This window comes from Molothrus ater, chromosome 1 (assembly GCF_012460135.2).
Source record: "Molothrus ater isolate BHLD 08-10-18 breed brown headed cowbird chromosome 1, BPBGC_Mater_1.1, whole genome shotgun sequence".
Lineage (NCBI taxonomy): Eukaryota > Metazoa > Chordata > Aves > Passeriformes > Icteridae > Molothrus > Molothrus ater.
The window spans coordinates 151523848-151595936 of NC_050478.2; positions in this window are offsets into that span (position 1 = coordinate 151523848).

Sequence of the window (72089 nt, forward strand, 5' to 3'; positions counted from 1 at the left end):
ATACAGACAGAAGGCTTAACAAGAATGAATAATAAAAACTCATGGCTCCTCAGAGCCTCAACACAGCTGGCTCTGATTGGCCATTAAGTCAAAACAATTCACATGTTGGATAAACAATCTCCAGACCACATTCCAGAGCAGCAAACATAGGAGAAAATCCTGGGCAAAGAGGATTTTTCAGAAAACATGACAGTGACAAAGCCTCTCCTGCAGAACACGGTGATCCCAGCTCCCCATCCACGTGGATCACTCAGGTTTGGAGTCCTTCACAAGGGGGTTCCATCTGTTGCTGGCACTGTGAGAAGAACCAGGGCTCTGCTCTTCATCACATCCCTCTCTGGGGGTGCAAAATTATCCTCTCACAGATGCACCAAACTCCGCCAGGAGCCAGGAACACTCCAGGCTACGAACCTAAAAATGACTTTGAAATGGTCTTGTGACTCAAACTCAGTGCTGGGAAAGGAGGAGGAATGCAGAGAGATTTTTTTTTTTCCTCTATATTTTAACAACCCCAGTTTAGTCAGAGATTTTATATAAGTTAAATATCACCATTACTAAATGAAGCAAGAGGTCGCCAATTAAATCTGTGTTTGCACTTAAGGACAATTTTATCATTTGTCTTTTGTAATATTTTTAGTTGGGCAGGATGGAACGTGAAAATAAAAGTCAGTTTGACATGGATGACTGAAATTATAAGGGGAAAGTCCTTCCTGATCTGACCAAATCTGGTGTCTGATCCAACAAACCTTTTTCCATAGCTTTGGGAACACCAAGAGCCTGTCTTTGATGACCCCATTCTCAACTTCATCTTCCCTTCCATGAAATCTGGCTTTCCCAGGCTTCCCCTTTGACATCACTTGGTGTTTCTAGAAGGCAAGATCTGAGCAAATTGTCCCAAAAGTTATTTCCAAATTATATTATTATTATTATTATTATTATTATTATTATTATTATTATTATTATTATTAAATTTTTCTCTTTTTGTGTGTGTGTTTAAATTTATGGAAATGCTTAAGGAAAGCTCTGCATAGATTCATGGGGTGGTTTATCTTGGAAAGGACCTTCAAGATCGTCCCATTCCAACCCCCTGCCATGGACAGGGACACCCTCCATAAGCCCATCCAGCCTGGCCTTGAAGATTATTCCTCAGGAATAATGAACAACCAATCCAGTCTGGATGTTTCAGACATTTTTGCCTTTAAAAATATTGCAAAGGATTAAAAGAAAATGTATTATGTAATTTAAGGCCTTTATTTGGTTTAAATGATTGTCATTTGTATCTCCTAGCAGTGCAATAGTGTGGAAGTGATTCCTGCTGCATCCCAGGAGCAGGCAAACACCTCTTTGCTGTGAGTTATTTTAGGTGACATTCCATAAACACTCGGCCATCCATCAGATCCCTGTAACACATTGGTTTCTCAGCACAGGCTTTTTGTGGAAAATAATGAAAGAAAGGAGTATTTGGAGTGATTTGAAAAGCCGTGAGTGTTTCCTGGCCATACAAAAAGGGGGATTAGGTATCTTGGAAATTCTTGCTTTGCTTGTTGAGAGCTGTTCAGAGTTAAAACTGTTGGAATGACACTGGGGCCTAAATATGAGTCCAAAGATACAATTTCAGCAAAGGTGATGGTGTTTCCATCTCTTATTTCCATGGATTTCCACCTCAGGAAATGGTGAGGACACACTCACAGCATCAGCAGCAAGTCTAACTTGGTTCTTTCCCATCTCCCAGCCATGAAAATCACTTCCATGGTGAGTTGTGGAAATGTGACAGGGAAAGGAAGGACTGTGGATCTCATCCACAGCAGGAGGAGAGCTGTGACCCAGGTGCAGCTCCTCTCCTGCCCAGGGTTCCAAAGCTGGATCTACAGAGGAGCTGCCCCTCTGGCATTCTGGATCTCAAGGTGAGAAAGTGCTCCTGGTGCTCTGAGAAACACCTTGGCTTTGTAGAGAATCATAAAATTGTGGAATGGTTTGGGTTTGAAGGGACTTTAAAATCATCTCGTTCCACCCCTCTGCGATGGGCAGGGCCACCTTCTACTAGACTCCTCGAAATCCTGTCCAAGCCAGCCTTGAACACTTCCAGAGGTGGAGTATCCACAATTTCTCTGGACAATCTGCAGCCCAACCTTCCACCCCAGCCAGCTCAGGTGGAAGCAGTCACACTGCTAAAACTGAGAAGAGATGGCTCACTGTAAACCCCCAGAAATTACTCCCCTAAGTGACAAGAGGCAAGTCCTGCTCCAGTCAGAATTTTGGGACAAAGGCCTCTTCTGAAGCAGAAAGTTCTTCATTCCAAGCGTGCTTTCCCTGCTCCTCTGCCACAGATCAGCTTTCTCAGCATCATGGAAACGAGAAGGCCTCGAGTCTCTTTTCCTCTCTTCTTCTAAGGGTTGGGATAAAATCTCTTCAGACAGATTTTTCTTATCTCCTTCTCCAGTATTATGGAAATCTATGGCCTTGGAGGAGATGGAGATTCCTGAACAGCTGGGGAGCATTTGCAGTGCTGGAATTATCCAGGCAGGACTTGTAGAGTCTTCAGCTTTAACCACTGCTTGTGGTTCCATGCAAACTTCAAATCCTAAGCACAGCTCTACCTTTTTCTGACACTTCCTGAGCGGTATTTTTACAAACTGGAAACGTCAGCTGGGATTGAGGTGAGGAGCTGTCAGGAGGAAAAACCTTTCCCTTGGAATGATTACAACCTGAACGTAGCCAAGGAGTATGGATATTGTCAATTCCTTTGCTTTTCTTCAGTCCTCACATAGGGCACCATTAATGTCAAGTGTTTTGCTTCTTTTTTGTTAAGGTTGGGACTAAATCACAAGATTTAATTTCTTGTTCCGACTCAGATGTTTATTAGTTCTTATTTATATTACAATCTTACAAGCTGTGAGTTCTACAGTACCTCTGTAATAAGGTGAAAATGGAGTTGTATCTCTCTCTCTACAAGGCCTTTTAAGAATAAACTGTCTAATTAAGAAATTACACTATAATTCTTTTTACTTTTAACCTAATAACTAACTGCTCTTGTTCCGCAATGAGGGTTTTTTATTTAATCATACAATACTACTTAAACTCATGAAGAAGAAGGTGAAGAGGAAGGTAAGAAGGACTAACTTCTGCTCTAAAACTTTTATCTTGTTTTATATCTACTACTATATTTTAAAACTTTAAACTCGTAATTTTTTCTGCTATGTGATATTACACCTTTTTATTAAAACTACACACCCACAGTCCCAGTTCTATTATTTAATTTTGAAAGTCTTCTCTACGGCCTCAGGTCAAATGCAGTGTTCTCTTGGGGGTCAGTGTCTGTCAGCACAGAAAGTCTAAAATTCTCAGCAACCAGGGCTCCAGCAGGGTGTCGCTGTTTTCCAGGCAGGGAGGCTGCAGATGTCCTGCAGCAGCCCAGAGACAGCTGGAATGGGAGTCAACCCAACTCCAGCCGTGTCAGGGGCTGCATTAAAGCTGGGTGAGGAAGGAGATTCTCCTGCTCGCTCTGGAGGTGTTCCACATGGAGTACAGCATCCATCCCTGAGGTCTTCAACAGCAGAGGGATGTGGAGCTGCTGGAGCAAGTCCAGAGGAGTCTCTGGAGATGCTCCGAGGGCTGGAGCCCCTCTGCTCTGGAGCCAGGCTGGGAGAGCTGGGAATGTCCAGCCTGGAGAAGAGAAGGCTCCAGGGAGACCTCTGAGCCCCTTCCAGTGCCTGAAGAGGCTCCAAGAGACCTAGAAAGGGATTTTGGACAAGAGATGGAGTAGCAGGACAAGGGGGAATGGTTTCCCACTGCCAGAAGGCAGAGATAGATGGGATATTGGGAAGAAATTCTTCCCTGGGAGGGTGGTGAGGCCCTGGCACAGGTTTCCCAGGTAAGCTGTGGCTGCCCCATCCCTGGAAGTGTCCAAAGCCAGGTTGGATGGAGCTTGGAGCAACCTGGGATAATGGAAGACATCCCTGCCCACAGCAGGATCTTAGGACAAGACGATCTTTTAGAGCTCTTCCAGCACAAACTGTTGTGTGGCTCTGGCTTGCTGGGAACATGATGCTCAGCTGGCCCCATTTCCAGCAGTGTGCAATTGTCCCATCAGGAACTCTGCTTTTTTTCCTTCCATGAGGAACCCAGAGGGCTGTTGGAAAGTTGCTCTGGCTTAGTTTTCAACTGTTGCCTTGAAATAAATGCGGGACCCAAGACCAACTTTAAATCCAGGACTGCCTTCACCTGGGACTGAGGGTGGCCTTCAGCTGGATTTCATTGTCTGGTGTCAATGGAGATAAGAAACATGAACTTTTCTCATCGTAGTCTCGGCCCCTGATATGTTGAACCATGGATCTGGACTGGTCTGGGGTAATCCCTGAGGTCCTTGTGATACCTCAGGTTTCATCTTTTATATTTTTCAGATTTTGTGCTGCTTTACTGTGTGGGTCTGGTCTTCATATTAGGGGATGGTGAGCTCTCCTCACAGAGTAGGGAGACAAAACAATTCCTTTTCTAGCTGGGGACCAAGGACAAATGATCCAAATCTCAGGCCCAAGAGTATAAATAATGTGGACTGAAGAGATAAAACAAGAAGGATGGGACTTCATGGGCTAAAGCTGTAATTGCACAATTAACTCCAATATGCAAATGGAGCAGAACTTCTAAAAATGAGAGACCTCATGATCAGTCGTGCATTTTGTGACCATTTTGGATTCATCTTGGGTGTAGCCCTGGCTGGGCTCTTGTGCTGCCCAAGGTGGATCCAACGAGGCCTTCTAATAAATCCCTACTTTATTCTTTAGCTCTGTCCTGTCTCTGTTCTAGGTCAGCCTTCACAAGGCATCTCTTGGAGCAGCCAGAGCAGCTCAGATCTGAGGCATCCCAGGAATGATCCAGTGTGGGAGGACAGGGTGGGCTGAGCATCCCACTGCCAGTGCCACCCTCCCACTGTGGCATCACTGATGGCACCCATCTGTTCCTCTGAAAAGTGATGCCCTCTGCTCCTCTCCTTGGACCAGCCCATGCCTTTTTCCATCCATCCATCCATCCATCCATCCATCCATCCATCCATCCATCCATCCATCCATCCATCCATCCATCCATCCCATACCAACACAACTCTCATGTTTTGCCAAAAGCTTTCACTCTCACAGGGATTTTTCCCTGTCTTGTCAGAATTAAAGCTGACTCAGCTCCTGTTCCAGCAGGAGTTTTCTCTGTCTCCCAGCGCTTCCCCTCGGCTTTGCCTCCGAGCAGGTGACAGCGGCAACTTGTTCCGAGAGAAATCAGGCTGTTGACAAAATGTTTTATTCAGACAGTGACAGACACAGAAAGGCCAGGGGGTGTTGTTGGTTGTCAAGTTAAGCAGCCCTTTCACTGCAGCTCTTAACACCTATTGTGGTTGCCAGGCACTGAGCAAGCTCTCAGATGATTCCACATCCTGGAGATGGCAAAAAAGTGACTTGACAGCTCCAGGGCGGCTCTGTTACATCTGTTAGTGGAGCTCGAGAAGTTGGTGCAGGTTGCTGAGCCACAGGACTGCTCATCCAGCAAGGAATAAATGCACCAAAGGCTCTGCATCTCTGGAAAATTGTCCCCCAAAAAAATTCAGGCTGTGCTGCTGGAGGAGCAGAGTTCCTTTGATTCTCGCAGGCTGGGAGAGTCAGGGATGTTCAGCCGGGAGAAGAGGGCTTCAGGAAGACCTTAAAGCCCTTTCCAGTGCTTAAAGGGCTCCTAAAAACCAGGAGAGGGACTTTGGATAAGGACATGCAGTGATAGGAGAAGGGGAATGGCCTTAAGCTGAAGGAGGGTAAGTTTAGATTGGACATTAGGAAGAAATTCTTCCCTGTGAGGGTGGTGAGGCCCTGGCACGGGTATCCCAGAGAAATTGTAGATGTCCCATCCCTGGAAGTGTTTTAGGCCAAGTTGGATGGGGCTTGGGATAGTGGTAGATTTCCCTGCCCGTGTCAGAGGGGTGGAACAAGATGCTTTTTAAGATCCTTTCCAACCCAAAAAATCCTTAAAGAACATCCAGTTCCAGCTCCCTGCTATGGGCCAGGACACTTTCCATGAGACCAGGGTGCTCCAAATCCTATCCAGTCTGGCCTTGAACACTTCCAATGCAGGGGAACTCAGGAGAAGTTACCCAGGCGAGAAATAACACCAATTCACTCTGCTGTCCATGAATAAACACATTCCCAGTGATCCCAGATGTATTCCCAAAGTTGTAACTTGTCTGAAAGCAAGAGGATTTTGACAGTCACAAGCTTTTAGCAAAAGAAAAGAAAATGGGAATGAGTTCCTTGGGGACTGTGTTAGAACTGTACTAATTAACATGGGAGCAATTACACCTCTCTATCCACTGTGAGCTCCTGTTACAAGCAAATATTTTTCTTGTAAAATATTTTTCTTGGTTCTGTTGTAATGACAGAAATTTGGTGTTCCTGCAGGCAGGTGTATTCGTAAGGATTTATTTCCAGTAGGGATCCCAAAGATCAGCTTCCCAGAACCTTCTTAATAAGTTCCTCAGCTCTTTATTAAATAGGACTGATATTTTCCTGGGTTTATACTTTGCTGCCATCATCTGTGCTTTGCTCAGACTGCACCCTGCTTCCCACGGCACAGACCAAATTCCACTCCAAATTGTTTTCCCTACTGCTAGAGAGGACATTATTGATTTATCACCTTCCTAGGACAGCGTTGTCACTAATTCCACAGGGGATGGGAGCACCAGCATCTGCTTTGGGCAGTGCCCACCCCACTGATTGGCAGGACACAGATGGGATGGGAGCTGGGAGGATCCTTCAGAGCAGCTGCGTAAAATCCCCACAGAGCAGATTTACCCACTGCCATCTCAATTATTCCACAGTGGGAATGTTTTTCCAGCACAAAACTTCGTGGAATTGCCCAGAGAGAGCCAAAGTCAAACTCACTGCAAGGACAAGTCGGGGCAGGGCTTGTGGCTGTAAATTATTTGACTTCTGGCTGTTTCATTCATTGGTTCAGCCAGAGGATCTGCAGTGAGTAAGGCTTTGCTCTCTGTAGCACATAAAGACTTCTCCCACCTCTCTTCTACTGGTTTCCTCAATAAAAGCCAGTGATTCATCCAAGCCCAGAGTGGATTTTATCCATGTCACATCTGGGATGTAACATCAGAGCTAGGAGCAGCTGTTATTCAAGCAGTGACTCCTTGAACCCAAGGAGTGTCCAGCTCTGAGTTACTGATATCAGACCTGATGCCAAGCAGCACAGAGAAGATAAAATTTCCACAGAGATCAGCCCAAGAGCTTTTTCTGGGGAGAAAAATGAGAGACCTCTTTAAAAATGAGTATTAAAGAAGCACACACTTAAAGGAGCTGCTGAATTCAGTGCAGGACTTCAGAGCTAATCTAAATAAAAGGGAGAACCAGGCACAGGGAGGAAACAGCTGGATTCCCTTTTCCTGCAGATGTTTCTTCCCAATAATCAAAACTAAAAGTGAAATCACCCAAAAATTTAGCAACATAAACCACTTTGAAACATCTCACTTGACCATGGTACTGAGTCTGTGAGGAACCAGTTTTCATCTTCTCCCAGTAATTGTTGAGTAAAGTTCATGGATGAAGATTAATTCTGGATAAATAATTTCTTTCTAAAGAAAACAAGGGGGGAAAAAACCAATCTGTTGTCAATTGTCCTCTTTGTTCCTGCTGGGAGAGGAGTCCAAGGAAGGAAGAGAAAGGGAGAGAAAGAGGGAAGGGAAAAAAAGAAGGAAGAGAAGGAGGAGCAGAAGTGGAAGGGGGAGGGAAGAGAAAAAAGGGGAAGAGGAAAGAGAAGAAGAGGGAAGGAAAGGAGCAAGAGGAAAGAGAGGGAAAAGGGAAAGGAGAAGGAAAAAGGAGAAGGAAAAGGGAAAGGAGAAGGAAAAAGAGAAGGAGAAGGAGAAGGAGAAGGAGAAGGAGAAGGAGAAGGAGAATGGAGGAGAAAGAAGGAAGGGATGAGGAAAGGGGGAAGAGAGGAAAGGGAAGGGGAAAAGGAGGGGGAAAGGAAAAAGGGAAAGGAGAAGGAAAAAAGAGAAGGAGAAGGAGAAAGGAAGAGAAAGGAGGAGAAAGGAAGAGAAAGAAGGAGATGGCTTGACAAAAGTGACAGGGTTTTGTTTCTTATTGCAACGTATTTTCTTGTGAGAGACAAAAGGCTTGAGTCCTCCTCCCTCCCTCCACCAAAGTCCTTCCCAACCAGGAATATTCCCCTTTCATTCCAGTCCCTCAGTGCCTGATCCCAGTCACTGCCAAGGGCAAGTTCTCAGCTTTCACCTTCCCTCAGTCCCCGGGAGAAGCTGGACTTTGCAGTCACAGCTTTTGCCACCCCACAGAAGTTCCTAATGGGGAGCTCGAGCTCATTGATTTCCAGAAAAGGCTTTTAGAAAAGAAAAATGAGGTGTCACCATCTAGCAGGGAATGGAGAAGCACTTCCTGACCCTCCTCTTGCATTCATTTTCCAAGCTCAAATGCCACCAATCCAGCATCTTAAAAGTACCCTCAGGACCCACTAATTTAAGTAATGTGTGTCTGTAGTGTGACCTTGCAAGAAGATGAGGACTTAATGTCCCACTGTTGTGTTTGGAGGATGGAAGGCCCCAGTACCTGTTTTCTTTGTTCCAACACTGTTTAAATATGAAGCAATTATTTGTTATGAAAATTTGATAACGTTTTAATGCTCAAAAAATAAATCCCATCTGTTTGATTCTCCCCAAGAGGAAGAGCAAAAGATTCATTAATAGAAATACATGGCATTTCTATGGGAAAAAATAACTTTATTTACGTAACTAAGGGTAACCACACGAAATTAAAGATGACAAAAATTCTGCAGGATAACATAAAAACCATCCTATAATTCTATTTATAATTTGAATTTTGCCAGTGGGAATCCTGGGGTTGGAGCTGTTAGAAAGCAGCAGAGGAGCACCAGACATCATTTACCCCAGGAAGTCAAAGGTACAAGAAAGAGACATTTGAGGGCCCACAAGCTGTGGGTAACAGATGGATCAGGAAATCATGGAATCATGGAATGGTTTGATTGAAAAGGATCTAAAAGTTCATCCCATTCCACACCCATGCCATGGGCAGAGACAACTTTCAGTATCCCAGGTTGCTCCAAGCTCTGTCCAGCCTGGCCTTGGACACTTCCAGGGATGGGGCAGCCATGGATTTCTGAGAAACCTGGGCCTCAGCACCCTCACAGAGAAGAATTCCTTCCCAAAATCCCATCTATCTCTGCCCTCTGGGGAAGGGAAGCCATTCCCCCTTGTCCTGTCCATCCATCCCTGGTCCCAAGTCCCTCTCCAGCTCTCCTGGAGCCTCTTTAGGCACTGGAAGGGGCTCAAAGGTCTCCCTGGAGCCTTCTCTTCTCCAGGATGGACATTCCCAGCTGGACATTCTTCATTCTCATCCACTCTGGGCTCTCCTCTGGGACCCAAACTCTGAAGGTCACACCTGAAATTATCCCCTTTTTTCATGAGTTTCCAAGTCAGTGCCTTGCCAGACTTTGGGTTCTGGCTCACTCACAGCATGCATTAATTTTGTCACAAGAAAAAAAGAGAAAATCTTCAGATTTTCTGTGAGATTAATCAGCTGATTATTTGTCTCTGCCTCTGGTCCTGAATCTTTAAACTGGGAAGAAAGAAAAGAACCAAATTAAAATCCAAAAACCTAAATCATTCATGGGATAGAAAGGCAGCATTGCAGGTTTGAAAGTAAAAAATCTCCCAAAATAATCAGCTTTAGCTCTCCTGCCATCAGCAACCCTGGCAGCCACGACCTTCAGAACCAGGCATGACCTTGTTAAAGAGGACATGGTGACATTCCCCCTTTCCCAAGGGTCAGTGGCTTCCACAGGGAAACCCAAGATTTCTTCTTGGCAAGAAGGGAAAAACCTTTCCACCTATTTTGCACACAGAATAATTATTTTGGTTATTTACTGTCACACACGAACAGGGGGTTTCACTCTTTCTAAAGCAGATTCCTCTCTTGGACCTCATCTCTTCTGATCCCTTGGCAAAATAACCTTTCCTGGGTTTCTCCTTTTCCCATGCTAGATTTAACCAGCTGGTGTGAACCCATTTGTCAGCCTTTCCTGTCTCCACTGCAGTGTCGGAATGCAAATGAATAAATTATTCCAGTTCATTTCTCATGAAAGTAGCAGGTACCTCTCAGAGAACATCATGTACAAGAGTTAATCAAGAGAGGCCAGAAGAACCCAAAAAAAAAAATAAAAATAGGGAATTATTTTTTTTCTTGACGTCTGGACTCAGGGAGGTGACATGAGATCAACAGAGAAAAAATTCTGGGTTGGTTTGGGTTGGAAGGGACGTAAAAATCATTCAATTTTATCATTTTATCATGGTCATGGACAGGGACACCTTCCACTGGACCAGGTTGCTCCAAGCCCCATCCAAGATGGCCTTGGACACTTCCAGGGATGAGGCAGCCACAGCTTCTCTGGGAAACCTGTGCCAGGGAGGAATTTCTCCCCAGTTTCCCACCCAACGTTTTCCTCTTTCATTTAAAAACAATTCCCCTTGTCCTGTCACTCTTTCTCTGTGTAAAATGTCACTCTCCCTCTTTTTTTTTAAATAATCCCCCTTTAATTAATCCCAATGGAAACTTGTTCAGAACAAATAAACCATGATGTGGATGAAAACAAAACTGGCAACTTGGAAGTGATTTCGTTAAAAGTGGACCAGACTTTCTGATTACTGGGAAATTCCAGAACTTACGGGGTTTTTCCGTTTTGAAATTGAACAGCCTCTGAAATGCTGAAAGCTTCAAACAAAGGCACCAGAACAAAAAACTTCAGCTGAAAGCAAAGGTTTGTTTCAGTGACATCAGAACACAGTGTTTTGCTTTCTGAGGTTTATTTCTGTGTTGGGTTTTTTGTTGTTTTTTTTTTCAGTTCTTAAAATAAATTTTTCAGATAAAAGAACAGGAGAAATTCCAAACAGGCAATTTCAGATGAAGGACTGAAACATTCTGTCCTTTTCAACATTGTAAAGAAATTTTTCAATACCTGACATTTGTTGCTGAAAATGGTGTTCATTCTGTTGTTTGACTTTGACTGGAGCAGAATTTCACTTCATCCTGAAGTCTGCTGAAGATTTTCTGCACCACACTAAAAATATGATCTCACTCTAACCTCCCACCTCTTTCCTTTGCTTTCTTACACTTGACAGCTCCAAACTTTTGGAAAGTATTTGATGATCCAGGCTGGATGGGGCTCTGAGCAACCTGATCTAGTAGAAGTTGTTTCTGCCAATGGCTGGGGTGTGGGTGAGATGATATTTAAGGTCCCTTCATCCTAAACCAGTCTAGGATTTTATGATTGATCCTGAAAATACATTTTTTTCATGGAGCACAGATCTCCACTGGTCTTTATCTGCCACTTCCCATCATGTCTGTGTGCATTTAGACACTCCCTGATCTGCCTCATCTGCCTGTTTAAGGCATTGATTGAAAAACCTAAATTAAATTAAACCAGAAAATTCCTTGCCAAAAAGGGGAAAAAAAAAGTGCAGCACTTAAAAACAAGAACCTTTGTGTTGTGAAGATAAAGCATCAAGGCTAAAATTACCTCCTTGTGATGGGGAAAGGATGCAGATTCAAAGAGGTGGTGAATGGAAATGCTGAATTTTCCTTAGGGGATCCATAGATCTTCCTTTGGCACTGGAGAGAGGCTGTAATTTCCAAGCACAGAGCAGAGCTCAGGACATTTGCAAGGAGGTCTTGCCCTGTTCAGGGTCGTGTGTTGAGTTATGGACCACCCAGCGCCTCATCCCCACCCCATGTGCTGCCCTCGAGGGCTGCAGAGACTCATGGAGGTCACCTGGGCCTCAGGAATTTGTGTGGAGAGAGATTTTACACCAACCTGAGCTGCGGCAGCAGACCTGAGCCCGGGTTTAGGCAGCAGGGAATTGTGCCAAGTCCCTGGGTATGTTTTAAAGCCAAGGGGACAATCACCAATCCATCACAAGATGAAGACTTCTGGGCAAGCTGCTTGAAAGATGGGAGGTTTAGATGGGTTATTAGGAAGGAATTCTTCTCTGTGAGCGTGGGGCTCACCTTGGACCAGGTTTTCCAGAGAAGCTGTGGCTGCCCCAGCCCTGGAAGTGTCCAAGGCCAGGTTGGATGGGGCTTGGAGCAACCTGGGATAGTGGAAGGTGTCCCTGCCCATGGAAAGGGGTTGGAACTGGGTGATATTTAAAGGTCCCTTCCAACCCAAATCAATCCAGGAATCTTATTTGGGGTGAGATCCACCCAGCCCTGACCACCTCTGGATTCCTCTTCACTGGACTGTACTCAAAGGAGAACACCCAAATTAGATGGCTCTGCTTATCTCTCCCCTGACATCCAAGGTGCTCACAGGGGTACAAGGAGCAAAACCTGGCTCCAAACTCCAGAATCAGAGGCTGACAAAGTGAGCTGTCCTCACAGCATCAGGGTCTTGGCAAGTTATATCAGGCCTTGCATCATTCACCAGATCCTCATGGGCATTGAAAGCTCAGATGACTCCTGGTGGCAAATCACAGAATCTCAGAATGGTTTGGGTCGCAAGGGACCTTTAAAGATCATCTCATTCCAAGCCCTTACCATGGGCTGATTTTCCACTAGGCCAGGTCCCTCAGAGCCCTGTGAGTTTTCTTTGCTTTCCTTGTTTTGTTTTCTTCTCCCAGCCTTCCAGTTTCCAAAGAGTCTGGTCCAGTGAAGGGAAGGAGAAAAAATCCCTCAGAGGGCTGGGACATGGTGGTGACAGCGACAGCAGCACTGGCACCCGTGTCCTGCATTGAAACACCACATCCTAAGACAATGGATAAAGGAGAACATGAATCCAGCATTGAATTTGAGCCTGTTTGATGCAGACTTTGTCTCCATGGTGGAATTCCTGGGATCCCCTGTGCAGGGAAGGAGTTGGACTTTGATGATCCTTGTGGGTCCCTTCCACCTCAGGATATTCCATGATTCTGTGATTCCATCAGCTGCTGGGAATGCAAAAAAAAAAAAAAAAAAAACCTCTCTGAAGTGATATTGTGCAGTAATTGTTCATCTGGTTTAACCCTGCCAATTTCTCATGACCTGCAGTTAAATATTCCAGCACCTCGAGTTCATTACAGCTTTCCTACTAATTATATCTCCTTGCAGACCTCCTACCAGCTAAATCTCAGGAGCTGGAAGCACTCAAACGTGTAATTTTTTTTTCCATCCTACCTTTCTTTGGATTTCCTCTGATATTTTCTTTCTACTTCTGTGCACAAGCCCTTAAAGTCATTCCCACGCTCTGAAGTCCGACTCCCACTTGCTGCCTCAACCCAGATTCAAAATTTTCTCCTGTTGCTTTCTCCAGCAAATTCTAGTTTAACTCAGTGCTCAGATCAGCTTGTGACAGGCCTTGACAAGTTTGAGGGAGAAGGGAAAGAAAGAGAAAGAAGAAAAGAAGAGGAGGGAAAGAAAAGAAGCCTTGTAAAGATTAGTTTCTCAAGGGGGAACTAAAAACAAAAAATCCCTCACTCTGGAGGGAAAGTTTAATTAAAAAGAGCAGAGTTTTTAATTACCAGGGAAATCTACTTGAATGACTCATTTGCATAATCCCGAAGGCAGTGGGAGAACAGGCAGGAACAAGATAAGCTTTCTTTGCAATCCTTCTCCTGCTTTTCCCTATCTCTCCAAAAATGACTCTGATCCCTCACTGCTCCCCTCTCTCCTTCCCTGCTGCATTGTTCTTACATCTGATGGCACATTTTGGCCTCGAGCTACTCCCGCTTGTTTGGCTCTTCCTTTGTTCTGAGATGATCCATTTTGGTACAAATCCTGCACCTTTCCACTTTTTGGGGTTGTCCAGGGGTGATGCCTCTTTCTCCCACAGTCTCCGGACTCTGCTGAATTGGCTGGGCACTGAGTGGTGACACTTAGAGTGAGAACACAGAGAAATTTGGCATCAGAGGAGGTGGCCAGAAGGCCAAATCACCTTGAGCCAGCTTTGAGGGTCAGTAAAAGGAAGGACAATTAACCCAGCACAGCCAAGGCCACCACAAAACCACGTCCCCAAATGTCACACCCACACCCATTTTAAATCCCTCGAGGTATGGTGATTCAGCCACTTCCCCGGGCAGCCTGTTCCAGGGCTTGACAACCATTTTGGTGAAGCATTTTTTTCCAAAATCCCTCTAAGATGATTGAATCCAACTGTTGCCCCAGCACAGCCGAGCCCACTACTCAGTCATGTCCCCAAGTGTCACATCTCCACATCTTTTAAATCCCTCCAGGTATGGTGATTCAGCCACTTCCCTGGGCAGCCTAACAACCATTTTGGGAAGAAGTTTTTCTGAATAACCAATCCAAACCTCCCCTGGGGCAACCTGAGGCCATTTCCTGTTGTCCCATCACTTGTTGCTTTAGAGAAGGGACAGACACGTGGTCCTGCCCTGCCCGGTCCAATCCTCCTCTGGAAGATGAAAAGGAGGCTTGAAATGAGCTTTTATCTCCAAGCGTGATGATTCACATGCTTTTTATCTATGTTATTGACTTGCTACCCACTGAAATGCTCATTCCTTTCTGACATGCTGGAACCCAGGGACAAAAGCCTCACAGTCTGCCCTGCCTCTGATAAAATGTCACCTTGTCCCTTCACACACACCTGGCCTGCACTCCTCTGATTTCAGGGGGTTGTGGTCCAGCAAATCAGCAGATGGGGAAAACCATTTTGTATCCCAAGTGAGGAGGGACTGTCCTGTGGATGGAGCAATGTCTCCCTCATCGCCAAGGCAGACAAGGAGCCCTGATGTGGTGGTGTTCACAGGGGTCCCAGGACGAGGGAAGAGGCAAGAATCTTGACTCCATGTTTCAGAAGGCTGATTTATTTATAATAAATAAAATTTATTATATATATTATTATATATATATTATATTAAAATTTAATTATATATTTTATTATAAATATTATTTTATTATATATATTATTATATATCTATTACATTAAAAGAAAATTATATACTAAAACTGTACTAAAAGAATAGAAGAAAGTATTTCATCAGAAGGCTAGCAAGGAAAGGAATGGAATTGGAATGATAATAAAATCTTGTGACTGACCAGACAGTCCGAGACAGCTGGACTGTGATTGGCCACTAATTAGAAACAATCACATGACACCAATCAAAGATGCACCTGTTGCATTCCACAGCAGCAGATAATTATTGTTTTTCTTTTCCTCTGAGGCCTCTCAGCTTCTCAGGAGAAAAATCCTGGCAAAGGGATTTTTCAGAAAATATCATGGCTACACCCTGGCTATTTTTGCCTGCCCATAGAGAGCCAGTTCGACCAAAAGAGGGACATCTGAGCTCTCCCCACCTGGCCATGGTCACATTCACCACAGCCCAGGGCTTGGGGGAGTGGAGAACCCCACACTGCCCTCAGAGCTTCTCCAGACAAGCCTGGATTTGAGTGGGAGCACAGAAATCAATATCCAGCCAGGAGAGGTATTCAGCTCTCCTGGATCACAGCACTTCACTCCTGGATAACCTCATTTCTCCCTCAGTGCCTGCTGAGCTGCTCCATCCCTCCCCTGCTCTGGAAGCTTTGCAGGATTTTCTTACAGCAGCACTTGAAAAGGTCTTTTGTTTGTGCTGCTTTTGAGCCTCAGAAGCAAGAAAATTGATGGGAACAGTGCGGTTGTCCGACCTTTCCAGACCTCCTGACATCCCTGGCATGAACGCGTATTTGGGATGCTGGGAGCCAGGATGGGTCAGAAGACAACAACCCGTGTCTGGACCTGAAATGTGAGAGAGGAAAAAAAACAGCCAGTTTAAGAAACACAGACAGGAGCAAATATGAGTCTCAAAATAAAGGGAATTGCAAAGATCCAGAGAGGAGCAGGGAATATTGTTCAGCTGGATGCAGGGAGATCATGTGTGTCCAAATCAGGATGTCACCACGGAGCAATTTATCCCTCCAGCCCTCCCTGACCCACAGGATGGAGGTGTGGGGAGTGCCAGCTTGATGACTGTGACTTTAGGCTGATGGATGGGACGTGGAGCACGGATTTTTCGTGTTTAATTAAGCTGAGGGGGTGACAGGCACCACAGGAAACCTCCAGAAAATCGATTTTTCCTCACATATACACCCACACAGGAACTGTGTTGTGTGCAGATGCCTGGAGAGTGTATTTTGGGGCATCTGCCTGTGTTTTCTTTGTCTGCTGAACTTAAAACCAGGCAAGGTTTGTGGAAATACCTAATGCTTCTTTGAAAATTAATGCAGCATCTATATTTAAATTATATTTTCAGTTTATTTTAGGTTTTCCAGAGATGCTCCATCCCTCAAAGTGTTCTGGGAGCAACGTGGTCTAGTGGAAGGCTCCCTGTCCATGACAAGGTGGAACAAAATGAACTTCCAGCCCAAACCATTCTGTGATTCTATGATTTCATAGTAAATTTTATATTAAATATGAATATTCATACTCCCAGCCTTCACTCCCTCTTGAGATCATTCCTAATAACCAATCCCAGTTTGACCAGCATGCACTGCTGGAAAAGGCAAAAAATGGGGAAATAAGGGAAATGTCACCTGCCTGGAAAAAATCAGCTGCCAGAAGTGCATATTAAATATGAAGATTCAGACTCATCCACAGAAAACTGAGTGCTCAAAGACCCCTGTTAGTGGTGTGCAAGTCCAGAGTGAGTGGATTTAAGGAAAAGTGTGGCTTTTTTGAGGAAATAGGGATGCACCTGGAAAAGTGCGCGTCAGATCCTACACCCAAAGGAGATGCTGGAAGTGAACCGGTGTTAATGACTGTGGAAAATCAGGGATGAGAATCCAGAGGGGAGTCGGGCAAGTTGTTAATGGTGCAAAGAGGCCACTGACCATCCTCCCAACGCCCCAGAGCTGCAACTTGGGTACCAGAGCTCAGGTTTAGGTTCTCCAAGGCCATTCCACAATCCTCCCAGTCCAGTGTGATCCAAAATTCACCCAAATCTATCTCCCTGTGACTTTTTGTGTCTTGCCAGCTCTTCCTTTCTTTCCGTCCTCCCTCCACCTCCATCCCATGGCAGCCTGCTCTGCCTCCCTGCAATGCAGACAAGAGCTCTCCTCTCTCAGGTATTTCACCAAGCGACTCACACATTAAAGCCTTCAAACTCCTCTTCATAAAATCCCAGAATGGTTTAGGTTGGAAACGACATTAAAAATCATCTCATTACACCCCTCTGCCATGGGCAGGGACACCTTGCACGAGACCAGGTTGCTCCTGCCCAGCCTGGCCTTGAACAACTCCAGGGGTGGCCCAGCCACAGTTTCTTTGGCCAAAAAATTCCATTTCCTGTTCTGGGTCAGTGAAGAGGATAGAAAGGTACAAGGGATGAGACAAACACCTCCTAAGGTGTATCCCATATATTCCATTTCCTTGGGAAACCAGTTTGGAAATGCAGCCAGTCATGAGTGATGCAAAATGCAGCCAGTCATGAGTGATGCTTTGTAATGGACTGAGTGAGTGGTTGAACACATGAATTTCAATAAAACAATTTCAAATAAGCCCCATGAATTAAAATAAAACAATTTCAAACAAGCCCCCACCCAGCTGCTTCTTGCAGGCTCAGCACTCAGGAGTGCATATTTCTGGGATTACTGATCTCTGGGCAGCTCCCTGTTTTACAGGGTTCTGCGACTCCTGACATCAAACCTCATCTCCAGTACCCTGGAAATAAAAAAAAAAATCTCTCCTGTTGAGTAAAATAGGAGATAATTCATTGGGCATGTCCTGGGGTGGCCCTTTCCCAGTCACGGGCCAGCTGTGCTGTTAACAAGCCCCTGCAGAAATTCCAGCAGCTGATCTGTGCTCTCACATCCTCCTGCACTCCGCTGAGCTCAGACTGCAGCAGTTTAACAGAGAAACATGGAATGGGTTGGAAAGGACCTTACAGGCCATCAAAAATTCTCATCCATCCTCCACTGGGAAAAACACAGCTGCAGTCACCTCCGAGAGTGCCCACAAATGGGATTTTGTGAACTCCTACTAGTTCAGGGCAGTCAAACAGAAATATCCCAGATTTATCCTGGGAGAATTGGACAGGGAAGCCCAAAGGAAGATCTTTTCTTGTAAATAAGCAAAAAACCAAACAAACAAACAAAAAAAAAACAAAACCAAATTTGAGACATCAACATATCAGATTTCATGGAATGAGGGGGAATTTCTAGGCAGGAACTCAGCACTCCCTGCTCTTCACTCAGGATTTGGCTTTCCAGGAGCACTTTCCTCATGGGGACAGGGAGCAGAGGAAGGACCTCACCTCTCAGTGTTCATTCAATTGCTAAATCATGGCAATATGGAATGGTTTGGGTTGGGAGGGGCTTAAAGACCTTTTAGTTCCATGACCTATTAAATAAATAAACAAATAAAGCTCATCAGAGTGCCACAGTTCAGGCAAGAAGGTCCATGAAAGTCTCAAACTGATGTCACATGGGACAGGAGAAATTAGATGGCAATTATCAGCTGCTGATGGCAATTATCAGCTGCTGATGGCAATTATCAGTTTCTAAGCCTGAGAATCAATTCTACACAAAATTGTGGGGGAAAAAAGAAAAAAAGGAAGCTAAATGATGCAATCAATAAAAAACCAGAGGGTCAGAGCACAATTAATGTCAGTCAAAGTGATTTATGGAAGGGAGCCTTGTCAAGCCAGCCTGATTATGTTTCTGAGGAGATAAAAGATTGGTGATACTGGGAACAGCCTCAGTGTGAGACTTTTCTAACAGGTTTGATTCATTTCCAACAGTCCTATTAAAAGCAAATAAAAAAAAAAAAGAAGATAAATTTAAATATCAAATTAATTAAAAGGTCAACAAATAACAGATTTCAGGAAGAATTTGTCAATGGAAGATCATCAGGTTCTGCAAGACATTTTCAGCATTGTTGTCAGTGATTTGGGAAGAAGAATAAAATCACTGCTGACAGCATTTCTAAAAGATGATGATTGCCTCTGAGTAGGGCAGAGGGATTCTACAGAGAGATTTGAATGTTGGGGGAAACGGGACCAAGATGAGCCAAGTCAGTCCACCTGAATGCAAAAATTTTGTATTCAGAACCAAGAAATGAGGCTCAATTTATCCAAATTCCTTCCAGATCCTGAAGGGCGCTGACAAGAAAGATGTGGAGAGACCATTTATTGGAGTGTGGATTGACAGGACAAGGGGGAATGGCTTCAAACTGATGGAGTGTGGATTTAGATTGGATATCAGAAAGAAATTCAGGATGGTCAGGCCCTGACATAGATTTTCCCAGAGAAGCTGTGGCTGCTCCATGCCTGGAAGTGTCCAACCAAGGCCAACTTGGAGAGGACTTGGAGCAACCTGGGATAGTGGAAGGTGTCCCTGCCCATGGCAGGGAGTTGGAACAAGATGATCTTGAAGGTCTTTTCCAACCCAAACCATTCCATGATGATCCCAAAACCAAAGCTAATTAGGGAAGTTTTCTTCTTCCTTCTCTTTAGTGAAAAGAAGGAAACAAAATGCAGAATCTAAATATTACCTGTGGATTTTTCTAGGAAACCTCTGCTTCCTCTGCTTGTTTCTCCTCATGGCACAAAACTCACATTTAAACTTGTGAGGGACCAGATCTCAACCCTCCAAGGACTCACAATGTCCAAATCTTTGCCATGACTTTCCTTTCTATTTTTCTATCCCAAAGCAGATGCTCAGGACACTTTTCTGAGTGGGTTCTTTCACTCCAGGACACTTTCCTGCCTGGATTCCTCGATTTCATCACAAACAAAAGTTGTTACTTCGAAGAAGATCCACGCGTGACTTATCTTCCAAAGTTCAGGGTGAAGAGATAAAGTGCACAGGGCTTGTTTGTGCTCTATTTCACTTCCAGTGAAGTGATGATGGTGCCTCAAAGCTGCCTCCCAAGAGCCAAATGCCAGCCAGGAACAGAAATCTCCAGGAAAGGAGCAGACAAACATTGTCTTTTATGGCTTGGAAACAGCTGTTCCTGCCTTCAGGCCCACACACTCAGGACTCACTGACCTGGTTTACCCAGCCCTTGGTTTCTGGTTTATACCCCCACGTCTGCTGATAATTGATGCATTTCTAATTGTTATTTAAACTCAGTTAAAGTGAATATTGGTAATTAATTATCTCTTGCTTTGCTGAAATAATTGTACTGCCAAGAGAAATAGCAAAAGTGGAGGCAAATTATGCAAATTCTTTAGTGAGAGTGATTAGGCAGGGGGGTTGTCTCATTTTTATTTTGTTCTAGGAGGCTTTTTGAGGGCTTTTTGAGCTTGTTGCTTTTTTCTTCCCTGCACTGAACTTTCTGAACCTCTAAAACACCAACCTGGCATCTTTTCTTCAAACAGCTTTGCAAAGAGGATAAAGATGGAAATAAAGAGACATATGGTGCACATGAGCCTAATTCATGCAAAGTTGCTCATCCTGGGCAGATGGAAATGGATGTTTGAGTGCCTTGGCTGGAAAGATGCCTTAAAACTTACCTTCTTTTTATTTTCTCTTTGTCATCAGCCTGGCTAATGAGCAGCCCCAAGGCAAGTTTTCTTGCTGCTCAGACTCTTGTGCAAATTAATTTTGCAGCTGTGTGTCTTCCTTGCCCCTCTTCTCCTGAGTTTGGATGACAGATTTATTTCTTGAGTGACAGAAAATTCAAAGCAGACTCAAATATTCCCAGTCTTAATGAGGAAGGGGTTTATCTGATCTGGGAGACAAAGGGAAAGGGGAAGGAGAGACAAAAATGTGTTTGGGACTTCCCCACCAGCCAATGGGATCTGCAGAACTCACTTATGCCTCTTTTTTTCCTCCTTGCATGTCTTAATATCCTGTCTGAAAATATGAGCCTGCCCTAGGCACAGCTCATGTCAAATTATTGGCTGCCCGGAGCTTGGGGGATTCGTAAGAGATTCATCACTTCATTCTCGTCTTTTTCCTTTTTTTTTAATCCGCTCTCTTTTTTTCTCTCACCCTTCCTCCATTGCATCACTGATCCATCAGACATTGATCTTCTCATAAAGGTGCAAAGAGAGTCAACAGGCTCCTGCCACATTTTATTAAGCAGCTTTCCACTGGGAATCAAAAGACATTGGATAAAAGAGAGTGTGGCCAGTATCCTGAAATAACGTCCCCCAAAACGCTTCTCTGAGAGTGTCAGCAAGACTCTGGGTTTTAAGACCCCGAAGCAGTTCAAGACTTGAGAAGGATCAGATGGTGTCTGGTTGCATAAATCTAAATCCCTGACAGCTTTAAAGTGAAAAGGAACGGGTTTAGATTGGATATGAGAGAGGAATTATTCCCTGAGGGTGGTGAGGCCCTGGCTCAGTTGTCCAGAGAAGCATCCAAGGCCAGATTGGATGGGATTTGGAGCAACCTGGGATAGTGAAGTTATCCCTGCCCATGGCAGGGGGTGGGAACGAGATGAATTTGAAGGTCCATTCAAACCCAAACTGTGATTCCATGATCTTTAACCACAGCAGTTCAGATATCTGGATAGGATTTTGAGGAACCAAATCCCTCAAGGAGTAAATACTTTCCTGCTTTATCTATAGCTCATCGTTTTATGTATTTTCCTCTGTTTAGAGGCCTAAAGGTATTTGGTGAGCAACTTGTGCAAGCAGTATTTCATGGAATTATGTCTGGAAAGGACCCACAAGGATCATCAAGTTCAACTCCTGTCCCTGCACAGATAAGCCCAAGAATCCCAACCTGTGGCTGAAGTGTTGCCCAAACACTTGTTGAGCTCATTTTCCTTTCTGGTGAAAAAGAAGTCAAATTATTAATAACTCAATAAATGTGGTTTTTTAGAATATAAGCTATTCAATGTAATGTTAAACCAAATACTAAACCCTGATCAGTTTAGTGGAAAAGTCCCAACATTTGCTGCAAATCCCAGCACTGTTTTAATGGTTTATCCTGCACAGCAGATGCCCTCACTCCAAAGCTGCTTGGATTTTTCAGGGATGGGATTGTGGGGCTCATTCTTCTCCTGTAGCTTTTTTTTTTTCCCATCCTTTTGAAATTCAGACGAAAAGCATTTCCTAACTGAGAGCACAGCTGGAATTTCCACTACAAGGTGGGAAAAACTAAGGAATTTGTAGAGAGGGGTTTGTGCACAAGGCAGATCCTCTGGGACTGAGCTGGAGGCGGTGAATTCTTCACCATTAATGTCCTTATTTTCTCAAGCCATCAAACCACTGGAAATCCCTTTCCACTGCAGGCAGCACTGGAGTTTGGAAAATGTGGAACACGTTTCCTCCTTGAATGTCCTTCAGGACGTGGCTTGTTGCAACCACAGTTGTCATCTACACTTGAGGGAGAAGATGATGGATTTGTTCATCAGCTTCATAATTCTGATGTTATTGAAATTACACCTGCAAAGGAAAAAGAGAGCTGAGTTAGGAGTTTATGCCTTTGACCTATTCACAAGGTCCTTGAGCTGACACAGTTCTGCCGAAATTCTTCCCAACTCCCATATTTTGCATGGATTTGTCTGTGTCACATAGAAAAAGATGGAAAAGATGTCCTCAAGTGCAATATCCACACTTTTTATGAACACTTACAGAGGTGGTGAGTTCATCACTTCCCTGGGCATCTTGTTCCAATATTTGACAACCCTTTCCATGAAGAACTTTTTCCTAATATCCAATTTAAACCTCTCCTGAATAAAATTTGAGTAATTTCCTCACCTGAATTTTGAAATGCCGTACCATCTTCTCCCACAGTTCAAAGGGGAAGGAAGTTGAATTTCTTTTTCCCCACAGGAATTTGGTTTTTGGCCCTGCACCTCAGTCCCTCAAATGATTGATGTGAAAACCATGGCTGTCTGCTGACCAAGGATGCAAAGGGAGAGCAAATGATTCCAGGATAAGGAGTGGAAAATGAGAAGAATTGTTTAGGAAAATGACAGAAGAGAGGGTAAAAAGCCTCACAGACAATGGGAGATTTTCAATACAGCTCCTCAAAGACCTCTGCCATCCTCCTTAAATCAGTCTCCTCTTCAGAGTGGTTATTTCAGCACAGAATCATGGAATTATTAAGGTTGGAAAAGACCCGTGGGATCATTGAGGTCCAATCCATCACCTTCTTGTCAATAAGACAGTGAGTGCCACATGGAGTCATTTATTAAACACCTCCAGGGATGGGGACTCCACCACCTCCCCGGGCAGCCCATTCCAATGTTTAACAATGCCTTCCATGGAGAAATTCCTCCTGAGAACTGCATTCTGAACTCCACCAAGAGATCTAAGACACCATCAAATATTTGTGTGTTTGAGGAAATCTAGCAATGAAAAATATTTTTTGACACTTAAAAAATGCTGAAGTTGGGCTTTAAACAGATCAGGAAAAGTGGGAAGGTGGTTTGGTTTTTCAACCAAAACTTTGAAAATGCCAAATGAAATGGAGACAATAGGAAAACTTAAGGCACTGGAGTTACCCACATGGCTTGGGAACGTTCAATTAGTTCTGTTGCATTTCCTAGGAAAATAAATACTTTCTCCCTGTGTTTTCAAGGGTTTAAATAAATGCTGGGACTAACTTGGAGTCACATGGAGTTATTTAGGGAGCATCAACATCCTGCCTTTGCTCTGGGCTGAGGGGTTGCCTAAGCCCAGGTGATGCACAGCAAGGGCTTGTGTGGGATAACTCCAGCCTGCGCTTGAGCTTTGATCCTTAGGAAAGGAAGATTTTCCCAACAAGATATTACAGGTGCAACTGTCCCAGGAGTTTGAGGAGGTCAAGCCATTATAAATTCTCTTTATTCCCATCTCCAAAGCCTTCAGTTTCTCTCCAATCTGCCTTTGGTTTGAGCCAACACACAAGATTTGTCCTTGGAGCTGGAAACATTCCCTCCCTTCCCAGTCATTTGATGTGAGCTGGTATCCAAGGTTAATTTGACTTTTTTCTTTTTGATGATAAATCAGAAAGAAAGCTGTTGATGGAGAAACCTTTTTGTCTGGGTACAATAAAGGAAGGAGCTCTTAGCTGCCATTTGCCCTCTGGCATTTTCCAGTGGTAGAAAAGAAAGAAAAATGAGCACAGCCTTTGGATTGGAACAAATCCTCATCTTCCAATGGAAGCCGCTTCCCTTTGCTCAACTTTTCAACTTTTGCCGGGGGGTGAATGCTTGTTCCTTTTCTTTCCCACCTGAGACTTCCCTGAAGACGGCTCGTGGCTGCTCCTTGGAGCCCCTGGTTAAAAATAAATGTAGTTTGCAGAGGCGATTTGGATTCTGGCAGCCCTGCTGCAGGGAGAGCTCAGTGCCCTCTCTGTGTCTCCAGCTGGTTTTCCCTCTTGGAACATTCCGCACACCATGAGTGGGATAATCCCACACCACACCAGGGCTACTCCAGTTTGTAATCATGGAGATGCAGGATGTGCAAAACCAGTGCTCCCCTCTTTGGAGTCGTGTTGGGAAATAATTGCACTAATTCTCCATCCCAGGCAAGGTTAATTAGTGCTTCATCCCCTTCCACACCTCCAATTTTCTTTTTCAACATCAGGAAAACAAACTAATCCTTATGGGAATTAAAGGTAGTTTGATCCCCAGTGGAGCAAACAGTTTCCTCCCAGTCCTGCCTTAAGTTGGTGGGATTATTCCTTGGAGAGAGACCTTTCAGGGTCAGTCCTAGGCTTGAGCAGAAGAAATAGCCTTTGGAAGTCACACAGTTTTGTACTTCCCATGGGAATTCCCAGATCTGGAGATCGATCTGGAACATAAGTGATGAAGAGCAGCTGAGGGAGCTGGGGATGTTCAGCGTGGAAAAAGAGGATCAGGGGGGACTTTATCACTCCCCACAACTCTCTGACAGGAGAGTGCAGCCAGATGGGAGTTGGTCTCTTCTCACAGGGAACAAACAGGACAAGAGGAAACAGCCTCAAGTTTATCCAGGGAAGGTTCAGGTTGGATATTAGGGATCATTTCTTCACTGGAAGAGTGGGTAAGCATTGGAACAGGACCCTCAGGACAGTGGTGGAGTCACTACCCCTGGAAGTGCTTGGAAAAGGAGTAGACCTGGCACTTTGCCATGTGGTTCATCGGACATGGTGGCATTTGGTCAAAGGTTGGACTTCATGAACTTGGAGGTCTTTTCCAACCTTAACTATTCCATGATTTTCCATCCCACAACACCGATTTCTCATTAAACAGAGCACTGCATTACTTCCCCTCATAGTTCCTCTCAGTGTTAATCTTTTTGTCATTCAAACCCATCAAACAGTTTGAGTTCGTCCTGTATTTCCTTTTTATTCCCCTTTTTTTTCTTTTCCAATTTTACCCTCCATGTCTCTGCCTGGAAGAACAGTTTGCAGCCCCAAGAGAAGAGAAAGGTGGGGATTCCCAGAACTCTCTGAGCACTTTGCTGAAGTGTTTATTATCCCGAAACCCAGTTTTGCTCCTAATGAATTCCTGTGCCACACATCCAAATGCCAGCCATGCTTCCAGGGAATCAGGCTGCCATCCATCACTGCTTAATCTGTACTTAATGGGTAGCATGTGAGGAGCAGCCACCAGGAGAAGAAGGGACATTAATGCGACAGCAGAGATAAAATGGGAGAGGGAAGCAAAAGCCTCATTAGGCGTATGGGCAGCCCAAGGAGAGTTTTCTTTCAATATCTTTGCTTTCTGTCAAGGCTGGATCATCTCTCACAGTGAGGTTTCAAGTCACCCACATATGCTCAGATTTTGTGAGGAAAGGCTCTTGGGTTGGTTTTTTTGATAGCTGAGGTATATTTGTGCAGCCATAAAAGAAAGGAATATTTTATAGCCTTTATTAAAAAAGGGCTGTACTTGAGATAAAAGACAGGACAGCAGACGATGCCAAATGACTTGGCAAACCCTGAAGCTGTTCCAAGTCTGGTCACTGCAAAGCTTTGCTAAATTGAGCAGGGGAAAGTTTCAAATCTGGAGTTTTTCCTGCTGCAGGTAAAGATTTATTGGGTGTTAAATATCTGCTCAGTGCTGGGGCTCACTTTGGCCCAAAGCCATCCATGCTTTTATAGGCCAAAGGAGGGAAAGGGATGGTTCTGCCTCACTTCTCCTTACCGGATTTCCCGTTCCATCATCTCGTTTCAACCTCTCTCACATCCCCCACACTGCTCCAAGCCCTGTCCAACCTGGCCTTGGACAATTCCAGGGATGGGGCAACCAGAGCTTCCCTGGGAAAGCTGTGCCAGGGCCTCACCACCCTCACAGGGAAGAATTTCTTCCTAATATCCAATCTACCTCCTCTTTTACTCTGAATCTCTTCCATTCTCAGCCTTTTATCCAAGGCATTCCACAGAGACTGAGGAAAAAGCAGGGCTGTAGGATGATAACCCTGATTGTGCCTGACAGTCTGCCTAAAGCCTGACCTTCCCATTTTCCCCTCTCCTCAGGTGATTTTTCCTTCCTAGAGGCAGAATTGCACAAACTCTTCTCTTTCTAACTGGTTTTAGATGGTGCAACTGTGCCTTGGGTGGGTTTATTCCGATCTAAGCCTTCCTTTTGGGAGTCTGTGGCCCCGAGTATGTTGAGTGGGCAGTTTCCATATGCTAAGTGTTTTTATGGGAGTATTTTTGTATGCTTTGTTGGGGTTTTTAATGTTTTTATGGTTTGGATTTGGGTTTGGTTTGTTTGTTTGTGGTTTTGTTTGTCTTTTTTGTTTGGGTTTGTTTGTTTTATGTAAATTTTGCCGTGTTAGATAAAAGTCAATGCGTACATGAGAAGAAGAAATAGAGTCAAAAAGAAAAACTGGTTCTGTTGGAAGTCATTACCAGGCAACAGTTTCAATTCCACAGATGATCCCAGTGGTTCCAAGTGTTTAATTCTGATCCCTTAGGAGTTCATCTCTCTAATGAACAGGGATGGAACATCTTTCTGGCCCTCCAGTCCTGGGCTCATTTTAATTCCCCACCTTTGGCTCTCCCTTCACAATTCCTGGTTCTCCAGTGGGACATAAATTCTCCAAAGCCATTTTCTGCCCTTCCTGATACTTTATTTCCATTTCTTTCTGATTTATCCCCACCAAACAAATTCAATATCCAGGATCCAGGCCAAAGAATCACATTCTGAAGCCATTTTCTTCCCTTCCTAATATTTTTGCATCCTGTATTATTGAAAATACTGTCTCACCTCCTAATTTTTTTTCTTTTATTTTAATTTGAGGTAATCTGATTAGCCCTCATCCATATTCAGACAGAACAGGAGGGGATGCTCCTGCTGTGCCAGAATTTGAGTGTTTCAGAGTATTTCCAAAATGTTGTAATGGCTGGGCCTTACTGGAGAATCAATGAAAAGCTTCTCCAGATTTGATCCGTGTCTGTACAGTCAGATGTAGCCAGGCTGCATTTTAAATGCATTTCTGTCACTTAGGCATTTTTTTTTAGTTTTGGTTTTGGGGTTTTTGGGGGGTTTTTTTGAGGGGTTTGCTTTTTTGGTTTTTGGTTTGTTTTTTTTTTTTTTTCCTCAGTTCTGCACCTTCTGCCCTAACATGGAGGGGGAATTCAATCATGGAATCACAGAATGGTTTGGGTTGGAAGGGACCTTCAAGATCATCTTGTTCCAACCCTTCCATGGGCAGGGACACCTCCCCCTGGACCAGGTTGCTCCAAGCCTCATCCAGCCTGGTCTTGAACACTTCCAGGGATGGGACAATCCCAGTTTCTCAGTCTGAGATGTCTAAAATGACATGATTCCTCCCAGCTCAACCCATTTCAGCTTTCTGACTCACCGAAAAATAAATACTGACCGAACGTATCTGGGGGATCTTCTTTGTCTAGAAATGCCTCAAAATTACAGGTAAACATCTTCCCTTCTGAGCCTCTGGGTTTTATTTCCTCCCAGCCTTTTTCATTTTTACCTGGATTTTCCAGTCCCTAGAACAGGGAGCAGGTTGCTTCTGGACCTCAGCCATGGATTTCTGCCTAGACCACAGGCTCAGCAGCACGTTAATGAAATTCCAACATTAAATGACAGCCATTAGGCCTGGGCATAAGGAGCAGGCTGCAAATAAAAGCAAGGGTTTATTGTGCAGAGTGATTTCATCGTGCAGAGCGAGTTATTTAATTAATATTTAAAAAACACCTCAAGATTCCATCAATTAACGGAACGAGGATGTACAAATTACCTATAATTATTATTGCCTCCATAATCAGGGAACAGATTTTCCCTCTCTTTCCGAGACATTTGGGTAAGGAGCTAATGAGGGGATTCCACTTCAGGTGTGCTGAGCTTCAGCACTTAATTTTGCCGGGTGAGTGATAAACGGCTCTGAATTATTCCTCACTCTCTTAGCCATAAACCTTTTAACAGCTTCAATTTTTTACAAACCATAGACCCTGCATTACAGTCACCACTCCACTCAGCTCAACTCCTTGTGCTGCTTAATATCCTATAAAACGGCCCTCCTAAAGAACATTTCCATGGAAACAGTCCATTAAAAATGAATTTTATAGCTTATGTTTTCTATAAATGGACAGCTCATTTAATGGCCTTTTGCTATTACACTTTGCCAGAGCCGCTTCAAATTTAGCTGTATTTAATTATTTTATCATTTGAAACAGCACCTTTTTTATTATTATGTTACTTTATTGCCATTGCAAAATTTCAGGTTGGTTCAATGGGCTCTGGGGTATTTCGGAGCACAAAGCAGGTGAAAATTAAGAATCATGTCCCACACACAAACTATAATAAAGCAAGGTCTCTCCAGTGATTTAAGCATTTCAGGGTATTGAAGTTCTGTGAATTTTATCCCAAAATCAGTTCTCTTTTCACTCAAAAGTGCAAAAATGTGTTGTTCAGTAGAACAAGAGGACAGATCAGCCTGCAGATACTTTTTTTGTGTCAAGATGACTTCCCAAAGTGAAGTTTGGGATTGCCTTTATCTCTTGAAACTCTCCTAAAATAAAGAGGAAACGTATTTGCAATAAAACCCAGAATCTGAAAGAAAAAAAATAAATTGTGTCAGCACTTTGCTGTTATCTGGACTTCTCAGGAACTGAATAAATTTGTGGTGGATTGTACAATTTATTAGTGCTCTCCCAAGGGAGTTCTTGGCCAGGGCTGTGGCTGTGGCTCAATTTCCAGAGAGCTCAGCAGCCTAAGGAAGTTCCTGCAGTGTCACAGGTTCTTATTCATCAACAAAAATCAACATCAACATTTTTCAACTGGCATTATCATCTCCTTAAGGGAACTCCAGCTGGCTTTTGCTGAGCTTTATTTATCAAAATCTCCTGGAATCTGTTGCCCTTTTCCAAATAGAAGCCATTTTTTCTGGAGCTCAACTCAAAGATTTTGTGTTTGTGTTGAGAAGTCCACGATGTCCTCATGGAAACCTTTGGTGTGGCCATTTACTTGGGGCCTCACACATTTCTTTATGCCCAGCTCTGGTGATGCCTTCCAGAAGAGCAAGATTGAGGATCTGGGGACACCAAGGAGACCATGGACATCCCTGGTCCCATGAAATTTAGCTCCAGAGGAATCACGGAGTAACAGAATGGTTTGGGTTGGAAGGGATCTTCAAGATGATCCCATTCCAACCCCTGCCATGGGCAGGGACGTCTTCCACTGTCCCAGGTTAATCCAAGCTCCATCCAACCTGGCCTTGGACATTTCCACGGATGGGACAGCCACAGCTTCTCTGGGCAACCTGGGCCAGGGCCTCCCCACCCTCTCAGGGAAGAGTTCCTTTCCAATATCCCATCTAACCCTGCCCTCTGGCAGTGGGAAGCCACTCCCCCTTGTCCTGCTACTCCATTTCTTGTCCACATTCCCTTTCTACCTCTCTTGGAGCCTCTTTAGGCACTGGAAGGGGCTCTGAGGTCTCCCTCAAACCTTCTCTTCTCCAGGTGAACACTTCCATCTCCCTCAGCCTGCCTCCAGAGCAGAGGGACTCAGTCCTCAGATCTTTGTGGCCTCCTCCAGACTCATTCCAAGGTCCACTCCTTCATCCATTTTCTGTGCTTGTGCTCCAGCTCCCTGAGCAGCTGGGTGGCTTCCATGGGACTATTTCCAGTTTTTCAATGAGTTTCGCTTCCCTGAGGAAAAAAATAAATCTCCCAGAGAAGGAAAACTGCCAGGTCCCTGAAAATTCCCCAGTGCGCACAGCTGCTGAGGAGTCTGCTTTGTGCTTTTGTCTCCTCACCTGTGCCCTTTCACCAGGCTGGATTTCTACTGGAAAACCCTGTCATAAAGCTGGATATGGCTTTATTCCCAGCAGGGCAGATCCAATCCCCAGTTGTCTGCAGTAATTCTCTGAGGGACAATGATGAATGGGCTGCCACCAATCCAAATCCTCAAAAAAATTCCCCAGGAGTCAGGACCTATTACCAGAAGCATTACTTCTTACTCGTTTTTTTACTATTTTCTTTTTATTTTTTCTTTTCTTTTTTTCTTTTATTTTTCTCTCAAATGAGTCAGCACAGGCCATGATCCCACACTCAGAGTAAGGGATACCAGGAGGGAAGCAAGACAATCTCTTCCTTTCACAGAGAAATGTTCCAAAAAATAAAAAGCTTGGATCCTGCTGAACATGCATGGATGACCAATTGCTGGAATTAAAACACTCTCAGAGATTTAACAGCCAGCCAGTGTTGAATTTTCCTTCCTTTTAACCATGAAAACAGCAATGGACCCTGACTAACAAGGGACAATTAACTGGAAAACAACTGGAGTTAGAAAAGATGCTGTGAGCAGTTATAGAAAAATTCTCCATAATACCTTAAAATAATACTCACCCATGCTTAATGAATACCTAAACATTCCCCTCTGGCCTTCAGCATGCAGATCAAGGGATCTTTATTTTTATCAACTAACATTTAAGTATTATTGCAAACTCTGTATGATTCTATGAAGGTTCTTCCTGGAAGTTTGTACTTCTACCTGGAAGTAAACAAAGCAAAGATTGACACCTACCACAATTCCATATTCATAAATCTTCACTCCTGAGCCTTTTAGTCTTGGTTCCAGAAGGTCTTCCCAGTTTCCATGTCGGGTGTCTTGCTAAACGGAATCTGTCTCTCAAATTTATCCCATGTTCCATGTAGGAAATGTTCAAGGCTGGGTTAGATGGGGCTTGGAATAACCTGATATGGTAGAAGATGTGCCTGCCCACGGCAGGGGGGTTGGAGTAAGATGATCTTCAAGTCTTTTCCAACCCAAACAATCCTGAGATTCTTCGATTCCTAAAGGAAACTCTTTGCCCCATGACCAGCAGCATTTTCCCTCTGGAAACGCAAAATGAGCAGGTGCATTTCAGCTTCTCCTACTGCTCAGGAAATCCACCCTTGATGCCAAATAGACATCAGATTTCCTTGTGTGGTGGTTTGACAGGAAATGTGGTTTTTGGGATGCTGTGTTTTGGGCCAATGGATATTCAGACTTTAATATTGGCATTTAAACTGGCCATTGGGACATTGGACACGCCTCTGAGAACACGGGGTTAAAAGCAGAGCTCTCCCCTGGGAGGGCCCTTTTTGGGTTTCCGGCGGGAAAGAGTTCAGGTCTCTCCCCTGGCCCAGCTGCTGGCTGGGCAGGGGGAGGGGAAAGCCATGTGACCGGGAGAGGTAGGCCTGACCCCGGGGGTGGAAGGGTGGAAGAGAGAGACCGGGAGCCATCGGGCAGCCACCCCTGAGAGACACAGAGAGAGAGAGAGAGAGAGAGAGACGCTGCCTGGGACTGTAACCTTGAAACTTGATAAACATGGGCCTGTGCCGGCAGCATGGCTGGGAAGGAGAATAAGGCGGGGGGGGTGCAGCCGGCCACTTGTAGGAGCTTTTAACCCCTTTTTGGAGAATGAGAACTTTACAGATCATTGACCTCTCCTAGAAGATAGAGTGGAAGATAGAGTGGAAGGAAATGTGCAAGTGTGAGAGAGGTCTGGGCAAGTGAGAAATAGTGGAAGAGTAGAGAAGAATCCTAGTGGGAAGAGATGATGGAGTGGCTTTTGCTGGACTCTTTTTGTACAGCCATGAACAGAACCATGTTCCTTGTGACACAGAGACTGCATCTAGGGGGAGGCAATGCCTCAGAACCAAGAGGGTTCAGTGTTGGTGCCCCTCGGCCCCAGGGGGTGAAAAAATCTGGGGGGGACAGGTGTCCCAAAGGTGAGACTGTGGGGACAGGTGTCCCAAAGGAGAGACTGTGCCTTTTTTTTGGATCAGGACAATGCATCCTTAAAAAGACAACCCTGGAAGCAGCTGTGGTCCGTGTTCAGTGGTGAGAGCACTGGACATGAAAGGAAGAGGTCACGACGGCAGATGTACTCCGGGCAGTGCCACGAGTGACACGGAAACACACGAGGCTTCAGCTGTGTTTCCAGGGGAAGCCCATGGTACAAAAAGGACTCCTCTCCTCTTGATGAACTGAGGATTGATTGTCTAAAAGGTGGTGCTGGACTGAGAGTTGGTGATTTGGGGAATAGATGTATTGTGTTGGAAATTTGGTGGGGTGAGGAGGAAATGTATTTGTAAGGTTTTCATTTTCCCTGTGTGTGTTCCTTTTTATCCATAGTTGCAGTGTAGTCAATAAAGTTCTGTTTTCTTTTCTTCCCTAAGTAGGAGCCTGCTTTGCTTATTCCTGATCACATCTCACAGCGGAAACCAGGGAGAAGGTATCTTCATGGAGGCACTGGCATTGTGCCAGTGTCAACCATGACACCTTGACATCCTGAATTTTCTTCCAGCCTAACTGCCTGGCTGTTTTCACTGTGAAGAGGGAATATCAACCTTCTGACAATTGCACTGTTTCAGTCCTCAGGACCTCAGCTGCCTCAGGAATTTCCATGCAGATAATTTCCATGGTGTTCTGCTACCCTGTCATTATTTCCAAGATGGCACTCAAATGTCAGTGTAGTTTGGTTAATAATTGAAAAGTTTTGAGCATGGATGTTTTACCAGCAAGGTTGGGAATTAGGAAGAATTTCTTCATGGAAAGGGTGGTCAGGCATTGGAAGGGGCTGCTCAGAGAGGTGGCAGAGTCCCCGTCTCTGGAGGTGTCCAAGGATGTGACACTCAGTGCTCTGGGCTGGGTGACAAGGTGGAGATGAGTCACAGGTTGGATCCCATGATCTTGGAGATCTTTTCCAGCCTGAACGATTCTGGGATTCTGAAGGGAAATGTAAGAGGAATTTATTGCTGTGAGGAAGCTCATGGAGGACCTGCTGCCATCCCCTGATCTCCCATAGAATTCTGGTCTGAGATCATGCAGAGAGATTTGCTTTTGGGTAGCTCACACTGAACGAATCAGGAAATAGGGATATCTCAACTTGGTCAAGTGGAAGATGTCCCTGCCCATGGCATGGACATGGGAAACAGATGATCTTCAAGGTCCCTTCCAACCCAAACTCTTCTGTGCCTCTATGATACTCAAATAGAATATTATTGATTATCAAGTTAATCTTTCTGCAAAAATCTTGTTTCAACATTTTCTGTCTCTTCTCTAGAACAGTAGATAAGAACAGAAGCTGAAATTTTTAGAACCTTTTCTTTTTTGAGGTATTTCCAAGCTGAAATTTTTCTCCCTCTTGTGATAACCGTGTCTGACAGTTAATTATATTACCTGTGAAAAATTTCCACTTTGTTTTTGCTCTTATTTCCACTCTCAGCCACTGTTTCTCAAATCTCTTGCAAAAATTACCTCCTTCACATCAGTCTGGAACGCCTTTTGTTTTTGAGGGCAATTTGGTTGCCTGATATGGGTGTTCTAGACCTCAGGATGTCACTCAAACCTTCATCTGCTGGTCCAGATTACCCCATCTAATGCACCCATGGATAATCGTGGCTAAATTGCCATGAAAACAACCTTTTGGACACCCAGATAATGTAGGGAATGTGAATTTGAGCTCAAATCTAACTGACTTGAAGGCTGTTGGTACCATGTTTAGTTGAGACAGATTCTGCAATTGATCCCAAGGACTCATCCCAGATTTCACTGGAATATATTTGCTCAACAAGGTTTCGCACAGCTCAGGGTGGGTACTCAAAATTCAGGGTTTTTTTATGGTTTAGGCAATCCAGAATCATTTTGAAGAGCTAATGCTGAAGAAGCAGAGAAAGGACTGAAATAATTTTAATTTGGAGATGAAAAAACTCTGTTAGGACTCAAGACTACAGGGTTGTATCATCCCACCTCCCCAGGTTTCCCTCATCCACATCTCAAACTATTTTTCTTATCACTATGGGGACCAAGTACTTCCCAGAGCAATTACACTCTCAGGGTAATATAATTTCTGAGATCTGGGTTTGTTCACTCAGAGAAATAAAAAAGAAACAGCAGATGAAAAAAATGAGAAATTTTAATATCTGGAGATGTTCAAAACATGTCCAATCCTTCCTCTCGTGTTTTATCCCCTGAAATCGTTCCTGGTGAGGCTTCAGTGCCACTATTGTTGCAGGCTTCCAAATCATTTTATTTAGGGAAATAAAGTGTAGAAGGTGATTTGAACGTTAATGATGTGAGATACGAGTTTGTTATGTGTCAAATCCATCTCTGCCTAATGATCTAATTCACTGCAGGCTCCTGGTTAAAGTAGATAATGTGGCCCTCTCAGAACACCACAGGACTAAGTGATACCTCACTTAACAGTTCCCTCAAGTCTGTGTGGTGATGAATAACAAGGATCCGTGAGTTAGAGAGAGATCAGAAGAGTTTAGGGCACCTCAACCTTCTTCATTTCAATCCTGCTTCTCACAAAAAATCCTCCCTTGGTGGGAGTGATATAATATGGATCACATCATCTCAAGGCTGGATGAATCCTTAAGAGTTCTGGGTTTGCTCATCCACTTTAGGAGGAAGAAAACAATCAGATTTGTCCCCAGTTGCACATTTCTGTTTGGATGTGGATTTTCTATTTTCTCCTGGCTGAGCAGTGACTGTGACTCACAGCTTACAGTGTCCATCGTCATGAGAAGCAAAGCAGAATTTTCATAACTGTGGTGGAAGTTTGAGAGTGAAAAACAAAGTCAAAATAAGGAGACAGTATATCAGGAGTGAAACAGAACAAGCCCATCTGTCCTCTCTGGTCTGCATGGACTCCTGTGGTCTGCAATTGGTTTTTTTATATGGTGAAATGGGATATTGGGAAGAAATTCCTCCCTGGGAAGGTGAAACCTCTCAGGTTTCCCAGAGAAGCTGAGGCTGCCCCATTCCTGGAAGTGTCCAAGGCCAGGTTGGATGGAACTTGGATCAACCTGGATTAGTGGAAGGTGTCCCATGTCAGGGGGTGGAAGGAAATAATCTTTAAGATCCTTTCCAGCTCTAACCATTCTGGGATCCTATGTGTGATAAATACATTACAGTGTTTCTCATATATGGAAAAAGAGTTGAGCGGACAATTTCTCTTTAATTCTTCTTCAATTAGCACTGTGCAATCCATACCCACATTCCCTCTTGTTCACAGCTGTCTCAGGCCCAGCCAGGACAACGTACATCTGCTTCCAAAGTAAAAACCACAGAATCCTGGATTCATTAAGGTTGGAAAAGACCTCCAGGGTCATCCAGTCCAACCTTTGACTGAGCACCACCACGTTCACTAAGCCATGTAATAAAGTGCCACATCAACTAATTTTTAGAGCACTTTCAGAGATGGTGATGCCAGCATTTCCCTGGACAGCCTGTTCCAGTTCCTAACCATTCTTTCTATGAAAAAAATTTTCAGGCTATCCAACCTGAACTGCCCCTGGAAGAACTTGAGGTTATTCCCCACAGAGAATAGGAACAGGAATAGGAATTATAGAAATTATGGCATTTACCTCCTATCCATTGTTACTGTAGATTTTACACTACGTTTATCTACACAGAGAAACTGTGCCATGAGCAGCTCCACACATACCAGCAGAGAAGTAACAGAATAAGTCCCTAAAAACTCAGTGAATTGGCATTAATGCAGGAAAAGAAAAAAAAAAGAGCTGAGTATTTTTGTTCTTCAGGACTGTTGGACTGAAACAATTCAGGTCCATTTAACAGCTGAATTCCTCAGTGGAAAAGAAGGATTTCTCTAGGGATGAGGTCCTTTTTCTTTGCTCACAGACAATATTTAATTTAGAAATTTAGCCCCAAACAACAAACCATTAAGAGGCAAAAAGCTTTTGATGCTGGTTGAGTTACTGCTCCCTCAACCCAAGCTGAAAGTTTATTTCAACAAAAGGAGTTGATTGTTTTGGGTTCATTTAACCCAAGAGAGTTTTTATCCTGCCTTCATTGCTCCACTTTATCACCTGAACAAGTGCAAAGAAGGAGACGAAAAACAATTGATGCACCTTTTACATGCAACCTGAATTTGTAATACAGGCTAGAAACCACTGAAGACTGAGCTCTTACTGCCCTAGGTCTTACCTGCAATCAGCAGAAGGGTTTTGGAAAGATTTGTGATTGTTTCTGTTTTTGTTTTGGATGACTTCAGCAGGGTCAGGCACTCTCTGTTCTGTTAAATCAAGGAGAGACCAATCCCCCAGCAAAATGCTCCCGTTCCCCTCCCCACCTTGCTCAATGGCACAGCCATAAAAAATTCACAGCCACTAATGACCTGCTTGGCCCCAGCTTTATTATCTAATTTGGAAGTCATCTCTTTTATTTTACTTTTTAATGGCCTGGTTTTATCAAAGTGTGCAAAAGGGGGCGGTTGGAGGCAAAGCCACACACCCATAAAACTGGACTTTATTGGAGAAATTATTAAACTGATTTTATCTCAACTCAGGAGTTTTGTCACTTTTATCCTTTTAATTCTCTCCTCCATTCACTGGGGGGATGACTGAGCATCTCTGGGGCTAAAACACAGCAGTTTTACGAAAATTACATGGTAATTTATAAATGCATCCATTTTAGCAGCCACATCTTCTGCAGGATGATGGAGGAGAGAGAACAAATCCAGATTCCCTTCAATCCATAAGTTTTGTGAGGCAGCTGAAGTGCTCACACTCAGCAATAATTAAAGAAGGGTGTTTGGATTTCTTAGAGTGTTAAAATTTTTATATGTCTCATATTACAACTTATCTGTTGTATTGCTGATACCAGTCTTGAATATGAGTTTCGCCTACTGCCACTTAATTAACAGATGTTAATAAACTAATCATAAAATCATTGAATGTTTGGGGTTGGAAGGGACCTTTTACAAGGATGTGCAGTGACAGGACAAGTGGGAATGGCTCTAGATCTGAAAGAGAGCAGATTTGGGAGGGATATTGGGAAGAAATTATTCCCCGTGAGGGTGGGGAGGCCTTGGCACAGGTTGCCCAAAGAAGCTGTGGCTGCCCCATCCCTAGGAATGTCCAAGACCAGGTTAGATGGGGCTTGGATCAACCTGGGATAGTGAAAGATGCCCCTCACCATGGCAGAAAGTTGGAATGAGATGATCTTGGAAGTCTTTTCCAACCAAAACCATTCCATGATTCCATGAACAGGGCAGCTCCCCGTTCCAAACCAGCAAACCAGCAGGAATTTTATCCCAAACCAGCAGGAATAATTGCAAAACTCTGGTTTGGAGTATCCCTGAGCCTGAGGGCAGCACAGCTCCACACAAATGTAGGAAAATCCAAATTCAGTTGGTTTTGTGGTGTTTTGTTTTTTTTTTTTTGACAAGTGCTCCCTCGTGGATTCATCCATCATTAATGGATTCATCCATCCACAGGATTCTTCCATCTGTGGGATGGGATGGGATGGGATGGGATGGGATGGGATGGGATGGGATGGGATGGGATGGGTGATTTCTGTGGGCTTGCAAGTCCTTAAGGAGGTTGCTCTGGTGGCGACAGAGGGCAGAGAAGTTCTGACCGAGCAGCAGAAACAGGATCAAGGAATCAGGACCATGCCAAGGCATCTCTTCCCAGTGAGACCTTTGGGTACAAGAGATTCTGCTCCAGTTTCAAAGTTGCCCTCTAGACCTCCTCCATTTTCCAATTTTCTCTATTTCCCAGCTCTTCCCCTCCAGCAGCACTAACAGCATCCAAAGGTAATGATTCGCTGAGATGTCATTTTCCTATTTTGGTTTCTCCATCAGCCTCTGGGCACTGAGGGTCTGCAGGGTGACAACTGTGACCCTCAGTGCTCTCCTGGGAGCCGTTGTCTTACCTTAGAGTAGCCACAAAACCTGGGATTGACAGCAAGTTTGGCAATTTAAAGCGGCATAAGAAAAGCCCACGGGGTCTTGATGTCTCCTGACTTTTCAGAATCTGCCTCTGCAGTTCATCCAGAAGGAAAAATTATAAAAAACAAAGGAGATATGCAGAGGGGAAAAATCCCTGTGCAGACAGAGCCAAGCTCCTCAGATCCATTGCAGCTCCCTTCTCCAGGCATCCATGGGGAACATTTTTTTCCCTTTTAACATCATCATTGACATTTCATTGACAAACCTCCCAGATGCCTCGCTCTTTCAGAGAAACATTAATGGAGACTGAGAGATTATTTGCATCCCTGGAGTTTTTAGGCTGGGAAAGAAGCTTTTGGGCAAGTCTGACATGATTTTTCTCCACTATTCTCTCCAACCTGTGGAGGGATGTTTTCTTCTTCTCATAGCAGCTAAAAGTTCCCTCATAAGTGATCAGTTAGAACTTACTTGGACTAAATCCCGACTGAATCCCAAATTTTGCAGTCACCAATATTTGGGATCAAATTGCATTTTCCCTCACAGCTGCTTTTCCTAACCTATCTTTGCAATGAAGAATGGGCCCTCTGTGTTGATCCAGAACACTGAGATTCATTTAGGAGTTATGCCTTTTTCCATATGCCTAAAAGGAATGTGCAAACAGAAATAAAAATTAAAGTCTCAGACTCTTATGGGCTTTCCTGACACTTTGTGATCCCTTTATTTTCCAGCCTGGACACAAGACTTTGTCATCTTTGCATCACATTTCATACAATGGTCACGTGCCCTTGATATGACATCTCCAGTTATTCATTTGGATTGGTGGCAGTTAAAACCAGTTCTATATCTCGTGGCATCTTTTATCTTCTTTTTTAATAGATCTTTATTTTAAAAACCCCATAATTTTCAAGTGAACGAAGTAGAAGGCAACTCTACAGTCAGGAACTAAGAGAAAAGAGAACATTTTAGGCTCCATGAAAGAGAGAAATCTTGGACTTCACAAGCTTATTTGTAGACATCTGCCAAAAGAAAAAGCTCTTTAGGACAGAGAGAAGTTTGACTGCAACTGAGACAGGCCTCGTTCACCTGCCCACATTTTAATTCAGATGTCTGGGAGCTCCATATCCTTTTTTTTAACATTTCCAGGGATGGGAAGCTAAGACCTTCTCCTTTCTCAATGGAGAATTTTGTTGGTCATGGAATTGGTTGCAACTTGGTTCTGAATAATATTAGCGCTCCTGCTTCCAGGAATATTCAACAGTAAATGAATGGAGAAATGGGCAGATGTGGCAACAGAGACAAGACTTTTGCAGAGGCATCTTTGTCCTTTTGGAATCCAGAGCCCAAAATGTGTGAGACAGAGGCAACTGGAGCAGTTTTCCAAGGAATGGAGAGCAGCCTCTTTGGAGGGGCTGCTGTGACCCACCTTTGATGTCACAAAAAGACAAAAGAAAGGAGATCTAAGTGAGAATCTTCTTCAGGAAGGAGGAGAAACAAAAAATAATCCAGTGCCCAGATTGTGGGAGGTGCAAGTTCTTCATCCTTGGTCCAATTAACCCAAAAAAACTGGGTTTGTAAGGCTTGAGGAAAAGTTTTTCAGGAGCCACTGTGGAGACTGAATCTCCTTGTGGTAGATTGAATCTCCTTGTGTCAAAGGGGAAAGAAGGAAAGGGCTCCAACTCATAATGCCCCGAAATCCAGATTTAAAAATACAGCCATAAATGCTGGATGCTTCAGTCAGGGCAGCCTCCCACTCCTGAGAAAAACAGAGAAGAAAAAACCCTCGATAATTCCACAAACTTCTGAAACAGGGAAATATTTTCATTTTCTCATTGACTGCTGCCATTAACTTTAGAAAAGAGCAACTGCTCTTCTATTAATAAACAACAACAACAACAACAACAAAGATAAATAGGTTTATCTTTATTTTCAGCACTAAAAATTGAGACTGAAAACCTTTCCATTACTCCAGGCAGAGAAATGAAGCTCAGCAAAGTTCTATAGTTACAATGTGCTGGGATGGAAGTTAAAATATCCATCTTTTCCCACAAAATATTCTTAACCTGTGGTTAGAGCTCTGCAGGTGGTGAAACAGATTCTCCAAGCCCACATTTTCATGGCTGCACCATTAACAAGACCCACAGTAAGTGGTTTTATTCCAGTTTGGCTCTTTCAAAAATTATCCTGCAGTGAATCTAAAAGACCAAAGCGTGGTTTAGTTCCTGCCACAGCATCCTGCAAAATGAATTTCCATGGACATGTGGAAAGCCTGGATACAAAGGTGTTAATCTGCAGCTTCAAGAAAGAACAATTTCCTTAGGAAAACTAATGGAGTTGTTTAGTAATTGTGAACAATTCCTGCAGCAATGGAAATGTCAGCTATTATGTATTCCTGTTATTTCCCACAGGCATTTCCCTTGACTGATATTCCCATGGCTGAATAAAATGTTCCAACCCATTATCCAGGGGATTTTACCTAAGTATTTTTCCCAAACAATCCCCTCTAACCTTTGTGAACAAGTGACTTCTCACACTCATGTTGTGACTAATGGGTAAAAAAAATAGATTAAAACCCATCTAAAATATAGATTTCAGGTAGCTGCCCATGGAAAAGAGAAACTATTGGAAAAAGCAAAAAATATCCCAAGAGGTTCTTCAGGGATGGCTCCCAAACGTGAGGTTATTTTCTGCAGGTCGCTCAAGGCAAATATTATACATCTCCTCCTTCCCAGAATCACAGAATCAAGAGAAAAATTATAAAAATGACAGGCACAAAGTCACCATTTCCCAGGACATCTCTCCAAGCAGCCAGAGAGATTCAGATTCCCCTACCCAATATCCTACAAAATACAACAGAGATTCTATGCAGACACCAAGAGCTGAAAAAGGAGCAACAGATTCCTTTAAGTTCCTAAAATATTGAAATATTCTTCAAGATATTTTAAGTTGTGTTTTTTGTTTTTTTTTTTTTTTATCCAAGGATGATTGTGAGCTTGGAAAATTGTGTTTAATTTTGTCTCAAACCAGGCTGTTGTAAATCCATGGGCTGAAGCAGAAGGATGGTCACAGGTACAAACCTGACCATCGCTGGCATGAGAGGTGTCAGGAGATGGTTCTGTTGAGCCCTGAAATCCCCTAATTTGAATCCACATATTTTGATGGCAACACAGCTGAAAAACAGGGTATTATTTCATGGGGGAACTCCACAAAGTATTAAATGGAGATTATGTGGGGCTTTTCTTGGTTCCTCTTTCCCCCCTTTCTAAAGGACTGTTCCTAGACAGGGATTTTGTTGAAAGTCCTGATTCCTTTCCCAGAGATTTCAGGTGCTGACCCAAACCAAGGTCACACCCAGCGCTGCCTCCTGGCTCCAGAAATCATGGAATGGAATCCAGACTGGTTTGGGTTGGAAGGGATCTTAAGGATCATGGAATTCCACCCCCTGCCATGGGCAGGGACACCTTCCACTATCCCAGGGTGCTCCAAGCCCCATCCAACCTGGCCTTGGACCCTTCCAGGGATGGGGACTCCACAACCTGTCTGGGCAATTTGTGCCAGAACCTCACCACCCTCACAGGTAAGAATTCTTCCCAAATCCCATCTAAACCTTCTCTCTTTCATCTTAAAGCCATTCCCTGTTTCCTATCACTCCATCCCTTACCCAAATTCCCTCTCCATCTCTCCTGAAGCCCCTTCAGGCACTGGAAGAGGCTCTGAGGCCTCCCTGGAAACTTTTCCAGGCTGAACACCCCCAGCTCCCAAACTGAGGGGCTCTAGGAGAGTTTAGCTCCATTTGCTAAACCCATAAATCAATTAATTGCTGCCCAAATTAATTTCTATGTGTTTTTCAACTCACCCATGGAAGCACAAAGCAGATGTTTCAGTAAGAAAGGAGTCAACACTGATTATTACCCTAAAATGTGAAGGGAAATTGTGAGGAGATGACAGCATTTCACTGCATGGTTTTTCAGGTGGAAAATCATTACTGAGAATCTCACAACAACTTTCTTCCCTTCCAACCTAAACTTTATAAAATTTAAATTATATATTGGGGGAAAAAAAAAGTAAAAGTTAAACATGATAATGATATTGTTTCTGACTTGTCATTCTTTATCAGGCAATTAAGTGCAATGTGACATTTTCCTGACAAAGTAGCTCTGTACAGCTGTGTCTTCCTCCAGACAAAACATAAAGCAAATTAGAATGTGTGCATCCATAAATCTCCATGGCTGCAGCTGTAGCAGGGGAGGGAAGAGGGGGAGGAGGGAATGATGATGCATGGAGTTATTTCCTGCAGATCAGTATCATCTCCACTTTAATTTTCCTTTTGTTTTCTTTTCTTTTGATTGTGATCCTTGATTGAAAAATTTGGAGTATTGTGTTATCCCCTAATAGTTCTTCTTGGTTTAAGATTTCAGTCCATGGAAGTTTCTAGGAATCTCAGAATTCCCTGGATTTGGGAGCAGCCCCTGTTCGTTGATGTGGAACTGATGGGCAAACCGAGACCCTCAGGAACAAAACAATTCGCTTAAAACCAGAATTGTGGCACCAAAACCCACACGGAGACACCTCAAGTACATCCTTCAGCCCCAAGGAGGGATGAGCTAAATATTAATCCCTCTCTAGACACCACCCAGCCTTGTGCATCCAAGTCCAGTCCATTAATCCCAAATCCATCCTCCCCATCTGCTCCAGATGGATGTGTTGGCTGCTCCCCATTCACCAGCCATGCTCTGGCTCTGGCAACCCAACTTTCTGCCAAGTTGGGTTTTGCCTGGTGCAGGTGCCGCCACTCTCTGGCCGGAATTGTTCGCAAGCCTTAAAGCTGGAAGTGAGGAGATTCCAGGCCTCCTCCCCTGGGTCTGTTTTCCTGGAGCAAAGCTGATGAGCCGTTTCCCTGTGTAGCCGGCAAAGCCTCTGCCTGCTGTGTTTACATAAATCACAATAAATCCCATTCAGGCAACAAGCCATGTGCAAAGAGAAACCACCGCCAGATGCTCCTGCAGACGAGGACGCTGAAGAAACCCTAATTCAGCCACCAGCTCCCACAGTCCCAGATTTTGCGCAGGAAAACTTGGGATAACAGAGCCCAGGAGATGTGGGAGGGACAAGGTTTGGAGATTTGTAGCCACAATTGCAGGTCAGAGAGCACTTGGGGCTGGAAGGTTTGGTGTTCCTCACTTACAAGACAAGATTCTGAATTTTATCCTATCAAGGGTACAAAATAAACTATTTTTTCCCAAGGGTTTACCAGTTAAAGGACTAAAAAGTGCCTTAAAATTAGGATTAGTAGATGACTGTGGAAATAATGAGTTTGAAGGGAGCAAGCCCAGATTCATCAAAGCAGTCTGAAGTCTCTCCCTGGAGCTGGAATGGGGACTGAAGACTTGGGGCAGAATTTAATCTTCACTGTGACACTTTTTCTTTAAAAAACCCCAAAACCATATCCTTTTACATAAAAAAAGGCCAAAATCATATCAAGCCCAAACCAGATCTTGGCATCAACAACAGCCCAAACCCAAGATAGTTTTCGGCTGTCTTTGATCCCAAGAAGTGCTGAGCTCTTCTCATGGGGTCCAGTGACAGGATGGGAAGGAAAGAATAAATAAATACAGGAAAAATTAAAAGGAGATTAGTCCAAAGCAGTAATAAACCTTTTTCAGAAAGTATCCTAGTGATTTTTTGGTTTTCCACAGAAAAATAAAGATTCAGACATAATAATCCAAAAGCTTCAGGGTTTATATCAACTTTTAGACATAGCTGAGCCTATTTCATGTCTTAGTCACATCTCTGTATGGCAAATTTAATTCCACTGCTTACAGCAATGTGCTTTCCCTCAGTTTAAAGCACTGTTGAGGAAGGAGAAACATGCTCTGAATTAATCTCGGGAATAAATTGATGGCAGGTTGAGAGAGAGGGGAGGGTGGTCCCAGAGGGTAAAGGACTCAGTTTCTCCAGATGTAGCTCTAAATAATTAATATCTTGTTCCAGGTCCCTGCTAATCCAGCATTGCTGCAGGACTCATGGTTTCTATTGCTGTTAAATGTGTTACAAATGCTCTGCTTGAGTAAGCCCGGCTCACCAAGGGCCTGATCTAAGCTCAGCTCATCTCTTGGCTGTGTTTGCATCCTCATGATGAGACAAAGAGAGGCACCCCCTTGCTTTCCATCAGCTTTGGGAGAAAAAATAGAAAATGACACTGTTTTGCTGTTTGTTTTTGAAAAATCTGTTATTTCCAGCACAGAAAAACAGTGTAAAATACAAGTGCTGCTTTCTAGTGACAATCCAAATTAATAGGACACAGCAAACTTCATGGGGTTTGGGCAGTGGGACGTGGAAAATAGGAATTTACTTGAGCTAAAGAAAATAAGATTGAAGGGATGACAAAGGCTGGAGTGAGTGCCAGAGGCCAGGTCTGCTGAAAACAGGAATTAAGAGCAACTGGAGTTCTCAGCATGGATGTTGTCTTGTCCCCTCTTGATTATGTCAAATAGGTGCCTGGGATGTTTAAAAATCATGGAATATCTTGAGTTAGAAGGGACCCACAAGGATCATCAAGCCCAGCTCCTGGTCCTGCACAGGGCACCTCAAGGATCCCACCATGAACCCTTCACACTGACAACTGAGTCAATAAATTGTTCAGTTTTATTTTATTTTATTTTATTTTATTTTATTTTATTTTATTTTATTTTATTTTATTTTATTTTATTTTATTTTATTTTATTTTATTTTATTTTATTTTATTTTATTTTATTTTATTTTACTGATTCCATTTTTCTTTCTGCCTCTTGGATAGAAATGGAAGCATCGAGCATAGCATCAAACACCAGGCTGTCCATGCCTGCTCCAAGGAATCCAGGCCACTTGGGCTGAGTGTTCAACAGCCATCCCAGAGCTCTTCCCATTTTATAACTTTCTGGGTTTAAATGAAATTTGATCAGAAAGAATCCTTTCTCCCAGCTCCAGCTCCTGGAAATGCAGCATTCCTTATAATTGTCATAGAGGCCTGTGATGACTGAGGTGAGAAATGTGGGTTTTGGGGTTTTTGGACCTTCCTGGTCTGAATGTCACAGCAGAGAACACTGCACTGTTAAAAATAATGTGGATTTTATAATAATAAATGACATTTTTTGTTTTGCAGAACAAAGATAAGCAAAGATAATGCAAATCCAGAGGAGCTGTGAGGGAGAGGAGAACTTTCTGCTCAGGTCAAGAAGTTCAAGAAGTGATTTTTGGGTTTGTCCTATGCAGGGCCAGGAGCTGCACTTGATGATCCTTGTGGGTCTCTTCCAAGCCAGGATATTTTATGATTCTATGATTGTATTTTAAGCTCTCAGTGATATCCCCGGAGGATTCCCAGCATCCCAATACCATTCCAGAAGGGTGTGGGTCTCCCTGTCCCCCTCTGAGCCCTGTACAGATGTTTCAGACACCCTCAGGCACCTTTCAGACACCTTCACCTGAGGGAGAACCCCACTTATCCAGCATCGGGATGTTACAGATCCTAATCCTTCAGCAGAGACTAACACAGCTATGAAACACAAGATAAGACACTCTTATCTCCGTGTTCTCCTTCCCCTCACAAACCAGAGAGATCTCCATGCCTTCCCATAATCCCTCCTTTGCCTTCTTCCCTGAAATCCATGAGGGCTTTATGAAGAATACAGAATTTCTCCACAGGAGCTCAGGGATCTTTAATCTCCTCCGAACATTTTAATCTCTAATTTTTTCATCAATGGAAACAGATCTCTTCAAGGATTCAGTTTTCTCATTTTTATTAAAGCAGAGTAAATGCTGAAATTCAAATTATTTCTCACCTGTAGATGAGAAGAGGGTGGTTCTTCATACACAAAAGACAGATTTGATTCACTTCTACCCCACAGACCAAGTCACAGCAGTGAACCTATTCCTTCATGCCTCAGTTTCCCTCTTTGGGATCACATCCATGTATCCCAAGGGTCTGGAGCAACAGGAAAAAGGGGAATGGCTTCAAATTCAAAGAGAGAAAGGTTAGATGGGATATTAGGAAGAAATTATTCCCTGTGAGGGTAGTGAGGTCCTGGTAGAGTTTGCCCAGAGGAGCTGTGGCTGTTCCATCCCTGGAAACGTTTAAGGACAGGTTGGAGGGGGCTTGGAGCAAGCTGGGATGGTGCAAGATTTCCCTGGGGTTGGAACTGGATGATCTTTAAGGTCTCATTCCACACAAACCATTCCATTCATAGAATTGCAGCATTTCTGGGCCCTTTTCCCAGAGAAGCCTTTGCCGGGGATAAGGGGTGATGTCTGATGACATCATCCCGTCTGATGATGACGTGAGGAGTGACGTAAATAATTCACAAGATGGGGATTTCTTTCCACCAAGCCCATCCAAAGTAAGGCCATGTGGAAATTTTCCGTCTCAAACAAAGAGTCCAGAGAATTCCATCTCATTTCTCCTTTCTGGAATTCCACCAGCAGCAACCACCAGTTGCTCAGGGACAAAGCACAGCTGGATTTTGCCCATTGCTCTCCAACCTTATGTTGTGTCAACTCCAAATTTCGTGGTAAAAACATCTGCTTAGCCTGCAATTAACCACAAGCTTAAAAATCCTCCAGAAGAATTTCTACAAAATGGTTTTAAATTAAAAGAGGGTAAATTTAGATTGGACACAAGGAAGAAACCCTTCCTTGAGAGGGTGATGAGGCCCTGGCACAGGTTGCCCAGAGAAGCTGTGGCTGCCTCATTTCTGGAATTGTCCAAGGCCAGCTTGGACAGGGCTTGGAGCAACCTGGGATAGTGGGAGGTGTCCCTGTCCATGGCAGGGGGGTGGAATAGGATGATCCTTCAGGTTTCTTCCAACCAAAACCAATCCACGATTCCACGTTGTTCAAGCTCTGCAAATCTGTGTTTTCTCAGGGATGATCAACAGTGCCTGAACCAAGGATTTCACCCTAAAAATAACCGAAGTTCATCTCACCCCAGTGAAGGTCTTCACTCCCTGTTGCCTCCAGCCAGTTTGACCACACTCCTCTAAAAATTCCCAATGCTCTTCCAAAGTGCAAAGCACTAGGGCTCTTCCATATATCAATATTCCATAAATCAATTTTCCTCGCTCTTCAATCATTTTTGCTTCAGATGCATCTTTGTCCAGTTTGACACGGGAATCAATGTAGGTATAAAAGTGATAAATCATCTGCTTTGTTGGAAATGGCAACTTCAGCACAGGGAACAGCCCTGCCGAGGAATACTTGGGAAAAACAGAGGTACAGAGAGGAAATGTTTGCAGTCATGAGGGAAGAAGTGGGATTACTTTATCCTTGACAAGTTCTTTTCACATGTTAATGATATCAGAGAGTGTCTTTTACACAGCACTTTCCGTGCTGCCTTTCCATCATTTATTTGAAGGGATAAAAAGAAAAAAAAAAAAAAAAAAGGAAAAGAAAACGACTTTCATGTGACCCTGCAGTGATAAATTGGAATGCATAAAGCTCATGGAAGAGAAAACAAACAAGCAAACAAACCAGTCTTGAGCTTACACAAAGATGTGGGTTATTTTCCACAGATTTTATGGAAAAACAAATATATTTCCATTTCAAAGTTTTGGAGTTTCTGTTGGAAAAAAGACAAAAAAGACAAGCTGGGGTTTTTTGGGTGACTTAATTAAAACCAATAGGAGGAAAAAATAAAAATCCACAATAAAAATCAATAAAAAATCAAAGCTAGACATTGGGTGTTTTTAAAAATACAAATATTGAATTCAAAGCCACTTTTTCCAAAGTCACACAGAGGGAAATCCCAAACTCCACAATTATTTCCAGAACATGATACAAACATTTATCATATTTTGAGGGCAATGAGCACATGCTGAGGGCTCCACTCAGTTGCTCACAAAAGATGTTTTGTGGCATTTGGGATGCTCTGGGATATTAAACACATCCACACAGGACCGGAAACCCAGAGTTACTCACATTCTTCCAGAGCTAGAGACGTGTTTGAAAGTACCAGATTACCAGAAATACCATAATCTGAGAAGATGGCAATAGAAGGAAAGGGAGATATAGAGGAAAGGAAGTTAAATAACAGTAAGGGGGATGCAAACATCTGCTGTGGGATAAGATACTTGGAACAACCTTGTCCTTCTCCCACAGAGGGGCCAGAGCCCCAGTTCCTATGGAAAGGTCCCCACCTTTCCCAGGAGTTGAGGTGGACGCATCCCTGTGGAGCAAAATCTGGGCTTGACTCTCCCCCACACTTTGTCATTTTGTGGTGTCATAGTTGAGACAGAGACAATACAAAGCAACACACTCCATTTCCAGAAGGCTTCAAACTGTTTTTATTATATCATGCCTGGCTTTTATTTCTACAAAAGAATAAAAAGCATGCATTTTACATTCTTACAAAACTCATAAGTTCACACTTTACTCATTGGTCACGAGAGACAAACCAGGTGCTTATTGGAATAGGCAGTTGCAGGTTTCTCTTATTTATACTTCTTTCTTTCTTGGTTTCTATGTCAATGACCTTGGTAGAAAATTCTTCCAGGGGTAAACATGATCCTCTTAAACATCTCTCTGGCTCACAGAAGTCACTGTAAAACCTCGTTCCACATTGTGGTGTCCAAGGGTATCCATGAGACACAGAGCTCACCTGTGTCCTTCTGGATCCGTGGCTAGAAGCCATCTGCAATTCCCCAGAGCATCTCCAAAGCTTCCAAATGGATTTGTGAGGCCACAAATTGATGATTTTATTCATATCAACCCCTCCTAGCTTGGTAGCTTTGACTGGAATTTGACTGGAAGTCTTCCCTTCAGACAGCTAAATCTGGGTGAGCTGAATCCTAATTATCCTGGCCTTGTTCCTGCTTTAATTTTGACGTCTCCATCATTATGTAATAATAACCTTTCCAGAGTGCTTTTGGCTATGGGAAATATTCTCCAGCCCAACTGCTACAGTTTCATTTTGGGAACAGTTCCCTTCACGTTCAATCAGCTGCTGCATTTTTTTAAATGTGAAAATATTCATCGCTTCAGCACTTGTATGAAAAAGAATTGGAGGCATCTAAGTACAGGAGATTTCAGTTTTTCAGAGCTGGTGGCATTAAATGCAATCAGGAAAGTTTGTCCAGCCAAAATCTGTGTGAAGTGTGAACTGTTGTTAAATGACCTTTAAGTTCCTCTTTCTCCCTTTTCCCCAGCAAAGCACTTTTAACTTTGCATAGGCTCCTGAATCAAAATCTCTCCAATAATTACATTTTCCAGCTCCTGTGCACTTGTCCCCAGATGACTCCTAAGTAAAGCCTCCTAACTGCAGGGAGCTTGGGTGGTTTGCAGCCACTTAGACTGAGAGAAAAGATTGCTCAGGAGGTGAGGAATGACCTGAGGGCACTGGTTCTGCACAGAGCCGGGATAAGAGCTGACTTTTCACACAATAAAATTATTGTCCTTTCCTCTTTGGGTCCAGTTCTTGCTGTTCCCATAACCCCAACCTTTTCCTTCATTTTCCATGGCAATAGCTTCCAAATCTATGGGGGGTTTCTCCAGTTGAGTAACTCAGGGAATTTTCACAGCCCCCTTTCCAAGACAAAGCTGCCTCTGTAAGACATAAAATAGGTTCTAAAAGTCCTAAAGTAGGTGTGAGGAACAATTCTCATGATTTCCCAGCTCCACTCCTCATAACACCTGGGGTTACCGGCTTCCAACAGCTTCATGGCATCCATGGAATAAACCAAAAAATGGAAATAAACTAAACCAGAAAAAAACTAAAATAAACTAAAACCAACCTTTTCCTTCATTTTCCATGACAATAGCTTCCAAATCCACGGGGGATTTCTCCAGTTGAGTAACTCAGGGAATTTTTACAGCCCCCTTTCCAAGACAAAGCTGCCTCTGTAAGACATAAAATAGGTTCTAAAAGTCCTAAAGTTGGTGTGAGGAACAAGTTCTCAGCATTTCCCAGCTCCACTCCTCATAACACCTGGGGTTATCAGCTTCCAACAGCTCCATGGCATCCATGGAATAAACCAAAAAACAGAAATAAACTAAAATTCTAAGTTTATTCCCTGCCATCACTGTGGCTTCTGCTCTTTTTTCCCATTTCCTCTTGATCTGCTCATCCCAAGCGGATTTTGCGAGGAGGGAAGTGACACCACAGGGATGTGTGAGGGCAAGGAATATTTCAGTATAAAAAAGAGCTGGATCTCCTATTTCTTCAAGACATGAGACATTAACCCTTCATCACCATCAGCACAAAGGCTCCAGGAAGGTCAAGGGACTGAAAACAGACGGAGAATTTTCCCCTCAAAGGGAACTGAACTGGTTGTCCCTCAGGAGAACAACAAAACCATCATCCCAAACAGGAAACCCATTTAATTGTAGGCTAATAAGGCATAAAACCAACAGCACTCATTATGGGATGCAGAAAGAAGAGGATTGGGGACTTTTTGGAAACTTATTCTGAGGTGGTTTTAATGGCACTGTGTGAATATATCAGGGTTGTTGAGAAAAAGGTGTTGGAACCCTGGATGCTGAGAATTTTAAACTTTCTGTGCTTAAAGGCACAGACCCACAAGAGAACACTGCAATTGACCTGAGGCTGTAAAGAAGACTTCCAAAATTGATTGATAGCACTGGGATTATGGGTGTGTAGATTGATTAGAAGTGTGCAACATCACAGGGTGGAAAACTTAGAGTTTGGGGTTTTAGAATACAGAAATAAATATGAAGCAAGGTAGATGTTTAAGGGCGGAGGCAGGTTGTTCTTCTTTACCTTCTTCTTCCTCCTTTTTCATGGGTTTGGGTGATGTTTTGTAATTGGACAGAAAAGTCTGCACTGCAGGCTTCAAGGGATCAGTTATTGGGTTAAAAGGGAAAATAATCTAGGTGTCGCTTCTTAATTGGATAGCTTAGTCTTAAAAGACCTTGCAACAAGAGAATAGTTAGCCATTTTGTGCCTTACTAATGAAAGGCTGCAAAACTCATGGTTGTGAGGCTGTTTCACTGATAAGAAATAATAAATACCTGAGTCTGAACATGAACTACTGTCTCAAGTGCCTTCAGTCCCAACCTTGAGAAACCAATAAAAAGGGGTTGGGCCTCTCCTCCCAGACAACAACAAAAGGACAAGGAGAAGTGGCCTCAAGCTGTGCTAGGGGAGGTTTATTTGGATATTAGGAAAACATTCTTCCCCCAGAGGATGTTTGGGCACTGGAACTGCTCCCCAGGGAATGGTCACACCCCCAAGTCTGCCAGGGCTTGTTTGGACAATGCTCCCAGGCAAAGGGTGGGATTTTTGGGGTGTCCTGTGCAGGGGGAGGAGTTGGACTTGATCCTTGAAGGTTTCTTCCAAGATGGGAGATTTTATGATTCTTTTGAAGCATCAGGGTTCAAAAGTTCAGGTGGCAGCAAGGGGGAAGACTTGAGGGTTTGATGACTTGCTCCTGCACAGTCCATCCAAGCCTGGAAAAACCCATGGAGTGTGTGTGAGTATTCCTGGAGTAATTTCAGTCCTGGTCATCTCAGAGGAGGAACAGCATCGGTCCATCGGAGCTTTTCATGTTTCTGGGAGCGCTGTGCATTTAAATGGATGTTATTTCTGTGGATGGCATTGGTTTGCGTTTCCTGTCTCTATTGATCTGTGTGACCGGCCATGGATATGCAGATAAATGGGTATATAAATATAAAATAAAACATACTGGGGGCTCCCAGCTGGAAAATGTGCTCGGTTTTCCTGCTGGCTGCACCTGGGGACATGGAGCTACAGCAGCAGCTCATATATTGGGTTATTGGATTTAACAACCTCTAACAGATCATAACAGACGTCAGGGACAGTGAGAGTGCTTGTACCAGGCTGGAGCGAAAAAGCAAAATAAAACAAACCAACAGCAACAAAAAAAATCAGTTCTGGTACAAGCAGAAAATGCTTGTTCAGTAGTCAAGAAATCCCTCATGACCTGCTCTTTTTTCTTGTAGATTTGATTCCCTCAGCTCCAGCTGGGAGACAGTTCCATGATCTTCCTGTTCTTATTATTTCTCACATGTATTCCTTTTTAAAAAAAAAAAAATTATTCTTTTTCATTCTTCTATTTCCTCTATGCCAACACTGTCTGTCTGGCACATGGTGGGATTTTTGGGATTGTCCATGGTCCTTGTAGGTCCCTTGCAATTCAGGATATTTAATTATTCTCTGTTATGAGAATCATTATATATATATATAGAATTTAATTATTCTATGTTATCAGTTACATTGATGCCCTGCCTTCTTTATCTTGGGGTTCTGCACGCGCTTCCTAGGAAAGAAAAAAAGATGAAAAATGGTGCTGCAAGGGGTTTGGATGTTATTTCAAAGCTGTATTAAAGAAATTTCCTCTTAGCCTGCACTTTTCTAATCTGCCCAAGGCCTCTTCTCATAAAAGAGGTTCCCTTAATGGCTTTTCTTTGCTCATGGGAGTGTTGAGCTTTTCTTCCAGGTGGGATCTTATCAGTATAAAAGCAGGAATGCCTCCTGATTTCTTCTGGAAACACCTCCCCAAACCCTCTCCAGGCCTGTGCTCAGATCTCATTTCCTCCGACTGTTCCAGTGACTGAGCCCTGATATCTGAGTTATTTTTTATTATTTTCCCAATTGCCCCAGTTCCCTTCCAGCTCCTGTTGATGGCTGTATTTTACAAAGTGGCACAACCCTTCTGCTGTGATATTTTCATCCTCTCCAAAGTGACATTTCCCAGCTTTAGCACAGAAGCCTGGCTCTGTTAGCAGCAGGCTGTTGAATCCCTCTGTTCCTTATCTCACAAAATGAGGAGCCTAATGAGGCTGGAGCTGTTCTCTCACTAAATTGTCAGATATTCAAAGTGAAACCCATTTTTCCCCCAGGGGAATATTCTCTGCCTTGATTGAATTGATGCCTTTGCATGGTGTTTTCATCCCAATTTAGCTACACCAGGGGAGACATTAGACAACATTCCTGTTCCAAGAAGGGATTTCAAGGGGTTTTCAGGGAAAACAGAAGAGCAGGAGCTCTGACAATTTAACTCCCATGCAAAAGGCATGGACACCAGGCTAAAGTCCAAAGAAAAGTTACACTCAAAAAGGGTGGAAAATCCAACCAGACTCTACAAGGGTAGGTTTAGACTGGATATTAGGAAAAAAATTCTCCCCTGAGAGGGCACAGATTTCCCAGAGAAGCTGTGGCTGCCTCATGCCTGGAAATATCCAAGGCCAGCTTGGACAGGGCTTGGAGCAACCTGGGATTGTGAAAGGTGTCGCCTGGCAGATTTAGTTGGGACAAGATGACCTTCAAAAGTGTTTTCTAACTCAAACCACTCCACAATTCCATGATTTTTGGGCCAAATACAAAATGAGGCTCACAGGCAGCACAATGATTATGATCTGACCTGTTCTGTTGCATCCCAAAAATCCCTTTCCACTGCCTTTCCTGTGTTGCTCCCCGTCCCCCAGGCCACTTCCATTTTTCCTACAGCACTGAAGCAGTTCCCACCTCAGTGCTTGTCAAAACCCAGGAAATTCCTCTGGCTGTCCTGGAGGGCTCTGCCCAGGGGGCTCAGAGACCCTGGCACAGAGTCCAAGGCACCCCTGTGCCTTTGATTTAGCCCTTGGAAAAAAACAATTACCAACCTTGTACGAAGAATTACAAGCCACGGAAGTTTAAGTAGAATGATAGTGAATTTATCACAGGGTGAAAAATAGATTTTTTGGGTTTTTTAAAATGGGGCTTCAGGGGGCAAGATGGAGGAATCTGGGAGTGTCCAGCCTTTCTCCTTCTTGGCCTCCATCTTCTGGGTGATGTTGGCACTTTTAGATCGATTTAGAGTAGAAACTCACTGTCTAACATAAGTGATAGATATTGGAAAGTAATTGTAAATATTGTACACGTAGTTTTTTAGTATAAAAAGATAACACCACCACGGGGGCAGGCAGATTGCCTTGGACTGTCTTGCTTGACCTCGGCTGGACAGGAGAAAGAATTTTATAGACAAGATACAATAAACAACCTTGAGACCGAGAAATGAAGAGCTCTGGCTCCTTCTTCGACCACTGGGCTGGAAAAAGAGACTTTCCAATTTATCTCGGGGTCACTCTGACCAGCTAGAGACCCCGAGAGGTGCCGCCCATCCCACCCCTCCCTGTGCCCTGCAGAGCTCACAGAGACATTTGACAGCGCAGCTTGAAGCTGCTTTACCCAGACAGAGCTGATTTGTAAAGCACGGACCCCCCCTCCTGGCTACTTAGCCGAGTCAAAAAATCCTGGATCTCCGTAACCATGGGGCTGTTTCCGAACAAGCAGCCATGCATGGGGTGGTCGGGGCAAAGCATCTCTCAGGAGCACAGCAGAACATCCTGAGAATTCAGGAGAGGTGCTGGCACAGCAGAAATTTCCCAATGCAGCAAGGAAATCACCCAGTCACAAAGACAGTTTGTATTTTCAATTTTTCACCTTTTTGTTTATTTTTTTTACTGCTGCCTTAAAGAGAAAAAGAATGAGGAAGAGGGAAAACAGTAATGATGGCTTCCGTAAAAGGGTAACAGATCACAACAGGCTGATCCATCCAGGATGGCAAAAGACAGGATGACAGCAATGTGGAGACAAGGGAATCTGAGTTTTGCATTTTTGATCATAATAGGAAGATGTCACCCTGCTAATGAGACATCTAAAGTGGAATTAAGAAATAAAATCTAAACTCAGAGCAACGCAAACAAAACTCTGCTTTCAGGTCCAGGCCTGGGAAGTTTCATTACTTGAAACAAATTGAAGAATCGTGGAATGGTTTGGTTTGGAAGGGACCTAAAAATCATTGAATTCCAACCCCTGCCATGGGCAGGGACACCTTCCCCTAGACCAGGTTGATCAGAGCTTTCTCCTTCTGGTCTTAATATACAAATTATATATAGGATACCTGATAAATTAAATACTGCTTGATGATTCTTGTGGATTCCTTCCAACTCAGGGTCATCTCTGATTTTGTGATACTCATTAGGATGTTCTTCCCAATTCCAGTGATCTCTGTGTGAAGAGATCCTGAGCCAGGGGCCTTATCTTCAAACTGTAAAAATCAAAATTATTTTCCTTCCATGGATTTGCCCCATTGCTTTGCAAACTCTGCAGCAAAGTCTTCCACAGTTTCATAAGGCTTTGGGAAGAACCAAACTCTTTTTGTTCTAAATTTGGCACCTTTGAACCCACAAGTTTTAAACTTGGTGAAAAATTTTCCTCATCTGTCCTTTCTGGGCAAATAAATAGTTTTTAAAAACTTCTTTAATATCCTGTCTAAGTTCTCCTTTTTCTGAGCTTAATGAGCTGAAGCCCCCTGCCCTGAGAAGAGTCATCTGCCCATTTCTTCTGCTTGAAAAAAAAAATGTTAATTTTAATTTCTTTTTCCTGGCTGGCAATGGCAGGTGATTGAGACAGCTGCCCCCACTGCTGAAAAGGTGGTGGGAGACAAAAAAGCAGATTTGAAGCTATGAAAAATTCAGGATCAGTGTTCATTCTTCCCTATTAAAATCAGCAAGCAGAGCACGTTTCCATCTCCTGGTTTTCTACATTAGCAGCAAACATTCCCACTGGTCCCAGCAAACAGGCTGGCACTGGGCTGCCACATATTCTCACACAGGTCCCAGCTTCTCACTGTGGCTGCTTGGGATAAAATGTGGCTTGATGGGGTCCTGTTGCAGGGAATTTTTTTTTATTTTTTGCCTTCAGTGCAAAAAACATTCTCCCCAAACAACACAAAGCAGAGCCTCACTGCTGTTTTAGCAAGAAAATCACTCCATGAGGGACACTCCCTGTTCACACAGCTCCCCAGCCTGAGAGATGCGAGGTTCCCCGGTGGTAAGAGTTGCACAAAAAAATCAGAAAATTTGTGCTCTGACCCTTGCTTTGCACAGCATGAGGCACTGGAGCCATTTCTGTAACATCATGACAGTCTCTGGATCGAAAACAAAAAAAAGAGACAGCAGCAGATGTTATCTTTCCTCTTGTCTTGCTGTGTATCTGTAAAATCTGTCCAAGTTCAGCTTTTGCCTGGCAGGTGCCTTCACACCTTGTAATGCCTCTGTCCCCTCACTCCCTTCATGACCTTCTGTCCACAAGCTGTGCATGGCCTTTAGAGTGAGCTTTTTATATCAGGTTTTTATCTTTAATCACTACAATGGTGCCACCTGCTCGTCTTAAACCACCCCTGGGTTGTCCCCTCCTTGTTTTTCCGCTCAACCATGTCATGATCTCGTCCCCAGTTCCATCCTCCCTGGTGTTTTTGGCTCTGGTGAGGAAGTTCAAAAAATTATGGAGTAGTTTTGGTTGGAATGGACCTGCCAGGCCAGCTCATCCCCACACCCTGCCACAGGCAGGGACACCTTCCACTATCCCAGATGGCTCCAACCTCATCCAGCCTGGCCTTGGACACTTCCAAGGCAGCCACAGCTTCTCTGGGAAACCTGTGCCAGGACCTCACCACCCTCACAGGGAAGGATTTCTTCCAAATTTCTAATCAAAAGTTATCTTTTATCAGTTCAAAAGATAACTTTTAAAATACTCCCCTTTTCCTGCCACCCCAGGCTCTTTTAAAAATCTCTCTCCATTTTTTTATCCAGCTCCTCCAGGTACTGGAAGGCCACAATTAGGTCACCCCAAACTTTCTCTTCTCCAGGCTGAACATTCCCAGTTCTCTCAGCCTCTCCTCACAGCAGAGCTGCTCCATCCCACCTTGGTGCTTCCTCTGGACTTGTTCCAACTGCTCCATGTTCTTCCTGTGCTGGGAGCCCAGAGCTGAGTCCAGATGGGATGTGAGGCAGGAATTGGTTTCCTCACCAGACCTAAGTGGATGTTGGCTTGACCTCCAACCTCACCTGACCTCTGAACGCCTATCTCAGCCTCATGTTCTCATCAGCCCAACTCCTATCCTGAAATTATTCCACTCCATAAAGCCAAAATTCTTCCTATAAATTCAGCAGTTGCAAACCCAACCCCTGACCCTTGGAGAACGAGCAGAGCAGCTGAGCCATCCTGAGGTCTTTAAAAGGAATTTCTCTGTGCTCCAGAGGTGTTTGCTCCAGGATTTAGTGCCTCCAGCTGGCACTCAGCCTGTCCCAAGCTCAGCTGTGCCAGAGTCACCCACACACCTGGGGCATCCCTCACTGCTATTCCCTAAAAAACAGGGAGCTGGGATGCACCATCTCCCCCTGCCTGGCACGGAGCTGCTGCTTCCACCATAACGTTTTGACACTTTTTTCCTAACTCTGATTCCCATTATGGTAATGGTGCAAATTACCTTGGAACAGATGATTCCTACAGCCTAAGCTCATTCAGATTTTATATTTAAACCCTGTGCTGTTCCCTGTGAGGATTCCTGGGGTGGATCACGGCAGGTATTTCACAGGAACCTACAGCTTCAAAAAGTTGTTGAGGACAAGAAGAGACAACCACTGCCAAAGGCAATTTGAGGGATTCTAACAAAATATTCACGCTGGGAAATGTGGGTTTTTTAAAGCAGGCGCAATTAATCACTGCAGGAAAGATGACACCTCAGAAAAGAGGGGTTATTTTGGATGCATAAATGAAAAATGTGGGCACCTTGGAAAGATGTGACAAGAGGTTATTGCTGTAAGTGTAGGAGTTATAGGCATGAGGTTCTGGTGTGGGATTTACACACCGTGTGTCAGGCTAGGGCATTCCAGCTCCTCCTGGCTGCTCACTGCCAAGGAGGGAGAAAAAAAAATAAAGGATTGTGGTGGTGTTCACAGGGGTCCCAGGACGAGGGAAGAGATGAAAATCTTGACTCCATGTTTCAGAAGGCTGATTTATTATTTTATGACATATATTACATTAAAAGAAAATGATATATTAAAACTATACTAAAAGAATAGAAGAAAAGTTTTCATCAGAAGGCTAGCAAGGAATAGAAAAGAATGGAATGATAATGAAATCTTGTGACTGACCAGAGAGTCTGAGACAGCCGGACTGTGGTTGGCCATTAATTAAAACAACCACATGAGACCAATCAAAGATGCACCTGTTGCATTCCACAGCAGCAGATATTATTGTTTACATTTCATTTCTGAGGCCTCTCAGCTTCTCAGGAGAAAAAAATCCTGGCAAAAGGATTTTTCATAAATTATGTCCGTGGCAACAAATCATAGAATCATTAAGTTGGGAAAAGATCTCCAGGATCATCAAGTCCTAATTTTGACCAAACACCATCATTCCTACGAAATCACATAATGAAATGCCAGGTCCACTCAATTTCTGAGCTTTTCCAGGGATGGTGACTTCATCACTTCCCTTGGAAACCTCTTCCAGTACTTAACCTCTCTTTCAGTGAAGATATTTTTCCAAAATCAAACCTGAAACTCCCCTGATGCAAGCTGAGGTTGATTCCTCTTGTTGCCTGGGAAAAAGACATCAACACCCACCTTGCCACCACCTCCTTTCAGCTGGGAGCTGGGGAGGGCAATAAGGTTTTCCCTGAGCCTGTTTTTATCCAGACTGAGCAATCTGAGTATCCTCAGCAGCTCCTTGTAGGATTTATGTTCCAGACCCTCCACCAGCTTTGTTGTCCTTCTCTGAATACAAATTATGGTCACTTTAGGGCTTTGAGCTGAATATTCAGGGTTGTCCTAAAAAATGCATCAACTCTCACGCAGCTGCTCCAATTTGGAGTCTTCAGGCTTCAAGGGCTCCCTATCAGTGCCAACCAAAAGGGAAAACCATCTCCCAAAGAATGACCCAGTCAGCCATAATCCATTTTTCCCTTGACTGCCCGGTTTTATTTCCTCTCTTTGGGAACTCCCCAGTGAAACACTGGGATTTGCCAGGGTGGTGAATGGCTCAGATATTAAAACCTACATTTGTGTTTGGGATCATAAGCCACAGGGAACGTGGGAATCAGGAGCTCGTTCACAGGCCGGTGTTTCTTTTAAATGGTCCAACCAGACTGAACAATTGGAGCTCTTCATCAGCAGTAACTTTGGCATTGCTTTCTATTAAAGTGTCACCATATCCACAGCCAGGGTTGAAAATGCATTTACATATCAATCCACATCCTCTTTTTCTCAAGGTTAGCAGAGAAAATGAAACAACACAATTAGTCCTGGTGTTACTGTTTGTTTTACTAGAATTCATGGCTGACCTTATCATTTTTGTTACCCAAAAAGGCTGTGTTGAAACTGACAGTTCTATCAAAGGCAGATAAAATTCAGAGTACAGGAGTTTTAATCTGTTTATTCCTTTTTTTCCCCTACTAAACTGATTGAAAAATGACATGGATCTTGTTTTCCTGCCTTCCTTCCATTTTACAAATATTTTATCTTCGCAACAGCTCACTGACTTCAGGAGAAGAGAAAGTGTTCTCAGCTTGTCTGACCACCCGCCTCATCCAGGACACAGAAATCCACCAGCACCTCCCTGCAAGAAAAGAGCCACCACGAAGAACTAAAACCTTGTTCCAGATGCATTTAAGACCAGGTTGGATGGGTTTTGGAGCAACATGGCCTAGGGGAAGGTGTCCCTGCCCATAGCAGGGGTTTGGAATGAGGTGATCTTGAAGATCCATTCCAACCCAGGCCATTCCATGATTCTGTGGTCCTATGTTGCATTTTTTTTCTCGCTCATTTGGATATTTCAGGTTGTTCTAGGTCCAAACCAATCTTCCCTTGAGCACTTCCTGTGACGAGGCAGCCAAAATTTCTCTGAGCAGCCTGTTTCAATGCCTGGCCATCCTCACATAAGGGATTTATTCCTAATGTCTAATCTGCCCTCTGTCAGATTGAAGTCACTGTCCTGTCACTCCAGGCCCTTTCAAATCATCTCTCCCCCATCGTTCTTGGCTCCCTTCAGATTCCAGAAGGCCACAATTAGGTAATCCAAAGAGTTCTCTTCTGCAGGGTGAATAATCCAAATTCTCCTAGTTTTTCCTCATGGTAGTTACTTCATCCCTCTGATCACCTTGGTGGCCTTCTCTGGACCTCACCCCAACATCTCCATGTCCTTCCTCTGCTGGGGACCCCAGAGCTGGAGGCAGCTCTGCAGGTGGGTTCTTCTGAAGGCCATGTCACCATCATTCACCCCAGAGATCACAGAATCACAGAATCAATGAGGCTGGAAAAGGCATTTGAGGTCATCAAACTATGACCCAACTCCACCTTGTGCACCAGGCACTAAGTGACACATCTGCTCTTTTCTTCAATACCTCCAGGGACAGAGGTCAAAATGTTGGTCAAAGTGATGGTCACAGATTGGATCCACAGGCTGGTGGGGGAAGTCCCAAAGAAATGGTGGGAAGAAATCCCCAGGAAAACCCCAGAATACACCATCTATTGTGTTTATATTCACTCAAGTTTAGGTAGGAACATCCAGGTACCTCCCCTGGTGTAGGGGGATAGAACATAAGAAAATAAAGGTAGCATAGAATGTAATCTTACTCCTTAGGAGTTGCAGCTGGGCTAATTATTAAAGATTAGGAGCAGGCCTGATCTTAACAGCCCACAGCTGTAGCCAATAAGAAGAAGAGTGTTATAAAAAAGTGGGTTGGCAGGTTGAGGGGGAACTGAAGTTAGTTGGCTACTATGAGAAGAAGGAAGAGTCAGTGCATAGAGGAGGTGCCTATGAGAAACATCAAGGAGGTATGAAACTCTTGCAATAAGGAGATAACAATATGGAACCTTTGCAATATAATGGCAACACCCTGAGTTTTGACTGGATGATGGAATCACAGGATACAGGGATGAGGTAATGTTGTGGATCGTGGAAGACCTGGGGAATTTTTGACACCTTCTAAGATACAGCTGCCATTAAATAAGCCCAGTTGAGCCCATTATGGCCCATCAGCAGAGATGAGCTCCTTAAGGCCATTGAGGTCATGTGTGAATGTCCCAGTGCTTCCCAGGCAGGGGATTTATCTCAGCTGACTATCCTAATTAAAGGTAAATCCTGATTATCCTAAAATTCTGAATCCTGAGTATCCTAATGAAGGATAAAGAGAAGGACAGTTCCCTCCTCACAGGATTTGCCTCCTTCCTTGTTCAGCACTCGGGTGCAGCCTGAAGTGGGCTCTGGGTGGGTATTTTACTTGATCCCTGAACCGGAACCATTAACATGTTCAATTTCCCACATCCTCTCAGGCCAGTGACATTCCTGTCGAATGCAGAAGGAGTCCAGAGGTCTCCAGCACATTCCTTGATCTCCAGCCCACGTCTGCAGTGCCTGCACAAGCACCACCAAGATGTTTCCAGCTGTCCTTATCTTCAGTGGGGAAGCTGCTGCCCTGCTCCTGTTGGTTCGTGATTTATTAAGAGCTATTTATGCCACGGCCAATATTTCCTTCTGTTATCCCATCTATTTGTGATGTCCTCTGCAGCTCCACTACGTTGCTTTGATTTATGATTCATGTTATTTTATTTTCTTCGGGGTTCTGCTGTATTTATTTATGTTGCCCTGAAGAACTGATTTTCAAATGTACCAGTCCCAGAAACCTCATCGAGGCTCCCCCCTCCCTGCCTGCACACAAATCATCTTCATCTTTTGAATAAGTCATTGCTTTTTTAGAGAGGAATAAATTTTCATAAGAATTTTTCATATCAGACCCAGTGTGAGGGTCATCAATAAACATCTCTCACCTGTTAATGGGAGTGATTCGAGTTTCTGTGGTGTTCCTATTAATAGGAAAAGGTCTAATTAAGATTTGATAAAAAAATAAGTTGTTGCAATTAATGTCCTTTAGTGGTGGGGGAAGGGAATATGTTGTTATGTAATTTTATTAGACTAAAATACATTTATAGAATTTGAAAAAAAAAAACCCTATTTCTGTTGTCTCAGAATATGAAAAAAAAAATCCCTGCCATCTGAGCTGGAAAGAAATTCTAGGACAACAAGACCTGAGAGGCAGCAAAGTCTCATTCCCTGGAGCCATTTCCAAGTTTGTATCTGGACTATTTTGAATATTCTAAGCCACAGGCACCCCTTTCCCTCCCTTTCCTCCAGCCCTGGGGGTGTTTCCACTCTGACTCCATCTGTCTCCTTTCCTTTTATGCCACTTAAGAGCTGTTTCCTGGTTCCATCATCCTATCAAGTGGCTTTGGCTCTGATGAATAACTCATAGAAACCTAGAATGGTTTGGTTTGGAAGGAACCTTAAAAATCATCCAATTCCAACACCCATGCCCTGGTCAGGGAGCAATACTTGTTATCCTAAGCCACCAAAGAAAACCAGAACATTGAACTCCTGATGGGTGCAATCACTGCTTGCCTTATATTCCCCTGATTCTCCCTGGTTAAAACACACTTCTGGTACAACTCGAAGGAGGCACAGGACATGGGGGAATAGATTTAAACTGAGAAACCAGGTCTAGATTGAATATTAGGCAAAATTCTTCCCTGGGAGGGTGGTGAGGCCCTGGCACAGGCTGCCCAGAAATGCTGTGGATACCTCATCCCTGGAAGTGTTCAAGGCCAGGTTGGATGGGGTTGGATCAACCTGGGATAGTGGAAGGTGTCCCTGCCCATGGCAGGGTGCTGAAATTAGATGATCTGGAAGGTCCATTCCAATCCAAACCATTCTGGGATTTTATGACTTGGTCCTGATGCCTTGTGAAGGCTCACCTAGAACAGAGACTGGACAAAGTTAAAGAATAAAGTAGGGATTTATTAGAAGGCTTTAATGGATACACCTTGGGCAGCACAAAAGCCCAGCCAGGGCTACACCCAAGATGAACCCAAAATGGTCACAAAATGCACAACAGGTCATGGGATCTCTCACTTTTATAAGTTCTGGTCCATTTGCATATTGGAGTTAATTGTCCGATTACAGCTTTAGCCCATGCAGTCCCATCCTTCTTGTTTTTCTCTCTTCAGTCCACGTTGTTTGTGGTCTTGGGCCTGAGATTTGGGTTGGTTGTCCTTGGTCCCCAGCTAGAGAAGGAATTGTTTTGTCTCCCAACTCTGTGAGGAGAGCTCACCATCCCCTAATATGAAGCTCAGAGCTACACACTAAATCAGTACAGAATCTATACAGAAAAATAAGAAAGCTAAAACCTGAGGCATCAGCCCCACAAATCAGTCCCATACCTGAAGTCGATCTTCCCTTTATACCAACCACTGTAAACATCCCCTGACTCACTTGGACCACAAATTCCCACTGCTTTGCCCCACTGTTCCCACTCCCACCAGTACAGAAAAAGGGTTTATTTTAGTATGCTGTCCCACTGTTTGCTTTTCTCATGGCTTGGACTGACTTTGCCTCCTGAGCAGCTCGGCCATGCTCCAAATCTCCGGCCATCTCCCTGAAAATCCTTGTTCATTCCGCTCACCTCCACAATGACAAATGATTGTGTCATCCTTCCACTCCAGGGTCCTGCTCCCAGTGACAACGAGTTTCTAATCTCACCCCATTGTTCATCTCTTTCTCCCCTTAATCTCCATCAGCTCCGTGTGTCAACAGCACTTGCTCAAAATCACTTATCACACACGAAATTTACTTAGAATTAATCAGAGACAATTTGAGGTGTTTATTAAAGCAGCAACAATCTCAGTTTGACCTTGCGACAGGATTTGTGTTTCAAAGAAACAACTTTTTGCCTTTTTTTTTTTTTTTGCTGCTTGATACTGAGTTGAAAAACTTTCATTAAGGAACTAACAAAGGTGAAAGCTGCTGCCTGAGACAAATTCTGCTTAACAGACTTGACATTTTTTTCTGGGGTTTTTTGGGTTGTTTGAGGAAAAAAAAAAAGCAAACAAATTACACACAAATTACCTGCCCTGGCTCTATCAGAGCTGAGAAAGGATCTTATTGTTCTGGTTCCTGCCTCAAACCTCATCTCCTCAGACCGGTAGGAGAAGGGGCAAGACCCAGGTCATGCAGAAATGCTGTTGTTTCTCCTTCCTTGTTAAATCATTTTCAACTGGGAGCAAAAGATGGTCCTGAGGAGATTCTCTGGTACTGAACAGAGTCTCTGTGGTACCGACTAATTAAACTGGGATGCTTTTTCCAGAAAAAACATTCAGTTCCCCTGGGAGCAGAGAACCAGACTTTGCACATCTCCATTCGACTGTTAACCACTCAAATTTAAAAAAAATTAAAAAATTTAAAAGGGATTTCATAGGACAGTTCAGTAATTAGGGAATAGCTCCAGCTGTTGAGAAAGGCTTGCACCTGGCTCTGGATGCAATTCCTTCTGGAATTACAGCTGGACACCTCAACTCAGTAGTCACAGTCAGTAGTTTTACTGTTCATGTTTATTTTTTCCTCTTTTATTTACCTAATCCTAAGCAATTCAGAGCTGTTAGAGATTTAAATACCACCCCGTATATTCTGATCAATTCTGATCCAATAATTTGTGGTCTACACATGTTGGGGCAGATTTTGTGCCACGCTCCAAGGAAACCCAAATTGAAAATCCCCGTTGACTCTGCCTGGAATGACTGACTGCTCCTTTTCCAACTTCAGCATCTGCACAGACCTGTCTTTCCAGGAGTGCAGGAAGGCTTTCCAAGCATCTTGGCAGCTCCCTGTCAGCCAGAGAGGATTAAACATATCCTGTTAACAGCTCTGCTGCTGCAAGAGCCTCAGAGCAGCCCCTCTCAAAATGAAGCAGCAGCTTGGGCAGAGCCACTGACCTCGTGCTTCCGAGGCCATTTCTCTGTTAATCAGCCTTGTCAAAGCCTGGCTGTCCCAGGGAGAAATCTCTCACTCCCTATCTCTCCACCTCCTCCATCCAAGGGTTCATTCCTCCTTGTATTCCCAGTCATGTTCATCAATCAAGAGGAGGAGGTGGATGCGAGCTCCTGATTACTCGGGAGGCAGAAAATGAAGTCCCACCGAATCAGTACCCCAGAGAATGATAAATCAAATCTTCCAGGAACTGTTTTAACCTACTAGCAGAGGGTTTTCCAAACTCCGGGATTTCTCCAGAGATACCAGATCCTTGGGTTAACTCAGAGCCTTGTAATAAAATGGAATTCTTCCAACTGAGAATTTTTTGTTTCCTGTCTGACTGCCTGGCTTAATGCTGAGTCTGTACAGCATCAGCTGTGGAGAGCAAAGTTAGGGCATTTGTTCTCTTGTGTTAGAAATCTATCCTCAAAATACTATTTTCTCAAAATTCCCAAGAGGTTTCAGGATAAATGAGCATATTTGAGGCAAGTGAATAATTTTCTAGGGAAAATTCTTATGGTAATTCTTGGGGTTGTCCTATACAGGGCCAAGAGTTTGGGCTCAATGATCCTTGTGGGACCCTTCCAATACAAGATATTTAATGATTCTATAGAATAATTCCCTTACTCTTTTTTTTTTTTGTCCATATTCAACCTTTGCATCCTTCTTTTTATTTTAAGCTGGCCAAAAATTGCATATTAAGATTACATTCAAGGAGAGAAAAAGCTGCATGGTGTAAGAGGATGACAAAGAAGGAAAAAAGAAATTACCAACACTCACTTGAAAGTTTAAATTTCTTGGAACAAAAAAATCCAGGACAGTTAGTAAAATCCATGAGCATGGTCGCCTGTCTCCACAACACCATAAACTTCTTAATTAAAGCAGTCAGAATATAAGGAGGGTGACCCTGAAAATGTGTTCCATGCTGCAGCAGCTGCAAAATGAGCACAGGGATGTGTGAACCAGTGGATTCCTCATGTTCCACATCCAATGATGTGCCAAAAAATCCCTGGAAGCTCTGGGACCAGCTTCCTCACAAGCTCCCTGTTCCCTGAAAATTGATTATGCAACAGAGTTTATAAATTAACCCATTAACATCGTTTATTTGCCCACAAATACTCAGCTGGACCATGCAATTTAAAAGTTTATGTGTGTGTGGAGTTATCTCAGTAAGAATTATACTCGAACAATCTCATTTGCATAAGTCAGAGATTGTAATGACTTACTCAACTAAGCATACCCATGCAGTTAATTACTTTTTTCCAAATGAAATGCCGAAATTATTTCCCAGCAGAGAAAGGCAATTGCTCACCCAAAGCAGCACAGGATCCTGTCGGTTTTAAAACAATTAATAAGAAATTAATTTTAGCAGGCCACTGAGCCATAGTTAAGGAGCAATGCAAAGTAAAATGTGACCAAGACCAGCAGCTCCATTGGCAAGTCCAGTTTCACTCAGGAATTCTGGAATGGGGAAACACATGGAGCACCTCAGTCCCTAGGAGGTGGCAGTCCTGGGCAGGTTAGAGGGAAAAACAAAGCTCCTGAGAGAGGAAAAGTCACCTTTGGAATCACTTGTGACTACAAGCTTGGAAATCACCAAATAAAGGGAGATTCTTCCTGTTCCCACCTCATATTCCCACCGCACAAGAGGAAGTAAGGAAGTTGGCAGGGCTTGGAGAAGATAAAATAAGATTAAAAAAAATATATCCTGGTTGGTCAAGTCCAGCTTAGATGGAGCTCTGAGTAGCTTGTGGAAGGTGTCCCTGCCCATGGAGGTGCTGGAACTGGATGATTTTTAAGTTCTTTTCCAACCCAAATCATTCTGCGAATAAAATAATGTCAGAAGCAAAGGGGATGATGTGACACTGCTGGCCTGGGACTATGCTGATAAATCTGGGACCTGTAGCTACCATTGCTTCTTAACTCAAATTTAGCTGAAGTTTGTTCTGAACTGGGATGGTCCAGAGTATCCTGCTGCCTGTCCAAGTGGGAATGTGATGGGAAGATGCCCATGTGTTTGATCTGAGGAAAGAACCAGTAAGATAAAGCCAAACATAAAAATTCACTGGCACATTCCCTCACTGCTGTGCATTCCTTCTGTGTGCCAGCCCTCCCATATCGCAGGGATTTTGGGCAGCCCTCCTCAGGAATTACAGAACAGGTGGATATCTCCTACTTTTCCAGCCCAGGGATCATGGGCAGCTTGTCAGGATCCTGTGTTTTAAAGTCCCTTATAACTTCTGGCTGAATACCAACAACATTCAAGGTTTTCTATTTTAATCTGAAATTGAAATTCATTAAATTACTTTTAAAGCTGGTAAATGTTTTTGAGCATGTTGATTTTCTGTGTCCTACTCAAGCTCAGTTTGAGCAGCTCCATCTAGTGAAAGGTGCCCCTGCCCATGGCAGAGGGGTGGAATGAGATAATCCAGAACTTTCTTTCCAACCCAAACCACTCTGAAATTCTGTGAACTAATATTTTTTGAAACTACTGCAGGTCCTGTATCATCCCTGCAGCCTCTTGTCATCGCCTCAACCAGAACACATTTAAACTGAAGAAAATATTAACTTGTGCCCTGCAGGCACTGAGACACTTTGTGAGAGGACTTTAAATGACAAGAAAAGTTTTCTACAGTGAATCCAACTCCTGGAAAAAATTTCTTAAGTGTGGGGGATGCACAAAGCACAGTGATCAACGTTAGATTCCAGAACTACAGCCACAGCAAATTCCAACCAGGCTGCAAATTCTGTAACAGCAAAAACTGAGTCTATCCTGATTTCTGTTGGCATAAATTTATATTCCTGAACATCTCTGTGTGGACAAGATGGGGGTGAAGCAGCTGATAAAGTCTGAGAACAGAGAGTTTCTCTGTGATCTGAAGGTCTTGCAGCTCCACTGCACCGGGGTGTCAAAAACTCCCAGCTTAGAGATGTGGGGCTGTGATTTCCTCTTTGCAAAGTGCTTCTCAAGTAGCCTGATTTGCTTTGCTTTTAATGCATGGATTATCAGCTTAATTTCCATGAGGTTTTTTTAATCTGAAATTTAATTTAGAAGATTTCGTCAAGTGATTGTTGCAATTTGTTCCACTGGCTGCTCTCAGAACAACTTCTGCCTGCCAAAAATACATCTCCTTGCTTTTATCACAGAATTCAGAAAGATTCTTGTTACACCCTACACTTCAGACACCTGAAAGCCACAAAGGGCTCTTTTCCCCTTCTCTTCTGTGGCAGGAGGACTCCAGTGGAGCTGGAAATGGCTTTTCCCCGGAGTGATTCAATGGTGCCATAGGACACCAAGACCCTTCTTTGGGACCTAAAACCATGACAGCAACCCTAAACCCATCCCATTACATTAATTAATGTGCACACAGTTCTCTATGGAAGGATCGCCTTTCTGGGTCACCAAAATATTTATGGTTCTCAACACAGACTTCTCTGCTGAAAAACTGGCGAGTCAGGCTGGTTTCTGTCACATTCAAGGCAGAGCCTGCGATGAGTGGGACACACTTCTGGCCAGCAGCAAAAACCACCTTTTCCTTTTCCTTTTCCTTTTCCTTTTCCTTTTCCTTTTCCTTTTCCTTTTCCTTTTCCTTTTCCTTTTCCTTTTCCTTTTCCTTTTCCTTTTCCTTTTCCTTTTTTTTCTCCTTTTCCTTTTCTTTTTTCATGTTGTTGTTCCTTCTTCTTCTTCTTGTGGCTGTTGTTGCTTTCGCCCCACTACAGAACATTTTATTCATAAAACATCCAATCAGCTAAAAATGCAATTCTTAAACATTCTTCCTAAACCAATCTAAACTTGATTCTAATGCATGAAAGCAGTTCTTACCTAAAAAACTACGCATATATTATTATCTATTTACACAAATATACTATCTGTTTTCTTACTTAAAATTTATGTGTGTAAGTTTATTTACATGAAAAACAGCATATAGTTCTATTTGTTCTAGAATGTGTAAAAGTTGTTGTTGCTTGCACCCCACTACAGAACATTTTATTCATAAAACATCCAATTGGCTAAAAACACGATTCTTAAACATTCTTTCTAAACCAATCTAAACATGATTCTAATGTACAAAAGTAGTAAAAAAGTAGTGTCAGTTCTTACCTAAAAAAACTACATATATACTATTATCTATTTACACATATACGCTGTTTGTTTTCTTATTTAAAATTTATGTGTATAAGTTTATTTACATGAATAGTTCTATTTATTTACACAGATAGTTGTCTTTATTCTAGAGGTGCAAGCGAAGTTCTACTGTGTTTTTTTATGTCTGTAGCTAAGTTACTGAACTTTAAACCAGGCCTTAGGGTGTTTACTAGCTAACAGAGTTCTTAAGGCACTTAAAATGTATTTCTACTTACTTAAAACTACAAGTTACACTTGCACTTACTTAAAATTTAAACCTACGCTTCTGCTTCATATCTATGTGGCTAAATATATCTTAATTTCTCTAAAGGCTTTAATTCAACCCCTGCATTCATCTCTCTCTCTCTGAGGAACTCAGAGAGGTTTGCATTCCAACAATTTCAACAGTAAATAACCTTTTCCTAATATCCAATGCCAAGTCAGTGTCCAAACCACCCAGAGTTGGATATTCCAAGGTATCATTCCCAGACCCTTCAAACAAGGACTGCTGCTTTTACTTAGCACTCAGAGAGCCCCAGCCAGGACCAGGTTTTACCTGGCTTTGGAAACAGGAGAAAACTTTTTGGGAACGCTGTAGCAACAAGCTGTGGACTCAAGGGGAATATCTTTCATCCAGGCACTTCTGTGGCCTCAAACTGCTTATTTTGCAGAGGAAAAAAAATTATATCCTTCAAGTGGAAGTGGTGACAAGTTTCAACCTTAGAAAAATATGTATTTAAAATAAATAGACTATACTGTTTATTTAATATACAAAACTTCTGGGAGAGAAAGGGTGCTCAATTTCTTCAGGACCTTACACTTTTCTTAAACCAAATTGGGTGAAAAATAGAAAATAATGAAAATTTCTGTGGATCAGTAACGCTCCAGTGTTTCAGAAGTGGGTGGGATCAACTGAATTTTCATTTTAAAACTTCTTTTTCCTTCTCAGCTTGTAACAAAATCTTTCTATTCTTTTGACATGTATTTTTTTCCCCTTCTTTTTACAAAACAGCCCTGCAAATGGAGTTTTTATGTTTCCATGGGCACAGCTCCACTGGGTATTGCAGCACATAAAAAATTGTCTCGCCCAATATTTTTCCACAGTAAAGAATCTGCCTTTTCCCCACCTGCCTGACAAATCCACAAGTTTTCCTTTAAATAGGCTTTGCCTGGGGCTACTCCACCCATCCTAAGCCCGGGGCTGCTGGAGAATTTTGTCATCTCTTAGGACAGAGATGCCCAAGTTGCTGAAAGAGAAAATCTTGTGCTGCAACATCCACTCAAGTCAGTTTATTTAATGCAGTTTGCCTTGAAAATTGCAACTTCTGTGGACAATAAACTCTGGATATTGTGGTAGTAAAGGTTTCACTAGAATGAAGTCATGGAACAGCCTTATCTTTACCTGGAAGAGCTGCTGGAAGCATTTATCACCTGCTGAGAAAAGGAGAGATTTCCTTGAGTTCCAGGGCAGCATCTCTCCCTTGGCGAGGAGAAATTCAGTCTCATCCTGTGCATGGATCCACTCAATTAATGCTGTCTTCAATGAGAGGGAGCTGCTTTTAAAAATTAATCCATCCAGCATTTTAATTTCATGTGCAGATGCAAATTAGACTTTAATTGCTCGCTAGCTCAACTGATCATAGAGATACCCATCAAATTGGCTGTACCAGGGTGGTACAAATGATCACAGAGTTGATCTGTGCCTCGTCTCTTTTAACAGGAGATGAAATATTCTCCAGCAAAGTCATTTTTTGTTCGTCAGTCCCCTGCAGGGCTCTGGCTGAGTCCTGCTCATTTAGACTCTTCCATATCCCTTAACTCGTTGGATTCCTAGTGCATGAAATAGCCAGTGCTGGGTTTTCTAGTTGCAGGTGTTCATCAGATTCCTGATATGCCTCTTCTTGGTCATAGAAACATGGAATGGTTTGTGGAGGGACCTTAAAGGTCATTTAATTCCAACTACCTGCTATGAGCAGGGACACCTTCCACCATCCCAGGTTGCTCAGAACTCCATCCAACCTGGCCTTGAAAAGAGGGGTCATAAAATAGGAGACAGCTCTTGTTTAGCCCAAGAAATATTCCAGACAGAAAATTCCCTGGGAGACCAGTGGGATACGGTGTGTGACCACAAAATGTGCCCATGGCCAGTGGTGCTCATGGCAGCAGATATCTCCTGACCTCCATTTCCATCTGAAGCTCATCCAAGTAAGAAATGTCACAGAGGCAACACGAGGCCAGGAGGGAGCAGCCCAGACCCAATTCCCTGTTTATTATCCCTGAGAGCTGATTAAATAATAAAATATCATTGAAATAACAAAATACCATTGAAATGATAAAACATCGTTACGACATCAACTGTACTTTTTGAAGTTCCTCTCCCAGCTGCTGGGTGGGGGTGAAGGGGTGGGAGGTGAAGCTGCTGCACCAGGATAAAAGCCCCTGGATTTGGCAATGTCATAAATCCTCAGTGGCACCTGCAGCCAGGTAGTTCCTTTCATCACAGTTTTCAAAGCATTTGACAGAGCGTGGCGAGAGAGCAGCAAAGGCAAAGCCCAGGAGGGGTGAAATGTTTGGAAGTCACAGCTCAGTTCAGGAGCGGAGGCAGGATTGGCAGCCACCTTTTTTCCATGATGGATGTCATGGATCCATTGCCGATTTTTTCACCTTCCCTAATCAACCACAGGGGGAAACTCTACAAAGCAGCTTAGGGCCAGTTCAGGGCAGCAATGATCCATAAGAATTATTCTGATATTCCTGCTAGGTATGATTCCTGTCTTCATAAAGCAGAAGATTCCCTGGTGGATAAACCTCCCAGAAGTTTGGACATTGCTGGAACAGGGAAGGAGTGGTGTTTCCTTTCATTATGGAGGAAAATATGCTGGAGCATGTCCAGGGAAGAGAATGGAGCTGGGGAAGGGTCTGGAGCACCAGGAGCAGCTGAGGGAGCTGGAGGGGCTCATCCTGGAGAAAAGAAGGTTCAGGAGGGACCTTCTGGCTCTCCACAACTCCCTGACAAAAGGTGGAGCCAAGCCAGGGTCAGGCTCTGCTCCCAGGGAACAAGAGACAACAGCCTCAAGTTGTGCCAGGGGAGGTTGAAATTGGGTGTTAGGAAAAATTTACTCACTGAAAAGCTTGTTGAACATTGTAAGGGGCTGCCCAGGGCAGTGGTGGAACCACCATCTCAAAAATTGTGTAGATGTGGCACTTGGGGACATGGTTTAGTGGTGGCCTTGGCAGTGCTGGGAGAACAAGTTGGACGCGATGATCTCTGAGATCTTTTCCAA